General features: G+C 40.1%; 4 protein-coding genes across 4 annotated transcripts; all 4 read right to left on the bottom strand.

Moving 5' to 3' along the window:
- Nucleotides 1–16543: 16543 nt before the first annotated feature.
- On the bottom strand, nucleotides 16544–22210 carry LOC146570561 (bile salt-activated lipase-like). The gene is made up of 11 exons (XM_085279069.1): nucleotides 22093–22210; nucleotides 21819–21966; nucleotides 21472–21591; nucleotides 19097–19294; nucleotides 18856–18986; nucleotides 18364–18471; nucleotides 18132–18246; nucleotides 17747–17933; nucleotides 17420–17623; nucleotides 16936–17145; nucleotides 16544–16812 (listed from the first exon to the last, which is right to left on the bottom strand). The coding sequence occupies exons 1-11, from the start codon at nucleotides 22156–22158 to the stop codon at nucleotides 16629–16631; spliced, it is 1671 nt and encodes a 556-aa protein (XP_085135195.1). The 5' UTR covers nucleotides 22159–22210; the 3' UTR covers nucleotides 16544–16628.
- Nucleotides 22211–24633: 2423 nt separating this feature from the next.
- On the bottom strand, nucleotides 24634–27899 carry LOC146570562 (bile salt-activated lipase-like). Its single transcript, XM_085279070.1, has 11 exons — nucleotides 27773–27899; nucleotides 27356–27503; nucleotides 27000–27119; nucleotides 26734–26931; nucleotides 26494–26624; nucleotides 26287–26394; nucleotides 26050–26164; nucleotides 25722–25908; nucleotides 25375–25578; nucleotides 25031–25240; nucleotides 24634–24917 (listed from the first exon to the last, which is right to left on the bottom strand). The coding sequence occupies exons 1-11, from the start codon at nucleotides 27836–27838 to the stop codon at nucleotides 24734–24736; spliced, it is 1671 nt and encodes a 556-aa protein (XP_085135196.1). The 5' UTR covers nucleotides 27839–27899; the 3' UTR covers nucleotides 24634–24733.
- A 2105-nt stretch (nucleotides 27900–30004) lies between these two features.
- Nucleotides 30005–40405, bottom strand: gtf3c5 (general transcription factor IIIC, polypeptide 5). The gene is made up of 11 exons (XM_085279071.1): nucleotides 40073–40405; nucleotides 37285–37483; nucleotides 36383–36578; nucleotides 36092–36275; nucleotides 35656–35760; nucleotides 34959–35073; nucleotides 34714–34794; nucleotides 34411–34499; nucleotides 31557–31639; nucleotides 30977–31119; nucleotides 30005–30202 (listed from the first exon to the last, which is right to left on the bottom strand). Exons 1-11 carry the CDS (start codon nucleotides 40268–40270, stop codon nucleotides 30012–30014), a joined length of 1584 nt encoding a protein of 527 aa, XP_085135197.1. The 5' UTR covers nucleotides 40271–40405; the 3' UTR covers nucleotides 30005–30011.
- Nucleotides 40406–53622: 13217 nt separating this feature from the next.
- Nucleotides 53623–58520, bottom strand: gfi1b (growth factor independent 1B transcription repressor). The gene is made up of 7 exons (XM_085281196.1): nucleotides 58284–58520; nucleotides 57985–58085; nucleotides 57497–57676; nucleotides 55889–56103; nucleotides 55600–55737; nucleotides 55039–55204; nucleotides 53623–54211 (listed from the first exon to the last, which is right to left on the bottom strand). The coding sequence occupies exons 2-7, from the start codon at nucleotides 58076–58078 to the stop codon at nucleotides 54033–54035; spliced, it is 972 nt and encodes a 323-aa protein (XP_085137322.1). The 5' UTR covers nucleotides 58079–58085; nucleotides 58284–58520; the 3' UTR covers nucleotides 53623–54032.
- Between the last annotated feature and the right edge of the window lie 13109 nt (nucleotides 58521–71629).

Below are 71629 nucleotides of genomic sequence, written 5' to 3' on the forward strand. Positions count from 1 at the left end.
TTCCCCATTCCAAACAGTATATGTTCATTGTTCTAAAGTTCTAAAATAAATGTTTTCTGGTTCAAAGTGATCTTGTATTTTTATTTTCATATTTTATTCTAGAACACAACAATGTAACGCGCATTTAGTGGTAATACGCAATAAGTAAATAATAAGTGGTAATAAGCAGTTAGCATAAGCAAATGTGAAAACATGATTACCGTTATATTACATTTACTGTGCTCCTAGAAAAAAACAGTACTTGGTTAGAATAATGGTTGGTGCCAATCTTTGGACCATCTAAAGGCCTAATTATAATAACAATCGAATATTACTTCAAATCTATTTTATGGAAAATATTTAGGTTTTTTGTTTTTTTCGGCTAAAAAACCAGTGTGCTCATGTAACGAAACTGGGATTTAAAGGGTTAAATCCCCCGAAATATAATTAAAACTTTATATGAATATTTGAGAAGTAGTTTTAAAAGGCTGACTAATTTAAAGTGGGAAAAAATATGAATATATAATATTTTTATAGCACTTTTTGGGGCGTGGCCGTTTTGTGGCCTTAGGAACACAAAAGGGTGCATTTTTTGAAATGTGCTCCTGCAAAAAAAAAAATAAAAGTGGATCAAAATGAATGTTGGTGCCAATCTTTGGACCATTTTAAGGCCTAATTATAATAACACTCGAATATTACTTCAAATGTATTTTATGGAAAATATTTACGTTTTTTTCAGCTAAAAAACCAGTGCGCTCATGTAACGAAACTGGGATTTAAAGGGTTAAAACCTCCGAAATATAATTAAAACTTTATATGAATATTTCAGGGAGAAGTAGTTTTAAAAGACTGACTAATTTAAAGTGGAAAAAAATATGAATATATAATATTTTTATAGCACTTTTTGGGGCGTGGCCGTTTTGTGGCCTTATAGAATCCGGTTGTTAAGTGATGACGTGACAAATCCTACTTCCGGGCCTAAAGTAATCTGCGTTTAATATGGCTTTTGTGTTGTTAACATGTTTAATGTTTTGTATTTTCTTCTATTTAATCTCAAAAAGCTCCTAAAACAGTCAGTGATCACTGTTGTCCTCCCTCTGCTTTTATTACCGCTAATCATTTATTTAAGCTCAGTTTTTAAAACCTTAGGATGTAATTACAGCCCAGTCCATGCAGCAGTCTATGAATGACTAACCTCGTATTGTGGATGGATTATCTCAGTTGTTCTCCTGGCTGAAGTTTGGTCCTTTTACAGCATCCTGCCATGCGATTACATTTGTTCCTGACCACCGAGAACACTCACGTTAACTTTTATCGAGTGGAAAAAAAGTTAGCTTGTTTATATTATGCTAACATAGCTGTGTCGCTAGCGGTCACATAGCACATCATTATATACCAGCTAGCCAAACTTCAGTAACCCTACAAATGTCACTGCTGTTTAGTTTTCTGTCTTCATTTATGCTGGAAGTGATAACAGAGCTGTACGTTTTAATTTGTTTCCAAAACCCCGCAGTCAGGACATGCTATATTGTATTTAGATAGAAGCTAGTGAGCTAACTTCCTGCTAACTTCTAACTCCGTTAAATGTCATAAATTCCGTTTTCATGGATGCCTGGATGCTAAACTCAATTATTACACCTGGTAGAGCAGAACGCTGATCATTTTATTAAAGATGAAAGACTTTAGACAGTTTTTCAACTCTCAGTAATGCCATAGTGATCGTTTGATATATGGACCTGCAGCGGAGTTTAGGCCCAGACACGGCTAGTGATGTCAGACTTAACCGGATACGAAAGGGTGCATTTTTTGAAATGTGCTCCTGCAAAAAAAAAAATAAAAGTGGATCAAAATGAATGTTAGTGCCAATCTTTGGACCATCTTAAGGCCTAATTATAATAACACTCAAATATTACTTCAAATGTATTTTATGGAAAATATTTACGCTTTTTTCAGCTAAAAAACCAGTGCGCTCATGTAACGAAACTGGGATTTAAAGGGTTAAAACCTCCGAAATATAATTAAACTTTATATGAATATTTCAGGGAGAAGTAGTTTTAAAAGACTGACTAATTTAAAGTGGAAAAAAATATGAATATATAATATTTTTATAGCACAAACGTGGCTGTTTTGTGGCCTTATGCTGGGCTTACACTGTGCGATTTATGGCCCATTTTGAGACGATTTTTGAGTCGTTTTGGCGATCGGCCCGATTTTGGCCTTCATCGTGCATCGTGTAGTATACGTGGGGTAACGAGAAGCGATTAACACCTCACGACCAGGTCCTGATCCCTCGCGACCGTTGTGAGGGTGTCACCGCAGCTTCTCACACTGCGCACACGCAAACAAAAATGTCAGCGAAAAAGACGGCGCAGCACGGCAGTGCAGCGTGTGATCTGGACACAAGCGATGGAGGCACAACTTGTAGAACTATGGCAAGCTCATCCGAGCCTTTTCGATGTGGCTTCACAAAATTATCACGACCACAACAACCGTGAAAATAGTTGGATCTACACTGCTGCTCAATCACAGCTGCCTGATCAATGTTTTTCATTAGCAATTTAGCAAAGTTGATGGTGGTGGTGTGCGTGTCTGTGTGAGTGAAAGACAGAAAGGGAGAGCGAGCGACAGAATTTCTGTTGTAACCTTCATTTTATGGACGCACAGTGTGAGCACTCAGGTCGCATCAGGCCGTATAGTGTGAGACCCTGCATCGTGACCTACGAACTTCCAACCCCTGCAAGTCAATCGTACAGTTTGAGCAGAAGCTGAATAACACGACTGAAAAAAATCGCACAGTGTAAGCCCAGCATTAGGAACATGAAAGGGTGCATTTTTTAAGGAACAACCAGGGGTTAAGTCTGATGTCATTAGCCGTGTCTGGGCCCAAACTCTGCTGCAGGTCCCAAAGTCACTCGATCACTGCGGCATCACTGAGAGTTAAAAACTGTTTAAATCCTTTCATCTGTAATAAAATGATCCGCGTTGCTGCTCTACCAGGTGTAACTAGTAAGTTTAACATCTAGGCATCCATGAAAGCCGAATTTATGACATTTAACGGAGTTAGAAGTTAGCAGTATGTTAGCTTGCTAGTTTCCATCTAAATATAACATACCATGTTCTTACTGAGGGATTTCTGAAACAAATTGGTAAAGGGTAAATGGCCTGTATTTATATAGCGCATCACTGAGAGTTAAAAACTGTCTAAATCCTTTCATCTGTAATAAAATGATCCGCGTTGCTGCTCTACCAGGTGTAACTAGTAAGTTTAACATCTAGGCATCCATGAAAGCTGAATTTATGAAATTTAACGGAGTTAGAAGTTAGCAGTAAGTTAGCTTGCTAGTTTCCATCTAAATATAACATACCATGTTCTTACTGAGGGATTTCTGAAACAAATTGGTAAATGATAAATGGCCTGTATTTATATAGCGCTTCACTAGTCCCTAAGGACCCCAAATCGCTTTACATATCCAGTCATCCACCCATTCACCCACACATTCACACAAATTAAGACGTACAGCTCTACTATCACTTCCAACATAAATGAAGACAGAAAACTAAACAGTGATGTTTGTAGGGTTACTGAAGTCGGGCTAGCTGGTATGTAATGATGTGCTACTTGATCGCTAGCGACATACAGCGGGGAAAATAAGTATTTGACACATCAGCATTTTTATCAGTAAGGGGATTTCCAAGTGGACTATTGACACAACATTTCCACCAGATGTTGCCATCAAGCCAAATATTGACGTCATACAAACAAATCAGAACATATAAGTATACAAGTTAAACCATAATAAATAAAGTGAAATGACACAGGGAATAAGTATTGAACACACTTTATTCAATACTTTGTAGAAAAGCCTTTGTTGGTGATTACAGCTTCTAGACGCCTCTTGTATGGATAGACCAGTCGTCTGCATTGCTCAGGAGTGATTCTGGCCCATTCTTCCACACAAACGGTCTTTAAATCTTGAAGGTTCCTTGGGCCTCTTTTATGAACTTTAATCTTCAGTTCTCTCCATAGATTTTCTATGGGATTTAGGTCAGGTGATTGACTGGGCCATTCAAGCAACTTGATTTTCTTTCTTTGAAACCACTTCATTGTTTCCTTGGCCTTGTGTTTGGGATCATTGTCTTGCTGAAATGTCCACCCTCTTTTCATTTTTAGCTTCCTGGTAGATGGCAGCAGATTTTTATCCAGAATGTCCCGGTACATCTCTCCATTCATCCTGCCTTCAATAATATGAAGTCTGCCAGTACCCCTTGCTGAAAAGCAGCCCCAAACCATGATGCTTCCACCCCCAAACTTGACTGTTGGTATGGTGTTCTTGGGGTGGTGAGCAGTGCCATTTCTTCTCCAAACATGGTGTGTAGAATGACTGCCAAAAAGTTCAATTTTGCTTTCATCTGACCATACTATAGTCGTCCAATAATCCACAGGCTTCTCCAAATGCTGTTGCGCAAATTTTAACCGAGCCTTGACATGCTTTTTGTTCAGCAATGGAGTCTTGGGTGGTGAGCGTGCATGGATGCCATGGCGGTTCAGTGCATTGCTTATAGTTTTCTTTGAAACAACAGTACCTGCTGATGCGAGGTCTTCCTGAAGTTCTGTCCGAGTGGTTCTTGGCTCTTGGAGAACCCTCCTGATTATTCTTTGGACTCCTCGGACAGGGATCTTGCGTGGAGCACCTGATCGTGGCAGGTTTATGGTGAACTGATGCACTTTCCATTTCCGGATAATGGCCCCCACAGTGCTCACAGGAACATTCAGCATTCTGGAAATGCACCTATAACCATTCCCATCAAAATGCTTTTCAACGATAAGATTACGAAGATCTTGAGAGAGTTCTTTGCTTTTACCCATCATGAAGTCTTTCCTGTGTGCCTTCTGGGTAATGAGGAGCCTTTATAGGCCATCAATTAGGACTAAAGCAGCTGATATCAATTAGTACTGATAGGGGACAGGATTTCTCTATCAATACTGACAGATTTCAGGTGATCTCCTGGCTTTCTATGTCATTTTGCCCCTTGTTATCTCCATGTATTCAATACTTATTCCCTGTGTCATTTCACTTTATTTATTGTGGTTTAACTTGTATACTTATATGTTCTGATTTGTTTGTATGACGTCAATATTTGGCTTGATGGCAACATCTGGTGGAAATGTTGTGTCAATAGTCCACTTGGAAATCCCCTTACTGATAAAAATGCTGATGTGTCAAATACTTATTTTCCCCGCTGTAGCTATGTTAGCATAATATAAACAGTGAAGCTGGATGATGAACGCTAACTTTTTTCCACTCAATAAAAGTTAACGTGATTCCCGAAGGTTCAGGGCAAATGCAATCGCATGGCAGGATGCTGTAAACAGGCTGAACTTCATAATGACTGAAACTAGCACCACTGAAGGAACAATCAGTGTTGCCAACTCCTCAGTAAGGAAAATTGCTATTGGTTGTCCTAAAAGTCACTAGAAGTCGCTAAATGACGTCATTGCCTAATTTGCATAATTGGTCATGCTAATGTGATTTAATCTAACCTACGTTGTTGAAGAGAGAAATAACATAGTGGAAGAGACAAGAAGTGAGTAAAAACATTGTAAATGCATTTAGAATTTATTTAGAACTATAAATTAAATTTCTTTTAGCAATTATTGTTTTTTAATGTCACAATTCCAACCCTGCTCCTTTACCCGGGCTTGGACAGGCATAAGTGACCCGAAATTGGCACTCTGGTGGAGTTACTGTGTGTGTGTGTTTATAAGTAGTAGTGGTGTGCGGATCGATCCTGAAATATCGATTCCTCCGATACCAGTCATTTATGTTCTAGAATCGATTCTCACATTAAAATATCGATATTTTAGTAATTTAGGGTTAATTTGTAGTTTATCATTAACAGCAACACAGTGGAAAGAAACTGTAACATTCGGATTGTCTACATTCAAAGGAACTACTTCCTCTTCCGCCTTTCATAGTCATGTGTGAAATACGGCTGTATAAATGTCTGGCCGCCCCCTGGCGCGCACTCACAACAATGGCTGAGCGTAATTGTGCGGACGTATTTTACCTCCACAAACAGCTGAGACGTGGTTTGCTATACATGTGGCAAAAAAAGTGCTCCAAGAGTGAGGTGTTGTGGCCATACTAGGGAGACATTCAAAAGGGCTGCTCGGGGGGGGGGCATTTCTGTACCTTTTACAGGGTTTATTTATCGGATAAAATATGTTAAATATCACCGTTATTATTGGCCGGCCCGGAAACAGCGGGGGTGTCCAAATTCAGAGGCTGCTTCCACCTGAGGACCCGCCCTTCGCGGTCTAAAGAAAGCCGGGTAGTACGTCACAGGCTCCATTGGTGGAGTGAAACTCTGCCGTCTGCTCCTTGCTATCTAAAATATAACCGGACACTGGCGTAAACTCTTCTGTTTAATTAGTTTTCTGTTTGATGTTTATTCGGCTGTGTGAAAACCCTGGAGGAACCCACCCGATGGATTAATAAAGTTAAATTTAATTTAATCTAATCTAATAATTTTAATCTCAGCCAAACCGATTTGCTCACGAACAAATAAAACACTGAAAAAGCCAAACAATAACATTTTTAAGTTATCAAAGTGACTTATATATCATGTTTAACCCGAGTAGCGAAAGCCCGCGGGGGATTGAAAACGATGTGTCAGTTGGCTCAGATATTTGAAGTTTACACAGCTACATTCTGTGTAAATATGTTAAAAGGTTTTTTGCGACCCAGAAAGAGAAATAAGAGTAATATTAAAACTAAGTAGCTGCCACCGTTGTTGGAAACTGGAATTGGCTGGGCCGCGCTATGAATTCTGCGATATGGTTTTTCAATGTTGTTGTCCGGGTGGAAAATCGGGAAAATTTCGGGAGAATGGTGGCTCCAGGAGATTTTTGGGAGGGGCACTGAAATTCGGTATTCTCCCGGAAAAATCGCGAGGGTTGGCATGTATGGTTGTGGCAACAACACTAACCTTGTCAAACACCTCAGAGTAAATCATATCACAGAATATGACAAGCGTATGTTGAGGCGAACTGAAGAGGAAGAGAGGGACAGGTGCTGCTAGGGCGAGACAGACGTCTCTCACGGAGTCCTTTAGTGCTGCAGGCAGGCAAGGTGTTCAGATAGCCACAACTTCAGTTTTTTTATTTATATATGATGAACTCTGCATTAAGTGATAAGAACAAGTAATCTGATGTCCTGCAATCATTATGATGCTATAATTTGAGATACAATAAATAAAATACGTTTTTGTACAAAGTATCGGTATCGGATCAGTATCGTCGATACCACCCTGAAAATTACTTGGTATCAGATCGGAAAGGAAATCAGTGGTATCGCACATCACTAATAAGTAGTTTTAAACCTTGTGATCCACAAAACAGCATCACAGTAAAAGAAGAACTGACTGCGTTACAGTCAGTGCGGAGCAGCGGCTTCACTCATACGCACTTTAATTTGCAGTTTGGACGCATAGGTGTGAACGTCTCGTGCCCTGATAGCAGCTGGGGGAGGACTATCCTCCGTCCGTGAGCGCTTTGGCACTGGCGAGGTGCCCACGGCAGCACCACTGCTTATTTAGCGTAAAAGCGATAAGCATTTCACGTCAAAACGTCGTCATAAATAAGTCTCCAATAACACCAGAAAATGTCGCCAGATTTGTTGCTAGTCGCTTTTTAGAAAAAAAGTCGCTAAAGGGGTCTGAAAACTCGCTAAATATAGGCAACACTGGGAACAATGGGCTGGGAGCAGTAGCGGAGCTGGGGTGGGGGGGTGGCTTACTGGGCTTAAGCCCGGGTTGTTTTTTCAGAAGCCTGGCGTCTTTTGGAGTGTAATTTTTTCATAGTTAGATGCCTGGCTGACAACTGTATAAAACAAAAACTACACACAATATTGTAGTGCACACTGTGGGAATTTACGACTGTGCGTAAATCCCCCCTAATATTGGTATGATCCGAGCTCAGACACTAAACGACTGAGCGAGGGGGCGGGGGGAGCTGCTGCCTGCGAGTTTGCTGTTGGAGAAGTGGAGACAGGCAGACAGAGGAAAACTGAAGTTCGACCAGGTACCAAAGCAAATCATTCATACTGTACAAATAATGTAAATATGACGGTGTATCACGAAAGATTGATATCAAACTGATCACTTGACCCATATTACGTTACTTGTTCAAGTGAATCAACAAATGGCGAAATGAAAAGCCGATCAACAACAATGCTGCTTCTTTAGAGAGTCTTAGCTTACGTGTGTTTATTTCATATTTTCAGTTGTTACCCTCCACGGCTAAATAAATCAGTTTCAGTAATGTACTGATATACAAGAATGGACATAAGGAGCTTCTTTCAAAGAAAAAACTCTGGTAGATGTTATTTTCTATATTATGCTTCGTATGTTGTTCAGTATATTTCTATGCAAAACAAGAGGAATTTCAATACACAGCAGTATATTCACAGTTTAAACCAGATATTTACGTACACTTTATGGAAAACACAAGAACATTTTTTTACTGTACAACATCAATTTAGAGCAGGGGTAGGCAACCTTTCTGATGGTGAGTGCCATTTAAATTTTCCTCAGAGGTCAGTGTGCCATATGATTGCATTAGCAATAAATTTAATAACGCTCTATATTAGCACTTACACACTATATAGAACTACTTTATAGAATTATATTTGTTTGAAGATGTTATCAGCGAATAGTTATCAGCTATTTTGAAACAAAAAGACACTTTTTATCCATAACAGCAAATGAATTGTACAACAGAAAATACAAATGCTATTTATGGTCTCCTCCCAAGAATGATAAGAAAAATAAACTGGGCCAATATGGCATGTCTGTTAATACAGAGACACACATGTTAATGTGATCTCTGGTCTCCCACTCAGAGACACAGGTCTCCGAGTGTCCAGCATTCAGACCTGAGGACACTCATGTGAGAGAAAATCTGCTCACACAGATATGTAGAGCCAAATACTGTCAATAAGGCCTCTGCAATGTTCTGAAGACAGTTAAACTTGTCAGGTAGTGATGTCCAGCAGGTGAAAATGAAAGCTCCATGAACACGCACAGCTGTGGATTCTAGCTGCTTCGATGTTGCATTAACTGGCATTAACCCAGCCAGTTAATGCGAGACAAACCCAGCTGCTCATTAAAGCTTTCTGGTTTGATCAGAAAATAAAACATTGGTCCATACACCTGAAAGTCCCAAAAATGCATTGTGTCTCGAGTCTACGGATGTATCCGTGTATTTTCGTGGTGCTGATGCTGTGCTGAGCGGAAAGCTCCTGAAGCTTTGAAGTGTCAGAATGTGGAAAGCTAGCAACGTCCCTCTCACCAGTAGGCTAAGTTATTTTTAGCCAATTACAAGTTGAATCTGGTAGTTGGGGTTGTTAGTTAAGATACCGTCATTAAGAAGAGGCACAACTAATGTGTCTATGCGAGCTGATTTGCGATGTGATGCACCTTCTCAGATTAATTCAGTGCATGTCGTGCCCAGGGCTGGACTGGGACAAAAAAACAGCCCGGGCTGTATTTCTTTGTGCCCCCCTTTCCCTGTTAATGCCGCCACCCCACCTGGCCCCCTGGCAAAACTTTGCTAGACCCACCCCTGCACAGTTACCAGCTGTCAGCTACTTAGAAAATGATATTGGTGTTATTTGTCTCTCAGAAACAGTTCATAACTTCCCTTCAACTCATCCATGTCACCTAAAAGGTAAACCTGTTTCTCCATCACCTGTTCAGCTCTGATGATTCAGTAAGGACATCTCCTGGTTTCATCTTCATGTTTCCCTCTCACCACATATCCAAACCGATATCATGACCAGCAGCTTTACAGCTGTGGCTCCAGCAAACATCAGCTGATACTAGAAATTAATATTAAATAAATTCTAACAACAGCTGATCAAGCTTAAACGTGCTGCTGTTGTTTAGCGTGACATCCAGCAATTTCCTCTTTCTGGCGCAAAGTGAGCGATAAACAAACAAGAGAGAAAAGCCGATCAGCTGATCATTGATCAATTTCATGATTAAAGTAGCAACAGGAGAGAATGAGAGGAGAAGAAGAGGCAGCTGTGCAGCAAAGACAAAGAATAACTCCACCTTTGTGTCTTTTTTCATTGTAGCTGAAATCCGGGACAAACTGCGTCCCCTCTCAGCTCAACATGAAACGCACAATAATTTCTCTGAATGTGGGACAATTCCGTTTTTTTAAGGAGCCGTTGGCAACTCTACTAACTAACCTTATGAATAAAACAAAGTTCACTATCAGTAACATAGTAGCACCCACCCAGCTGTATAGAAACTCCGTCATGCTAGCTAGAACGCAGTACGAGTTATTGTAACTGGCTGTAAAAAGTCAGCACAACGAAAATAAACTCCACCTAAACTTGGTTTATATCTGACCCAGATAGACTGCAGGCCATAACCTCTTACCTGAAGTTCAGTTCACCTGACACTCGGACCGCCCCGCCTCGGGTCTCTCCTCCTCCTGCCTCCAATCTCCCTCATCCAAGTGCTGGCCTCCACCACTTGTTAATTTTACTGAATCTGTGGAAGCTCCGCGATGCCACTACCAAACAACTGAGTTATTTTTACACACCGGCCAGCATCTGGCCAATCCAACACCTTTCATTGTTTATACCGTTACAAAAAATATATAAAAATTATCGGGCCACCGAGCAAATGCCCGGTATGCCCGATGGCCAGTCCAGCTATGGCCGTGCCATCAGTTAACCCTTTGCGTGCCAACTATGGCACGCGTGCCCAGGGTTGCCGACCCCTGATTTAGAGTAAACTTGTTTTGTTTTGGATAAATAAATATTGAAATATCTTTTGAATTAGTTAAATGTCAGAATAAAGAGAGACAGAGCTGTCTATTTTTTATCACTTTCATCAAATGTAGGAGTACATATACACCAAGTTTGTTGTTAATTAATAAGAAACTCCAGACGATTCCATTCTGAGCTGAAGAAGCTTCTGATAGGTTAGTAGAGTCCATGTGAGTAAACTGGTGGCACACCTGTGGATGCATATAAGGCAAAACACAGAGCCTGTTTCTATGACATGGGAAAATCAAGAGATGTCAACCAAAACACCAGGAAAAGAACTGTGGAGCTCCATAAGTGTGGCTCAATTTTGAATACAATTTGGTGCCATGTGCAATTAAGAAATACAGATAGTTTCTCTCTTTACTCTTAAAGTTAACAATTATGTTTTTTTATATTTATCAACCTAAAAACCTGTTTTCAACTTTATATTTGATGATGTTGGTGTTTGGCTTGATTGTCAGCACAAAGAGGGAGAGAGAGAGGAACAGAGAGGGAGATGGAGAATGAGGACAAAACAGAAATGGAACAAGAGCAGGTGAGACAGACATGTAAGTAAATATGGTTTGTTTCCTGAGCGCAGAGCTGCTGGTGCTTGTTTCCCTACAGAGCACTTTATAGGCAAACCCACTTTATCAGCGGCTGATATTCAGTCACTGGCACACAGCTTTGAACCCTCTGCTGAGTTTTAGCTCTCAGTTGAGTTTAAACAGGTTTTAAGCCTTCAAGGCGTGATTGTAGATGCCGTACAGGTGAGTATTTCTCACCTGCAGTGGCATTGCAGGCCACGCCCCGTCACAAGCATTTTCTATTTAATTGACTATGTGCACGTTAGCATATGCTACTTCTGGTGCGGAAACTCCTGTGGGGAGCTTTGTTTCCGGTGTCCTATTCACGCCCTGTTTACGGTCCAAAACAAGTTAAGCAAATGAATGAATCAAACAGCGATTTACATTTCTATAGATGTCTTAGGCATTTACCCAATATATCCGTAAATGATGTTCATCGACTTGTCAATATTTTTTCCCCGTAGCCAATTTTATTTTTTGACGGTGCAAAACGTTTGGTGGACATCGTGGACATACAGTACTGCACTTCAGAGTCACACCGCTAGCGATCGATGCAGCGATTCTGTACTGTACAGGAGAGACGTCATGGAGGAGATCGTCTGCAGCGATCAGGATGCGGGACACAATGTGATGTAAAAAGAAGTAAGCATGCAAACTTGCACTAAAAAACTGCAAAACAGCGAGGTGAAAGGTGAACCACGTTATTAGCGAGGGACCGCTGTAATTTTTAAGGTAAGTCACAACATACCCTTCGTAAATACTAATGTATAGAAACCGTTACCAGCAATCATTCATTTTTTGTGTGGCTTTTTTCACGGTTTGTTAACATGCTGTGTAGGTGTGTACTTGACTAGCTGATATCGACATAATGGGAGAAACATCTGGTTTGACTATTCTTCACCTGTAGTTTGAATGCTGCCTGTTTAAATCATAATAACTGACACTATACAGAGATGTGCTTCTGAATGTGGATGATGTGTCTTCTGCTGCAGTAATGCAGTTCTGCTTGTGTTGAGTGATGTAAACAACTGATCGATCTAAACGCTTTATACATCAAAATTGATCATTAGATTTTTTATGACACAACAGTGGTGAGTGTTCCCACCTTCTGCTCTTTGTAACTTAACACGACCTTTCCATTTTTCGAGTTTTGGACATGATTTAGAAGTTAGCATTTTCTCGTGCACAGGGTCAATTATAAACTTTGTCTAAATTATGTCCTGGGTTTTAACTATTTAATAATAAAAAGGAAACACAAAAAACACTGAAGGTCATGAAAATTAATTGAGATTTAGCAATTCAAGAACACACCCATCTTATTTATTGAAAAGTATTGGTATTGGTATCGGCGATACAGGTCCGTATTTACTTGGTATCGGCTCAATACCAAAATATGCAGTATCGCACACCACTACGGAGCATTACGGCTATTGTAGTCAGGAACCTCGCGGAGTAATCTGGGTCCAAAACTCCGTCTGTTTCAGGTCCCAAAGTCAAACGAACACTGCAGCATCACTGAGAGTTAAAAACCATCTAAATTCTTTCACCTTTAATAAAATGATCAGCGTTGCTGCTTTACCAGGTGTAACAATTAAGTTTAACAGGCCAGGGATCCATGAAAACAGAATTTATTAAATTTAACGGAGTTAGAAGTTAACAAGAAGTTAGCTTGCTAGTTTCTTTTTTATTTAATGCAAAATTATATTTTGTTTTAATTTACTTTCAAATTCTTCAGTTGCTGAATGGGCTGCATAGTTTTCAAAATTGCATAGTTCAGAATAGCTATAATTGTACCAGATGGTTGCATTCAGTTAAGTTGGACTAGACTGTAATACAAACCGTTCAAGTTTGTCAACAATAAAACTGACTGAAATGAGAGAAAGACTGAGTGCGAGAATTTGATATTAGATAAAATGAATATTGATAAAGTTTACCTTTATGTACAGACTCTGAATATCGCAAAATATTTTTAAAAATTGCAATAATATCGTATTGTGCGTTAAGTATTGTGATAATATCGTATCGTGGGATGTATGGTGATTCCCACCTCTACTAAACAGTAAAGCTGGAGGATGAACGCTAACTTTTTTCCAAGTTCCAAGGGTTCCCAATAGTTAGGGACAAATGCAGTTGCATGGTAAGATGCTGTAAACGGACCAAACTTCAGTTGGGAGAACAACTGAGATAATCCATCCACAATACGAGGTTAGTCATTAATATACTGCAACAACATGGGAATAGAGCAGCTGCAAGAGAATTCAACATTAATGAATCAATAGTACGGAAGTGGAGGAAGCAAGAAGAATGAATTGAGTAAAGTTTGACTTATCTGACTGTTTTGTTTCGCTTAATGCACCTTATAATCTGGTGTGCCTTGTGGTACAAAAAATACGGTACGCATTACCATTTTTTTTTTGTTGTTGTTTTCCTGTCATGCCTGTTTCATTCATTCTGGAAGTACCGTATCCACTAGGTCACTGACTCTGGGAGAGACCAATAGTTATCAGTAGTGTAGGAGAGAAAGGGACAGGTAAAACACAAAATAGTATATTTTACCAATTATGTAACTGTTATACCTAAAAGAAAAAAAAATCTTTGTTTTGATAATGTGGTTTCAAGATCTAATATTTGTGATAGAGATGGACCGATCTGATATTACGTATCGGTATCGGTCCGATACTGACCTAAATTACTGGATCGGATATCAGAGAGAAATAAAAAATGTAATCCGATCCGAAGTATCACAAAATCACCTCACAAACCGCGCTACTTGGCGTAACCCAGCTCGGCGCATCGGAGCAGTATGTGTCACGTGATAGAGCGGCTGTTGTCTGCGAGACCTGTCGGTGGTCTGTTGGAGTATTTGGAGCTTCGCTACACGCTACATACACGCGGCATTTCATCTCGGCGAAAACTATCCCAGAGAAGTAAAACAAGTGTGTAAGTTCATCCCTGAATGTTTGCATAGTATTTCCACGTTAAGCTTAATAACTGATAACTGATATATTGAGCCCCAGCTGGACTGGCCATCGGAGTTCTGTATTGAGGTGAAAAGGAAGCGATTTGTCCCGTACTTCAGCTAGAATTAAAAAATAGACATTTTTGTCTTTGCTGCGCAGTTGCATCTACTTCTCTCATTCACTCCCCCTTCCTCTCCGGTTATTACTTCAAGCATGAAACTGATCAATGATCAGCTGATCGGCTTTTCTGCCACAAGTCCCGTCTTTCTTGTTTGTTTATCACCCACTTTGCGCTAGAAAGAGGAGACCAGCGGATAAACAGCAGCGCGTTTAAGCATGATAAGCTGTTGTTAGAATGTATTTAATATTACTTTCTAGTATCAGCTGAGGTTTGCTGGAGCCACAGCTGTAAAAGCTGCTGGTCATGATATCTGTTTGGACATCTGGTGAGAGGGAAACATGAAGATGAAACCAGGAGATGTCCTTACTGAATCATCACAGCTGAACAGGTGATGGAGAAACAGGTTTTCCTTTTAGGTGACATGGATAAGTTATGAAGTTATGAACTGTTTCTGAGAGACAAATAACACCAGGATCCTTTTCTACATAGCTGACGGCTGGTAACTGTGCAGGGGCCAGGTTGGGCATTAACAGGGAAAGGGGGGCACAAAGAAATATTTTTCTTTGTTATGTCATTTAAAAACTTTGAATAAATAATTATCTGAATTTTACAACAAAAGTGGCCATCTGATTAAATGTATAGAAATCCATTATTGTATATAGTAACTAATAAGTCTAATATACATCCTAGTAAGCTATAGTACTTTATCCTTTGGGAAGGTACCATCTGTGCAGTCTGCAGTTCTGTTGAAGAAAGATGTTGAGTCTATTTAATTATTGTAGAAAAATAATTGATTTCTGTGCATTTGTTTTACACTTGCATTAAATTAAAGTTGATTACATCGATTAAGGGAGCGAGCGCAAATGCAAAAACTGAGCGAGAGGGGCTGCTATTGTGTGTATGGATAATAGCAAACACTGAAATACATGTTTTGCACACAGCAACGAGTTTTGTTCACTCAAATTTAGCTTTTCTTCACTCAAAATAAATTTCTCCTCAAAATGCAACACGTGCACCTGCAAATGTTTTTTACATGCGCTCAGAATAATGGCACAAAAATAACGCCATACACCCCTAGTTTTAATGGTTTGGGGCATAGTGGGAAGTATATTACATGTACTTCCTAACTGTCTGTCTAACACTGTCATTTGTGGAAAAGCCCAATGAACCTCTTGACATCAACTATGAAACAATTTGTTTTTTGGTGAATGGATCATGAAGTAGTTTGTTGGCGCAGTTATAAATTACATTTACATATAGGACAAAAGAGTGCAAGATAAGTATACCACTAGAAATTTGGACTTGAGTAATGTTGTCAATTACTTTGCTGAGTGCAAAGCCAGAAAGATGACATTCAGATTCAACAATAGTTTGTTTTTTGGAAGGACTGATGTATGTAGGATATATCGAGAAGCTGGTCCATTAGAAATAGTTATTGAATGAGGAATTCTATTCATTAGTGTGCTGGTTTGGTACAGTGACCACAGTGAAGACCTGTAGTTAATGGACTTCACCCAACTTCCGTTTGAGATTGCTGTTCATGGCACTGGAATGATACAGTTAATACTGTTGATTATTCCTGTACTATACAATTTTTGCATTTACACAGTGTGTGTCTGTGTGAGAGAGAGACAGAGTGAGATAGTGTGTATACTCGGGTACAAGTTGGTGGGAACGATAACCACTGTTTTTGTCTGCTAGAGTGGTTTTTTCACTGCATATTCTGCACCAAAACTCTGTGTGTTCATCATTTGTTTGAAGCCAGCTCACCTCCTGCAACCCCTTTTCCGAGAATACTTTTTGCAGTTCGGACTCCTTCTGACATTTCTTTGGAGGTGGAAGAACACCAAAGTAATTACGTAAAGGAGCTTGCTTCTTGGACATCTTTAAGAGTTCTAAACAAATGTTTGTCCTCCTCCAGAAAATCTTATGTACGCAAACGCGTGTTGCAACTTCTTATCTGGTGCGCGTCTTTTATTTTGACAGAAAATGCACACCTGCGGACCACTTATGTGCACCCCTGGTCATATTGTAAATCCAAACACATGATCATATAAACCCAACAGATTAGTATTTTTGTCTGCTATCCATTTATTTTTTTATGAGCTAGTGATGCAATACTTGTCTACACATATCCACAGGTGACAGCACATGATGCTTATTCTGAAACAACTGTGGGAAGGCTGGGCAGGATCCTGGTCCAGAAATTCACGTAAGGCATCCTCATTTTCTGTTGCACGTAGTTGTTGTTCATATCAGAATGGATCTCCAGGAACTTTGGTGCACTTCTGGTGAACGTTGGCCAGTTAACAGGCACGCTTGAGCCTCCGTTGTTGGGATCTCTGTGGACATAAAAAGAAAAAAGTAAAACATAAATACAGCAGCTTGATTTATATTTCAATACTTGGTTTAGTTGTTTGGTTTCTGTGATACTCTGACAATCGTTTGTGTCTGCAGAATTATACCCAGTTTTGGCAAAGTTGGTCCAGTAGGAGATCATGGCGCCGGAGACATGGCGATGGCTTGGCCAGTATCCAAGTGGTGTGGTAAAGGGCTTTCCAAACACGTACTGCAGGTCGTCAGCGTGGTCAGCTCCCATCCAGCTTGGGTAGGGCATGATAAGACCACCCATACGGTTGGGCTCAGAGAAGAGGTAGGAGTAGGTGCGCCCAGTTCTTTAATGAGAAAAAACATTGATGTGACAATAACTACACAACTGACAAAAACTATTTGACTTTCATTTCTGTAATTATTTATATGAATGAAATTTTTTTTTTTTTTTTTTTTTTTTTTTTTTGGCCTGTCCCGTTTGGCTCTTTTGCCCTCAGAATTGTTGTCTAAAGGCAAAGAAAGATGCCCAACGGATTTACTTTATATGAATGAAATTTTACTGAGACCACTATTATCTCATTAAACTGTGACATCTGTATTGCAAGATAATATTCTCACGTGGCATGGTCAGCATGTAGATAAAGGGCAGCCTGTGTAGGAACCAGGAAGATGTAGTCCGTTCCTACTCCCACAATGGTTTTCTTGATGGTCTCCTGGCTGGGATTGCTTCCCCAGTTTGAAGTATAGGTGGAGTAGGCATTGTTCAGACCAACCGTGCCCTTCTCCTTTGTGTACGCTCCCAAGAGCCTCCTCACATCGTCACTGAAATCCGAAAGTGAGGATTAAGGTCTGATAAAACACCTTACTGTCACCTAAGGTTTGATATAGTGTTACATCCATGTTGGCATTGTTATTGTTTCAACTGATCAAATGGCTCAAACTCACATAGGGGTGCTAATTAGATCTGAGTTGATTGACGGAACATCTAAAGCAGTGAAAATATGCCCATCCATGTCATTGACTCCAGCAATGTAATCAATTTCAGCTGCATTGTGGAACAAGTGGGAAGGATCTTCTGGCAAGAAGTCCCCATCAATCACAGGAGACAGGATCAGGTTGAAGACAATGGGGTCTGAGAAATGCAGACAATTAGAACATGTACTATATGCAGAACAAACTTTGTTTTATATATACTGTGTTAGCCAGCATATAGTTTAAACTGTTGGATTTGCTTGTATCCCATTGAACTTTGTGAGCAATCTTGTCAGAAAAGCTTTCATCGTGTCTAAAATGAGAATGTAAAGTAGGCTGTGTGGAATGTAATCCTTACTATCGGGTGAACCGGACAAACTGATAGTGCCTGCCAGTGTTAGGGCTCCAGGATCAGCCATCTTCAAACAGGCAGCCATTCTGTTATCAGTTGGGCACTTGACCTTCTGAGCAACCTGCAGAGTGGGTGTAAATTAATAATTATGTGCTATTGTTAAAGCTGTTTACACAGATTTTGTATTCCTATTATTTGTTCCGAAAGAGTGATTATATCCAGAGAAGCTGCTATGTACCTCCTCAGCGAACTTGCGAGGGTTCTTGTTGATTCCCCAGGGGCAAAGTGCCACTCCACTCTGGGAGATGGCTCTCCTGATGATGCCTTTATTGTGGGGAGTGAGAGTCTGTGGGTGGAAGGTTAGGAAGAATACTTAGTCTGATCTTGTGCAACAACTTTATGGTTTCCAGTGCAAATAGCAAGCCAACAATTGTAACCACTGTAGCAGATGGGTGAGAACCAGGTCTAGGTCTGCTGTAAGTGTCACCTCAACATAAATTACTAAATTTGATCTGTTGACTGTGGTGTTGCTGTACTGCTTACAGTGTTTTTATTTTAGCAAACAGTTTGTGCAGGAATTCGCTTCTTCAGTTCCTTGCAAACTAAGTTGCCAGTGTGAGTTTATAGCTCAAAACTCTATAATCTTGTCCAAATATGGTCACTGGTTCGAACAACCAAGGATTTTGATATATGTGTGTATATATACATATCTGTGGAAATGTATTTTCACCTGGAAGCTAACACTAGCTCCACCTGCAGATTCCCCAAAGATGGTGATGTTGCCAGGGTCGCCTCCAAATGAGCGGATGTTTCTGTGTACCCAAGCAATGGCAGCCTGCTGATCCCACAAACCGTAGTTTCCTGAGGATCAAATATATTTCAGCTCATGAGAAGAATCACTGCTTTAATGGAAGTATTTTTTAAATGGCAACCTAGCATGTACCAGGCTCTGTAAAGTGTGTGTAACTTACCAGGCAAGCCAGAGTCTCCACTGCTCAGGAAGCCCAGTGTTCCCACACGGTACCCCACCGTCACTACAATAACATTCCCTCTGTCTGCAATCTCCTGTCCGCTGTACAGGTAATTATCCAGGAAGTTCGCACCCATGGAGCCTCCAACCAGGAAGCCTCCTCCATAGATCCAAACCATGACAGGGAGACCGGCAGATACTAGAGGACAAAGTTAGTGAAATTTAGTCTTTGTCTAATTTACATTAAAAAATAAACAAATAACCTAGGGCTGCGCAAGTTAATGCGTTATTATCACATCAACGCATTCATTGATTAATAACGACAATTATTTTATTTTGAAGGTCCATGCTAACTGCCTCAGAACATAAAAAGCCACGGGTCACAGGAGGGATGGGATGTTGATCTGTGCAGGCTTGAAATGGGTGACATTATGCATCTCAACCAATGAGATCATTTATGGTGGGCTTGATAGTACTGCAGGGCAGAGTTGATAGAACTAAAGTTATTTGTAAGAGCTGCAAAGTTGAGTTTTCTTATCATCGGAGTACAGTGGTCTCTCGCTATAACGCGGTTCACCTTTTGCAGCCTCGCTGTTTCACAGATTTTTTTTTATGTGTGTGCAATTTTGCATCCTTTTTTCCCCCTGCGCATTGTATTCTGCGTTCTCATTGACTGTAGACCATTGTCAATCAATCTCATGCCGTGTCTCCTGTACAGTACAGAATGTGTTCAGCTTGTCAAATTAACATAAATCTTTGATCGCTAGCAGTATGACTCTTACGTGCTGTACTGTATGTTTGTAAGTTATCTCCCCAACAAACACAACAGTGTCAACGAAACCTTTTTCAAAGGCACCTGTGGTAGCACCCAAAAGGCAGAGGAAGATGCTAACCACCGCACAAAAAGTTGGACTTCTGGATATGCTGAAGGAAGGTATAAGTTACTGTATTTTTTGGACCATAAGGCACACCAGATTATAAGGCGCATTAAACAGGGTTTGATCTTTGGTTTCATTCTATAATACTGGATTTATTTTTCTACGAAGGTTTGAACTTTGAGAGTGTTTAAACAAGAGAGAAAAGTGTGAAAATGTTCATGTCTGTCTGAGAAAAGTGTCTAAAGCGTGTAGTGAGGGGTTTTACAGCCTTAACACATCTATAATAACTGTAAAAAATAAAGCTGACTACTTCATGGATTTCACCTATCGCTGGTTATTTTTAGAGTGTAACTTGCACGATAAACGAGGGACCACTGCACTTCAAGTCTGAAGTATCACTTAAATGCATTACACGCTATTGATGCCAGCAAAACACCCACTCAAACAAACAGTGGCAGGAGGATCGACAGACTACATTGGATGCAGCTTGTAGGAGAAGTATAGTTAAACAAAACGGGAGAAGCTAACAATCGCCATAACAAAGTGGCTAGCTACAAACTGCAAGTCAATTATTATCGTGGAAGATGTCGGTCTGATGAGCCTCCCTCAAGACACACCAGAATTCACAAGCTGTACAAAAAGGAGAGCACTATGAAAGCAACTGTGTCATTATGTGCACTAGCTGTTGCTCCCTCTGGAATCTAGTGGATGTCACTAGGTAACCATAATTACCTGAGAGTTGCAGTACATTATATTGATGAACAGTGGGAGCTGCGTTTGCATGCTCTGACTGCAGCGAAAACAGAAGAGAGTGGCAAAGAGTAAGAAAATTTCAATTTAGAGGAATAGATAAATGCAGTAAATTTTGTCAACTCAATCTAGATTAGTGAAGGTGGGTTTTGGGGCGGGGGGGGGGGGGGGGGGGATTCTCATTCTCCACCAGAAATCAAGAATAAACAGACTTCACAGAATAAAAGTCCTTTGACAGTAAATGATCTTGAACATCTCCCTGACAACAGAAAATGTTTCTGGTGGTACCTGAAAAAAATCAACATATTTATAAATGTTAACTTGCTGTTGATCAAAAGGTGCCTGTTATAAAGTTATGCTCGTGATTCTTTGTTGGATCTGATTAGATTCATGTTTATGTTGAGATCGACAAGAAGTGTTTTAACTGCTACTGTGTTAAGGAAATAGTGCTGTTAAAAAGCACCTTATTTCTTTAAAGGCGTTGCTAACTGATAGCAACGTTGCTAACTCATATAGCACATCCGCTATATGAGATGTGCACTTCTCATATAGCAGTGCTATGGGTGCCGGTTTAGCTCAGTGGGTGAGCAGGTGTATGGCTGGAGAGCAGTGGGCCTGGGTTTGAGTCCGACCTGCGGCCTTTTCCTGCGTGTTCTCGCAGAGAATCATGCAATTCATGCGATCACAATTTAAAAAATTTCATCATTGCCCAGCACTAAAATAAACTTTTGTGCATTTCTGTTTTTACCTGAGCTGCCATGAGGAACCCAGATGTTAAGGTACAGGCAGTCTGTACTGCCGATGGTGTCAGTCATCACAAGGTTCAACTGAAGGCATCTGGGCTTGTAGTCTGTGGCCTGTAGAATACCTGACCAGAAACACATTAAAAGAGTTAAATATTACATTTGAAAAATTATCAGGATACATGTGTATGTTACTTCACACAGCGCAGGTCTTAGCTTGCCTACCTTTGCAAGTAGTAGAAGTAATTTTCTATTGACTGATTAAAGTTAACCGGAGACATGCAGAAAAGGCTGCTGAGAGTTTCAGAGATAACAGCTAAAGACTGATGAGAAACTTAATCAGTCTACCTACCATCCCAACCACGGTGAGGCCTTGGTTTCTCAAATGTTCCAGGAGCATCAGCAAAGGGAATCCCCAAGAAGATATCCATGGATCGGCCTGATCCCAGACTCTTCGATTTTCCCTCAACCTTCCCTCCCTCGGTCTGCACCACACCAAGCTAAAGAGATAAAGCACAATGAGATAAAAAAAAATGTTGATACGTTTGTAGCTAAATAGTCTTTGCACAACAAGATGACAAAAAATCCTGTAAACATGAAAAATACACATTTTGTGTAACACTTACAGAGGCCGCAGAGGCCGTCTCTAGAAACAAAGCAACAGCAATCAAAATCCCCAGCGTCAGCATCATGAGTAACTGGCAGAATGGCACCGATTGTCACCCTGACTTTTATAAAGCGGACTCCTCCCCTGGACAACATCTGACCTGTGTGAAGTTCGTGGGCCTGCTTTTCTCACAGTTACATAATATTTAACCACCTTGTGTACATTACACCTTCCCAAATACTTCCCGTGTATCATATCATTATATCATTAATTTCCATATTTTCGAGAAGGAAAATAAGTTGTTTTAGACTCAGTGAGCAGAGAGACAAATTTAGCCAAATGTTCATGTAAGTTGCCTAATGTGTAAGAATGACCACAGGTCAGGATGTATTTTGAAATATTTCACGCAGACAAATAATGACAGTCTGATTCTGGACATGCAAAGAAGGCTACTAGTAGTATGTTTGGCATCTCGTTTTTTAATTTAATGAATTACTTCAAAAATAGAGAGCTGGTTCAAAAAAACACACAAACAAAACAGACAGATTGTGTTACAGTCCTGACCAGAGCCTTCGTAAGACATGCAAGTGATTAATCTTTCACGTGTGACTTGTGAGTTTTCCCCCACTATTTATCAGGAAACCATCCTCTATTGAGTTTACACAGCTGTCAGACTGTGCACAGAGTCACACTCCTCTAGCCAATCTGAAAAGTTAACCATTATGTTTTGAATGCTTCAAAACTAAACTGTAACTACCTTTATTGTAGCCTACAATTAATAACTATTTCTACTATAAAGTGCAAATTTGCTGAGTCAGCGTTATCTCTTATGTGCTTTTCCACGGCTACTGATTTTATCTGTGACATAATCTATACACCTATGGGGTCCATGCATATACAGCAACAGTGTCTGCATGTGCATGACACTCACCTGCCACATATCTAGTCAGCCAATCACATGACAGCAACTATTGCGTTTAGGAATGTAAGCATGGTCCAGATGACCTGCTGACCCCCAAATGGCAAAGAAAAGCAATTTAAGTGACTTTGAATATGACTTGGTTGTTGATGCTATCCTATTTCAGAAACTGCTGATCTACTGGGAGTTTCCCTCACAATCATCTCTAGGGTTCAAAGGCATGGTCTGAAAATGAGAAAATGACCAGTGAGCAGCAGTTCTCTGGGTGAAAAATGCCTTGTTGATGTCAAACATCAGAGGAGTTGACTTTTAGGTTTGTTAGGTATGAAGCTATCATTAGCTTGCTAGCCCTGGCATCTCCACATATATATATTTAGAGCTTCAGGTGTAAATTCAAATAGATCAAATAAAACTAAGACAACCATATTTGTCTCTGCTATGCTAATTTTTAATGAACTATCACTGATACTGATACTTTTAGATCAACATGTCTGCACATGTCCACAGTGGACAGCACATGCTCCTTCTTCAGAGCCCACTGTGGGAAGGCTGAAGCCCTCGGTCTGCACCAGCTAAAGAGATAAAGCACAATGAGACTAATATACATAACGTATCCTGATGTTTTTTCAAATGTAATATTCAACTCTTTTAATGTGTGTTTCTGGTCAGGTATTCTACAGGCCAAAGACTACAAGCCCAGGTCATCTCAAATTGGTTTCCAATTGAGTCCAATGTGCTTAAATGGCCTCCACAAAAACAAAACCTAAATCCAATTGAGCACCTTTGGGATGTGCTAGAATAAGAGATGTGCATCATGCATTCGATGCTAATATTGCCGGCGCTGGAGGAGAAAATAAAATCCTACTAGCTGACACATTTCTTACACAAGTCAAATCGCTGTCTCCCTTCGTGACATAATAACAGGTGAATTATCTTTTAAGGATGAGGTGGCCAAATTTGCTGAGTGAGATACCCATTATGAATGTGGGCATTGGGAGGTGACATGATCGGTATCTGGGACCACAAAATCACTAAACACAGAAAAAAAGGAACCATTTCACTTTTTAAGAAGAGAAAAATATGAGGAACCGTAGAAAATTTAACCCAGTGTTAAAGCACTCTGAGCTGTATTGTCTCTTGTCCTGTCCTTGTTTATCTTACATAGATATAGTTAGTATTAGGGCCTTTTTATCTTTTTCATTTTATTTAAATTTTGTGAGTTATTATTATTTGTAATTTCTAGTTTTATATCTGTTGCAGATATATTTTGATATTCTTATAAATGCACCATGGGCGGCTTTGGGTGAAATGGCATTTCGATTCGCTGTATACTGTGTATATTGTTGTATTAACAACATGAATTGAATTGAATTGAACTGGCCTTTGAGCTAAGGGTGCTTAAACTAACTTTGCAAGGTATGAAGCTATCATTAGCTTGCTAGCCCTTTTGTCTCCACATATTTAGAGCTTCAGGTGCAAATTCAAAAGTCATCTTTATTTAGCACATTTAAAGCACATCAAGTGTCTGCCAAAGTGCTGAACAGAGGGATAATATAATCAAAAAGAAAGAATTAAAATAGATATGATGAAAACATTATAGAAACCCCTGATAGTTGATCAAATAAAACTAAGACAACCATATTTTCTCTAATATGTTTATTTTTCATGAACTAGCACTGATACTGATACTTTATTTAGATCTACATGTCTGCACATGTCCACAGTGAATAGTACATGCCCTTTATTCAGAGGTGACTGTGGGAAGGCTGGGCAGGATGCTGGTCCAGAAATGCACATAACGCAGCCTCATTTCCTGCCTTATGTAATTCTGGTTCATGTCAGAATTGATCTCCAGGAACTTTTCACCACTTCTGGTGAATGTTGGCCATGTAGCAGGCACGGCTGAATCTCCCTTGTTAGGATCTCTGTTGATCAGAGAAATTGAAAACATCACTGATGTGTTTTTAATTTGTATTACAATAAGTGATTCAGTTGTTTGATTTCTTTGACGCAAAAATCTGTGTTTGCAGAATTATACCCAGTTTTGGCAAAGTTGGTCCAGTAGGAGATCAAATAGTCAGAGACACGGCGATGGCTTGGCCAGTATACAAGTGGTGAGCTGAAGGGCTTTCCAAACACGTACTGCAGGTCGTCAGCGTGGTCAGCTCCCATCCAGCTTGGGTAGGGCAATAAAGGACCGCCCAGAAGGTTGGGCTCAGAGAAGAGGTAGGAGTAGGTGCGACCAGTTCTTTGATGAGACAAAAAGAACAGGAAAATTAATGTGATGATAACTCCACCACTGCTAAAAAAATATGTATTTTTATTTCGTAAGTAATTAATTAGATAAACTGTGACATCTGTATTTCAAGGTCACATTCTCACGTGGCATGGTCAGCATGAAGATAAAGGGCAGCCTGTGTAGGAACCAGGAAAATGTAGTCTGTTTCAATATCAACAATGGTTTTCTTGATGGTATCCCAGGTGGGAAAACTTCCCCAATTTGAGGTATACGTGGAGTAGGCATTGTTCAGGCCAGACTCACCCTTCTCCTTTGTCAAGGCAGCCAAAAGCCTCCTCACATCGTTACTGCAATCAGAAAGAGAGAACTGATAAAATTCCTTACTGCCACCAAATCATGGTTTACCGTTTTGCGATGTGTAAGTTGTTTGAAATTGTTTCATGATGCAATTCCAAATCACTCCAAAGCTGATCAAAGCACTCAAACTCACGTAGGGGTGACAACCAGATCAAGGTTGACTGATGGAACATCAAAATTGGTGAACATATGCCCGTCCATGTTGTTGACTCCAGCAATGTAGTCAATTTCAGCTGCATTGTGGAACAAGTTGGAAGGATCGTCCGGCAAGAAATCACCATCGATCACAGGGGCTATCTCCAGGTTCAACACAAGGGGCTCTAAGATATGCACACAATCAGAAATCATTATATATATGCCAGAAATTGTGCAATAATTAGTATGAATATAATTTGGTGGGTAATTTAAGCAGAACTGTTTTCATCACGTATAAATTAGGTTTTGTGGAACGTAGTCCTTACGATCAGGTGAACTGAGCAAATTCACAGTTCCCGCCTTTGTTAGGGTCCCAGGATCAGTCATCTTCAGACAGGAAGCCATTCTGTTATCAGTTGGGCAGTTGACCTTCCGAGCAACCTGCAGAGTGGGTGCAAATTATCTGTAATTACCCCCATGTTTTATGCATGTTTCTATTATTATTTCCTTATTTGATCAAAAAAAAAAAAAAAGTGGTTATATGTAAAGAAGCTGCTATGTACCTCCTCAGCAAACCTACGAGGGTTTCTGTTGAGTGCCCAGGGGCAAAGTGCCACCCCACTCTGGGAGATGGCTCTCCTGATGATCCCTTTATTGTGGGGAGTGAGAGTCTGTAGGTGGAATGTCAGGAGAAATACATATTTCACTATCTGCTTTGAAATGAGTTCCACCTATGGATAGATGGTCAGAAAAAGAACAAATACTCTCACCTGGAAGCTAACACTAACTCCACCTGCAGATTCTCCAAAGACGGTGATGTTGTCAGGGTCGCCTCCAAATGAGCGGATGTTTCTGTGCACCCAGGCGATGGCGGCCTGCTGATCCCACAAACCGTAGTTTCCTGAGGATTAAATATAATCAAGTTTGTAGAAAGAATCACTATTTAAATGGAAGTATTTCTGTATTGGCAGTCCAGCATGTACCAGGTTCTGTAAGATGTGTGTACCTACCAGGTAAATCAGAATCTCCAGTGCTCATGAAGCCCATAGGTCCCACACGGTACCCAAGTGTCACTACAATAACATTCCCTCTGTCTGCTATCTCCTTTCCATAGTACATGTAGTTATCCAGGTAGTAAGGCCCCATGGAGCCTCCAATCATGAAGCCTCCTCCGTAGATCCAAACCATGACAGGGAGACCAGAAGATACTAGAAGGATGAAGGCAGTTAGCACTGGTCTAATTTAATATATAAACATTTTTGGCTTCTGTCTTTACCTGAGCTGCCATGAGGAACCCAAATGTTAAGGTACAGACAGTCCTCACTGCCTACGTAGCTATTCTGGAAGAAGTTCAGCTGAAGGCACTCGTCTCTGTACTGTGTGGCCTTTAGAACACCTGACCAGAAACACACATTAAAAGAGTAGTGTGTTATCATTTAAGATTACCATGAAGCATCAAGTATGTTATTATTACATATTTCTTCACACAGAGCTGGCCTTAGCGAATACTTATTTCACTTTGCAAGCAGAAGATGAAACATATTTAAAAGGAAATGAGCAGAAAAAGCTTCTGTGAGTTTCAAACATAATTGTTAAAGAGGTCAAATCTAGTGAAAAATGCTGTCCACCCACCTCCCCAACCAGGGTGACGCTTTGGTTTCTCAAACCTTCCAGGAATGTCAGCAAAGGGAATTCCCTTGAAGATGTCCATGGAACGGGATAATCCAAGACTAATTGTTTCACCCTCAACCATCCCTCCCTCAGTTTGCACCACGCCAAGCTACAGAGATTAAGGCAATAAATGGACTAAATATGTGAGCCATAAAAAAAGATGGATGTTTGGGTTTTTTACCACACTGATTAAATTGAGCACAATATGTTTCAATTTGAACACTTAGTGTAACAAAATTACACATGTTGTAATCACGCAGTCACAGCTGAATTATCAGTGCACAACCGAACTTGAAACATATTCTGCACAGTGAAACCTTTAGAGATATCCAAAAGAAAGTCTGTAAACATGAAAAATACATTTTATGTGATATTTACAGAGGCTGCAGAGGCCGTCTCCAGAAAAACAGCAACAGCAAACAAAATCCCCAGCTTCAGCATCATGATCAAGCTGTCAGAATTTCCCTGATTGTCAGCCAGACTTTTATAAAGGAACCAACATTGCACAACATCTGACCAACGTGGAGTCCGTGGCCCCTGGTTTTCTCACTGTTGAATAATATTTAACCACCTTGTATACACTACATCTTCCCCCAAACTTCCCCACATTTAACTAGAAAACCAAAATCGACTAAAAAGAATGGTTAATGGTAGTTATCATGAGACATCTCTTTTAATGTCTGCTCTAATAAGTAGGTAAGCTATTTATAATTATTTATAAATATACAATAAAATTACAAATGATAAACAAGGAGCACAAATACTTTTATTCTTAGTCAACAGAAAAACTAATTCCGATACATACTCGTGAAAATTAGCTGGAGTTAACTGGTGTTATTAAAATCTTTCTTGGGGAAAAAAAAGAAAAATAGTCTCTTTTTATTTTATGTTCTGCACTTCTTCTATTTGCAGGTTTTCTCTACATCTAAAGAATATCTGGAGGTGCAGATGCCACCAATATTGTGTTTGGCTTGTATTTAGTTTAAATACTTCAAAAACTTCAAAAACAGTCAGTGTATTAAAAAAGGAATACCATGACACAATATATATCTGTTTTTCCTTACTTATCATCTGATACTCAGACTGTGTCTTGCCTTAACCTTTAACCTCTAACCACTTGGCTTGGAAAGGAAAAGTGGGCAGGAGAATTGCAAAGGAAAAGACAAGGCGTATGCTGAGAATCAGAACAGCCTTACACTAGTATCTCCTTAACAGGGTGAAAACTATACAGAAGATAGACTACAAAACATGCATGTGACTTCACCATAACGTGTTCAACCCCCCTTTTTTTCAGTGTTGGTCGTATAAACAAGAACAGCCAAATATTCCTTAATTTCAAAGGTTAAAATTTTAAAAAAGAAGGAACATTCAGGGCCACATGAACTGACAGCAGCAGCACCACAAAACCAGCTTTTGACATTGGAAAGCTGCTGGATTTACTAGAACGCCACAGTGTCAGTTTTATGACTGAAAGTTGTGAACAGAGATGTTTTGGTGGCTGGTCTCATGCATATGTATTTGTAAGAGTTTCACTTTCAGGACAAGAATTAACGTGATTGTGATATTTGCTGCTAAAAGAGTTTATTTCTAGGAGCGGGAGATGAAGTCATCAGGACCAGGTCCTAAACGGCACTTTGCTTGGATGGCTGAAAGCCGCGCGCGTGGTGCCAAAACGTTCGCCCTAAAACTCTTCACTTATTCCTCAGGCTGAGTGTCTAGACACAAGCCCCACTTACTCTCCGTCAGAAACACTGGGAGTTTCACTGGGACAAAAATGAACTGAATTGAGCTTTTTTTCTTGGCATTGCGCACCCAGCGAGCTGCTTTTCTCTGCTGAATCTGTAACAAATAGGAGTGTCAGCCTTCTCACATTTATCTGAATTGCCAGCAGAAGTGTCAGGAGTGTCTTTGACTACAGCTTAAGAGAAACTGCTTTTTGGGGCTCCTCTATTTACCCAAAATGCCTGAACATATTTAGAAAAAAAAAAGAGATCCACAAAAACAGTACAAGTACAGGACCAAAGTTCATGTTGTTCTTCAGTGTTTTGCAGTTCATAGTTCAAATTGAACACTCTAAATATTTTATTCATGTACTTTCTGAGTGCCTTGTTCAGTAAAAACAAACAAACAAAAAAAACTTAAAACAGGAGACTGGAACAGTGTTGTTTGGTTTGAATCTCAATTTTGGGCCTTACGGTCGAAAATTCAAAATTCAATTTGTAGTCGTTTGTTGCAAATTTTAAGTAATTACCCGTTTATTAGTTACTTTGCTATCTTTTTTTTAAATCTTTAATTTAATACGCCTAAAGGAGGAAGACCACAACAACAGGACATGGCATCCGGCGATTTTTAATGTTGGTTATGAATGTTATTTGGTCAGAAAAACTGAACCTTTATTTGTGTCCATGGTGAACTCCAGTTATACTGTAACTAACAAAAATGTCAATTTAAACGCAAACACAAACGGTTTCTCTACATTAACAGCAAAGGGAACACAACTATTACACAAACCTTTCAAAAGAACATAATTTCTTTCTTTACACGGTCACATTTTTAAAGAAACTGATGACACAACATATTAACAGTCAAATTTATGTCAACACGTGGTTTTATTGTGTTACATGTAATCTAAAATTTCGGTCTCCATCTCATTTTCACTTCCTTCAGATGGCTGAAATTCATCTTCCTCATCCTCCTCTTCATCCTCCCTATTCTCATACTCCCCCACTTCATCTTCCTCCTCCTCTGCATAAACATCTTTTACGCTTTGGCCTTTACGTCTTCGTCTTTTGGGTAATTCCGGCAGCACTGAAGGACAAACAGAACAAAAAGCCAAAACCAAAAAGTAAAAAGTGGGTGCCAGGTGGTCTTGTTCATGACTCATTTACTTCAAATACTGAAAATAGTCACTGTTAAGTTTTGTCTATGAGTTTTGGTTTGTCATGATAATCCATAATCAGTGCTTCAAAATGTTAGTGCACAAACAAACAGGTTTATTTTTAGGGTAGCATGTTAGCATTTTTCTATTAGAACAACGCAGGGCATCAATGTTTCTGCAGGAATTGTGACTCCAATCATGGAACCAAAAACATAAAAAGTTGACCTACTATCAAAGAAAACATTAATGGATAACAAGAGCTGCTAAAACCAATTTTGCTCGAAACATGGATGTTTTTTTTTTTAAAGATTTATTGTTGGCATTTTGCAGATATTGGATAGTGACAGAAAGAGAAAGGTGCCCAGCAAAGGTGCCTGGGCTGCAATCTCAGTTGGACCACCGGTTGACTAACGTTAATATCTGAACATAGTTCAGTCCATCCAGTTGTTGTTCACACTCTTTTACTTAAAACTAGACTATGTAACTGGAGTAGCTGCTGGTCATAAGTAGGCTTAGAGGGAAAAAACTTTGCAGCTAATGAATAGAGAAGAGCAAAGAAAACTATCAGGTGAGAAACTAAACTAAAAGCAGGGCATGATTTGGAGTAAAAGTAAAACAAGTTCTGGGTGCACACTGTGTCAAGTTAACATACTCTAATGATCAAGGCGGTTACACAGTAATAAGCGTCACAACTTTTTCCTTACCTGGCTTCTGCGCTCTGATCACCGCCTTGATCATGGCTGAGATCATGTCCCTCAGCTTGTCTGTGGTGCCAACGACACACCAGCCGTCACGCTCGTCACAGTGCTGCTCGTTTCCGTTGTTCTGCTCGATCTCCTTTTGGATGCTGCAAAATGGCAAACGCTTACATTAGTCATTCTAATGGAACCACGACATATTTGATAAATCCACCAGATAATTAAAATGCTACACTGGATACTTTAAAATAATAAAATCTTATTCATTGTTGCTCCTGTTATGTATTCATAAAAAATTATTTCACAGAATCGTACATTCATGTTTTCCTCCCTATTAACATTAGCACATCTTGCTATCTTCTCTTATCCCACCAAAAACAGAAACAGCCAGCACTTCGGAGTATACAAAATATATCTGAAAAGCAGTTAAATCTACTCTTTGAGAATCTTTAGATAACAACATTTTTAGGAGTTAGGTGAAAGGACCTGTGGAAAACCCAGACATCAGTTTGATCAACTTTATTTAGATGAAAAATGATGACAGATGCGAGTAGATATGACCGTTATGAACATTACTGTGTATTACCTTTCCACATCCAAATCACAGACCTGGTAAAACATTTGTCTGTGAGGAGGCAGCATGCCCTCTCTGAAAATGTAGGATGATTCCTGTGGAGATGAAACAGAGGACACAGACAGCTTCTCCATTACTTTTTTTGCAAGACAGCTTGCATTTAAACTGTCATTAAATGCCTTTGTAGCTTCAGGCATTTTCACTATCATGCTATAGAAATGTCAATGTGTTCAAAAAAAGAAAAAAAAAAAGATTTCAATAAATGAACAGAATATACAGCACTGGGCTAAAGTTTTGATCCACCCCTCATTTCCTTTTGAGTGTCATCTGTAAAACACGGTGGCGTCTCTGTCATTATTTGGGGCTGCATTTCAGCCAGTGGTGTCTTGTCAAAACTGACTGAATTATAAACACAGAAATGCGTGTTTAGATTTTAATCCAACATGCAGTGGGATCTGGAAAGTATCCAATAGGGGTGCAACGATATTCGTATCGATATTGAACCGTTCGATACAGTGCTTTCGGTTCGGTACGCATATGTATCGAACAATACAACATTTGTAATTTATTTTATCAATTTTCCTTCTGCCGATGCTGTCTGTGTTGAGCACTCAGTGAATCTGTGTTCGACTACTCCGCCTAGGCTGCACTGTCGAGCGCAGATCCACTGAGCGCTCCACACAGACAGCATAGTCAGAAGGAAGAGCGCAGGGCAAGCTAGCGAGACAGAAGTTAAGCTCTCCTTGCAACAGGCAAATTGAACGTCATTCAGATCTGGCGTTTGGAATTATTTTGGTTTTCATGTGACGTATGACCCTGAAGGTAAGCGAGTCATGGACTAAAGTAAAACAGTATGTTGAATGTGCCATGCAATGCTCAATTACATTGGTGTGAACTAGTGTGTTAGCGCAGTTAGCTCGTTAACGTGTTGGCCGTCTAGCCCCATGCACGGAGCGATCGGCGGTAGCTCGTTAACGGAGATTTGCCGTGTTGTGGCGTTAAGGTCATTTCAACGAGATTAACCTGAAAGCACTAGTGGGAACACAACGAATATGACTGCACATTTATGCCGACATCATCGTAGTGCAAAGACAAAAACAACAAGCATGCTACTAACTTTAGCCGAGTCATTTAGACAGCTGTTAGCACATGATTCTCCTTATGCTGCTGAGAATATAGCCCAGAAGAAGCGGATAGTATAGCTTTTATTTTGGAAAGAGACATTTCTCTAGCTAGCCCGACGTCCCGGAGCTAGCGATTTTTTCAGTCGAGCTACCAAAATCTATCTCTTCCCTGCCCGTCGGGCTATTGTAGGAAAAATATATGTCAATGCTTCTGCATTCTTTCGGAAATGTAGCTGGGTAATTATGTCATTGGCATCGGTGAGCCACTGTCAATATGTGACATATTGAAGTCGCGTTTGAATTTGCGCTTGTTTTTTTGCTTTCACTTTGCAATCGTGCGAACTGTGTATAGAGAGCGACAGCACTGATCTGTGAGGGATGATAATTTGTGCACCAATTCCTCTGACATCGTCTTTTTAATCGTTAGCTTACTATGCAAACATGACAAGTGAAATCTCCCACAGCAAGCTTAAACATGTGAGAGGTTGATTGCGCAGAGAATCGCTGAGCTTATGTGAGTGAGTGTGTAAAAGCAGCACGATATATATTTTAGTTCTGCTGAGCCAAATAAGACAGGTCAGGGTGAAGAAGTGACAGCCAAAGAAAAGCTTACCACAAAACGGAGAAGTTATGACAAATCAGACTATGAGGCAAAAAGAAAGTGCAGCTTTATGGTTTCATGGACAAAATAATTTCTGTGGCTGCAATATGACGAGCTAAATAACCAGGGCTGCACATAAGTGGTCCGCAGGTGCGCATTCGCTGTCAAAATAAAAAACACGCACAAGGGTTAGGGTTAAATTCAAAAACTGTACTTTTGAGTTAAAATATATATTTATAATTTTAATAAATGACAAATTAAAAAGGCATGAACATTTTTTTGTATCGAAAAAATATCGAACCGTGACACCAAAGTATCGAACCGAACCGAACCGTGAATTTTGTGTATCGTTGCACCCCTAGTATCCAACTGACAGCAGTTCGGTTTTCAGCATGATCCCCGACCCACTTCCAAACAGTAAAAGAATACCTGGATAGAAAATCATGTCATGGATTGGCCTCCCCAGAGCTGTTTCAGTCTTTAAATGCTGTATGTATTTCAAGCGAAATGTAAAGAAATAAGGCATGGCTTCAGACTCAAGACCTTTGCACAATACTGTAAACTCTGGCCATACAATCATGAAATTCATCCCATCATATATTCTTTTTTAAGCATGCTTCTAGAAGAATACTCAGGGTCCCATGAAGAAGGAGAGCTTTAATTCAAGTTGGGTTCAATTTAGTTCTATTTACAAAGCCCCAGTTTACAACAATGGTCACCTCACAGTGCTTTATATTCTAAAGACACAAAAATAGAGAGAATTTCAAAATGAAAAATCCCCTCCCCATCCTGCAAGAGGTTTGTTTAACAGGAAGACACGGCAGAAAAACTAGGTTCAAGGCTCTGACTGGATGGGGAAAAATATAACGGAAAATATGAACATATAAAAAACAATTAACAAGCAGCACCAAACACAACTTCTGAGAGAGCAGACAAAACCTACTGACTATCAACAGAGGCTTATAAAAACACGAGGAGTAAAATGAGGGGAATGAAGGAGAAGTACATCATGGGAAGCGTACCTCATCAAGCCTAAATATAAGTGTTATCAAAAATGTTTTTTTAAAGCCTGATATTGTAACTATAGAAGGTGTGTGTGCTTAAAACATCTGGCATGTTTGCTCTGATAATGGTCACTGACCTTCAGCTGGTATGTGACTGGAGCTGGATCTCGACTGCTGCTGGGACCCTCCTGAGTGGGAAGATCCATCACACTAGCTGGCTGGGGTGCTGGGGAAAAAAGGACAGCACAACACTGAATAGAGCAATGACTTCATTTACTAACTTAGTAACAAGGTTACTTTTAAAACACTTGAGTCTTGACAATTCATACACTGCACTCACCGCTCTCCCTTTTGTGTGAATATATGTGCAAATCAGAGGCTCTGATAGGCTCACAAATAATATTTGTGTGCATTATCCTCCATACTTCTAAAACACTTACCCGACTTGTTTAATGTGTTTGGCAGACTGTAGTTCAGGGAGCTTCTCTTGGCTTTTATTGGTATGTTGGATAGCAAGTAGCCTAAAAATGGGAACAAATGAAATCAAAAATGCTCATCATAACAAACTAGCTGATTTTGCAAAATGACTAAATTGCTCAAGTTTGTTTTTTGCCCTTTTGAAACACAAACGCTGATGTTAAATGTAGAAAAAGTTTCAAGAGAAACGGAGAAATCCTGCTCTCACCGTGCTTGGAGCTACAACGGATCCTGAAATCCAGCATCTGATATTTTTTGGCCTCTGGGGTCTTTCGGGGATCGTAGCCGAGCTTCACCCACAGGCTTCTCCACGGCCCTGTCACCTACATACAAAAAGTCTACCTATGTTAATCTCTTTTTACAGGAAATGAGAGACTGCACAAGTCTCTCATCCAGCAGATGGACATAATAATATCAACAAAAGCATGTAATCTAGTAATCTTTATTACTTTTGAGCATTTATTTTTTAGGACTTGTGGCATTTTAGGCTTTGACTTGATTCAATGTTGTATAGTAAATGGATATTACTTATTCAGTGTCATATTAAATAAGTCATAGCCTTAAACCAATGGCTAAACTTTTAGCCAAATAGGGAAATGTAAAGTAAACTATTATAGCTAAATTACCTCTAAGCTTAAATTCACCCTACAAATATAAATTCTGCTTATTGCTATGCAGTAAATTAAATATTAATAGGTTAAATTTGTCTTTTTAAGTATTTCATTCACTACACAGTTGTATAAGTGTACATTCTTATTCATGACAATATCACTGGTATTTGATTAAAATGGAAGCAAACACAGACATTTCTAAGATTTTAGGGCAGACTGAGTAAGTACAGCAGATTTTTTTAATTAAAATTTCAATATTTCAAAACACCTGAGTGAAGTCGTTGATAACCTCACCATGTAGTAGGCATAGAAGGGCAGCAGCAGCTTCAGTTTATCAGGGTGGAGGTTGATGTTGGCTTTGACTGCGTTCCGTGACCAGATGGGCCGGCTCTCAAACATCTAGGTGCAAAGTATTTTGAGATTAGATAATAACCAAACATGATGGAAAGCAATATTTATGTAACATTATATAAAAGATAGCCTTGTAACATTTTGCTATTTTGGAGAGAAAACTGCTGATTATTGTTGGTTGACCTGCGCTTCTGAAATCAGGTGATGGAAAATGAACAAAAATACCAGTAGATGCAGATTGTGAGCCAAAAAACACAACAAGACAGAGTTTTCAAAGTGTCCGAGCAGATGTAAATACAGCTGTGCAATCTCCCCTCAGTTCCTGCGCTTATCAACTAGTGACCCTTGCAATCAGAGTGTGGCTGAGTGCTGGACACACCTTTTTCAGCTGCTCTTCAGCCTTCTTGTCACACTCATTCATGCAGATTCGCTTCCAGGTCACTTTAGCTGCCTCGAGGCACTCTGCAGGCACGACGGGATCAGTGAAGCTGACAAAAATGGCGTTGTGGGGCCGGCCAGCGCGATTTAAACCAATGAAATTCTTACTGTCACCTGGCATTTGGCTACAAACGCAAAAAAGAGGTGAAATATTATAGGTATCACCCTGAAACTAAAGATCGATAAAGGCTTCCCAATATTGCTGTTTGGGGGTTTACAGTGGTTTACTAACTTTAGATGGACGTCAGGCCGATAGAAATAATCCACGGGACTGTCGAGGCGTGAGAAGATGGGTGGGGGGAGAAAGTAAGGCATGGGCTGCTCAAAGAACTCTTGACTCTCGGGTTTGCGGAGGATGATTTTGTCATACAAAGACGTATGTTTTCCACCTTCTGAATGCACAGCGAGGCACTGGAAGTCTGCCAGCCCTGCAAACGGCAAACATCAGAACAAACATTGTCACTTGCATTATTTGTACTTTTTCTGATACGCTGTCATCTTCTGTCTGAGATCAAACCACCCTGTGACAGAAAGCATTGCCATGCTGGAATTTAAGACAAAGGGATTGAGGGCATGGACATTTTTCGCTTTCAGAAGTGTGGCATGCCAGAAACCACTGCCTAAAACAAGTTAATATGATGTTTGGTAAGATCATGGGAGGGTCCCCGTGTCAAGACAATATATAATATAATTCCCACAGATGTGACCCCCCATTACTGAATTTCATTGAAAGAAAAAAAAAAGAAATTCTGCGCCCAATAAATTGCACCGATAATCTTCATATTTCATCTCCTTGTTTCATGTGCTGGCATTTGATGTCTGAAGCAATCTTCCTAAGTTGTCTAAAACAAAAAGTAAATAAATAAATCTGCCATTTGGCCACTGGAGGGCACTGTAGTAAACATGTACAGCATCAGTCAAACTGGATTTCCTTTGATTGTTTAAATTCTCACTTTTAACATGATCAAGATGCCACATCGGTAAGATCATCATGACTAAATTACGTATAAACTGTATGAGGAACGAATAAATATTAGAGATTCTTAAAAAAGTGAAACCAAACATTGAAAGAGGACCAAAGGCGAACAAAATTAACACTTTATTATGCTACAGGTGGATAACTGAGAGACACACCCGTGAATTTGTATGTGGTTCCAATGACTCCGAGCATGTCCATGTGGATTTCAGCATCCTTGGGGTCATTTTTTCGCGCCCGCCGTCGCACTCTGAGGAGGAGGTTGCCTGATGAGACGCGGTTTCCGTACAGTGAGTGACAGAAAGGGTCTTGGGGCCGGTAACGCAGCTCGAGACGCTTGCTGGGGTTGGAATAGGTCTGTGGGATTAATGGGAAATAAAGGGTACAGGTATTAACCACAAAAGTGAGAAAGATTTGAGTATCAGTTAATTACCCACAAAAAAAAAACAATTTAACATGCAAAATAGACAATACATTTTAAATAAAACAGCTCTCCCCTCCAATCCCACAAAGCTACAACCAAGGGCAGGAACATATGTTTCATATGTTTTATGAAATATTTAAACTTCAAAGAAATTTAAATACCAACTTGTTATTTGTGTATCTCAGTGGAGCACAGCATTCAAATTTCTCTGTTTCAACCTATGGGAGCCAGTGCACCTGGCTGTAATTAAGCCAGGTTGCAGGAGAGGGCGCTCATGAGAAAGTCTTCAAAGGATTGGAGCTAAAGAAGGTAAAAGGCAAAATAATTCTAATAATTTGTGCTAATTGTTTGGGTAACAATTTACGAATGGCCTTCCTCCCTTCGTGACAGCTTTTTTATCTGGAAGGTTAAAAATGTTAAAATGTTGTTGTTATAATCATAAAGATGGAAAAAACAACTGGTGTTACAGTTTATTGCCTTTCCACTGTGATCCTAGGTTCTGGTGGTCATGAATGAGCTTTTCCTCATTCAGCAGATGTAGATTAGATTAGAGATTAGATGAAACTTTATTAATCCCTCGGGTGGGTTCCTCCGGAAAATTCAGTTTCCAGTAGCAAAGCACCGAAAGAAGTTGCAAGTTACAGATACATTAAGGGGAATGAGAGTAAGGATATAAGCATAAATACACCATATATACACATATATAGATACAGAATATACAATATGGATAAACAGGATTGCTCATTTGAGTGAGTATATTGCACAGTGATTATTGCACAGTCAAATATAAGAATAAAAACGAAAAAAAACCAAATATTGCAAATATTGCACAGTGTAGAAAAGCCCCTACAACTCAGTTGTTCCCCCCTCCTTTGTCCTCCTGTTTCTCCTCCCTCTCCCCTCCAGTGAGGAGTTAAACAGTCTGATGGCGTGTGGGACAAAGGAGTTTTTAAGTCTGTTGGTTTTTGACTTTGGGAGAAGCAGCCTGTCGCTGAATAGGCTCCTCTGATTGTTTACGACCGTGTGCAGAGGATGCCCGGCATTGTTCATAATGTCCATCAGTTTCTTTAAGGTCCTTTTCTCTGCCACTGTCACCAGAGTGTCCAGCTTCATGCCGACCACAGAGCTAGCCCTCCTGATTAGTTTCTCCAGCCTGGATGAGTCCTTCTTTGCTGTGCTGCTCCCCCAGCACGCCACGCCATAGAAAAGGACTCCTGCGACCACTGACTGGTAAAACATCCTCAGGAGCTTCCTGCAGATGTTGAAAGACCTCAGCCTCCTGAGGAAGTACAGTCGGCTTTGGCCTTTTTTATACAGGTGCATGTACTGAATGAGGAAAAGCTCAGACACATTGTTGCAATGAATCTTTTTTTCTTCTTAAAATATCTCAGGCTGCCCTTCATCTGTTTTGTTAATGGTTCAGTCATTAAGGCATCAAACTCATTTAACAGGGAATAATACCTTCTGATGACTGGCAAATTTTAGTGGAGTTGAAAAATAGGATTTTTTTTTTTTTTTTTACTTAGGCTCATGTTTTATATGCATACACATATACTCACTGGTCGTGTTCAACTGCTCATCTAATCAGCCAATCACATGGCAGCAACTCAAACAGTAATTCAAACAACTGCTCATTACAACCATGTTTTGCAGAAGAGCATCAATGAATGCAAAACGCATCGAACTCTGAAGCAAATGAGCTATGGGAGCAGAAGACCACACCTGATGCCACTACTATCATCTAAGAACAGGAAATTGAGGTTATGGTTCACACATTGTCACAGAAATTGAACAACAGATGACTGGAAAACTGTCTCCGGCAAGATTCTGATGTGACGGTCCATGTCACAAAGCTCAAAGATCATCTAAAATTGGTTTCACTGCACTGAAATGGGCTCTACAGTAAGCAGAAGTCAATCCAAAAGAGCAGCTTTGCATGTGGTGCAACAGGAGATTTGCATCATGAATGTGACGCTGACAAATCTGCAACAGTGTGATGCTATCATACCAATATGGACCAAAATCTCTGAGGACTATATCCAGCAGCGTGTTTAATGTATGGCACAAACTATTAAAGCAGTTCTGAAGGTAAAAGGGGGTCCAACCATGTACTATCAAGGTGTAGATGGTTCATTACATGTGAAAATGTGGAGGTTTTCAGGACACACGTTTACGTCTTTACATTTAATATAGAAAGAGTAAATTATAGGGAGGTGTGGCCAGCTTGATTTTAAACTGGAACTGTATAGGAGACCCAGCCCTAAAATGCGTTTTACAGCGCTGATCCAAAGCCTGAAAAGTTTTCCTCACAGACCACTTGAATTACAAAATGCTGAAAGACTGTAACTGATATAGTTTAAAACACCAAGTAAATAAAGCGATACATCAAATAAAGCGATGTATTTAAGTTACAATGTTTAAAAAAAATGAAAATATATTTTCTATGCGCTCATTAGCCGACACAATGGTTTTCAAAATAAAAGCCCGAGACTGATCTGTGTCCCAGCTTACTTTCCGCTTACTTTTGTTACTTTTTGTTCACCACCCAAAGTGGCCAGCATCCTGTCCGCGCTGCTGAAGACCCCCGGATACTCCACACACACCAACTTCTTGTCCTGGAGCTCCACGGTGGACGAGCTTCCCGGGACATCCTCGTGTTCGGCGGGAAACGTCAGCTCTTTGAGAGTAAAATCCAGCTTCGCGTCCCGCATATCCGCCATACTGACTCCTTAGCTGACTAAAAATTAAGAGTAATGTAATGAACCAACTACTTTAGCCAAAAAGAACACGAAAGAAAACACATCTAACTCCTGCACCAACAGCCGTACGAGCATGTGTTCAAGTCCAAAATAACTCCGGGCGGAAACATTTCAGCACGCATGACGTTCCGGTAGCCTTTCAAAATCAGGACTCAAGACTCAAGAAGTTTATTGTCATTTTGTATGGTGTAACCCAGGCAAAAACGAAATAGTGTTTCTCGCCAGCGTCTACAGTGCAATAAACAATACAGTTTAAAAAAGAATAAGCTTAAAAAGGCAGTAATAAATTGCAACAATGGGTATGGATAAATGACATAAAATCTAAGTTATAAAACAAACTCAAGTCACATTCATTTGGGTAGGTAGAAGCAGTCCTTTCACAGAAAGGGATGGTTAAATTAGGTAGTCTGTGTGTCTGTGTGCATGCGTGCGGGGGCATTACAGTCCCTTTGTGGACCTCATAGTGTAGCTGTGTGAATAGCTGAGTGGGTGGGGAGGGGGCACAGTCTGTTTATCAGTCTCACAGCTTGTGCAAAGAACCCTTCCAGCATCCTGGTGGTTCTGCAGCTGATGCTCCTGTACCTCTTGTCAGACGGCAGGAGGTAGAACAGGCTATGCGAGGGGTGGTGGGGGTCTCTGATGATGGAGATAGCTCTGCATATGCAGTGCTGTTTGTAGATCTCCTCCAGAGACGAGAGAGGGACACCAACAATCCTCCTGGTAGTCTTAACAATCCTATTGAGTTGACACTTCCCATAGGACTTGCAATTGCCAAACCAATATGTAAAACTTTGTGTTAGGATGTTTTCAATGGTGTGAGGTGAAGTGTGGAGAATCCTGCTTTTCTGAGTCTCCTGAGGGAGTAGAGACGCTTTGTGCTTTTTTGATAACTGCTGCAGTGTTAATGGAAAAGGACAGGTCATCAGCTAGGTGTACACCCAGGAACTTAACACTGCTGACCCTCTCGACAGCAGCACCATCTATGATGAGGTCTGTGTGGTGATCTCTGCCAGACTTTATGAAATCGATCACCATCTTCTTTGTTTTGTCCACATTGATGGTGAGCTTGTGGGATCTACACCACACTTCCAGCTGCTCCATTTCCATTCTATAGGCAGACTCGTCATTGTCAGTGATGAGACCAACCACAGTTGTGTTGTCTGCAGACTTCACAATGTTTGTTGTGATTTATAAGTACACACCACTGTGAATTTATAAGTACACAGTGGTGTGTACTTATAAATTCATTTTAAACAACTTAAAATCCCATAACAACACTATAAATACAAGCTTTTTTCAGCCTCTTTTTTTTTTGCCTGTCCCGTTTGGCTCTTTTGCCATCAGAATTGTTGTCTAAAGGCAAAGAAAGATGCCCAACGGATTTACTTTACCAAATTGACCATCCCAGCCTTTCCATAATGGTCCATTTGATTCACCTTTTATTGTTTATTTTATTTTCACTTGCTGAATACAGGACAGACTTGACTGGGGGAAAGAAGGGGAGAAAGAAAGAGGGAAAGAGAGACAGCTGAGAAGAGGGACGGGGGAGAAGGGCAAAAAACAAAAACCAACAGAACGGGCAGAAAAAAAAAAAAAAAAAAAAAAAAAAAAAAAATGCATCTATCGATCACCTGGGTCACCTGTTGAGAAAGAAAAAAGAAAACAAGCAGAAGAGAACAAGAGTAATAGAATAAGCAACATCACAATGATATATGGGAATATGACAGTAAATACTAAATATTAAACATTATTGTGCAGCACATAAGATCAACAGAACACAGTGTGCTTTGAGGTAGGAGCCAAAAAGGGTGTAGTTTGTGGGTGTGATCACCCGTGTGTACACCTGTGAGCATGGACGCGCTTGTTTTTTAAAAAAAAAAAATAAAATAAAATAAAAAATAAAAAAATAAAAAAGGTTCCTTCATGTAATGATCTGCTAGAGGGTGTGGGGGGGGCCACTGCCCCGTCCTCCAGGGCATCAAGCAGGTATGGAGGAGATCAAAACTCCAGACATCCAGAGGCCCCCAGAACACAAGAGACCAAGGAAGACCAGAGGGGCAGCTGCGCCACTGTCCCAGAGAGAGCTGAGGAGAGTCCCAGATGAGGGCTCACTCAGCAGCTGCGGAGCAGAAGCCAGGGGGAGTTGCAGTGACACGCCCGTGAGTGTGAGTAATGTGAATGTCTAAGTTGTAGGATAAAATTGAGGCAGAGGCAGCCAGAAGGGGACAGAGGGGGGGGGGGGGGGGGTAGCCTCCTCTGCACCCTGGTGACATACCCCTACTCCAAAGTCCTGCATGTGTGGGTGGTTGTGGTGGAGCGGGAAGAGGGAGGCAGCTGGAGATGGGGAGGGAAGGAAGGGAGGGGCAAGTGACCCCTCCCTGGGGCCAGCTCCCCCGCTGACCCCAGTAGGCACCCCCATACTCCGCGACCCGCCCGGGAAAGGGGCCCAGGCCCATCCAGACCGGGGCCCAGTGCAGCAGCGCCGCCCGGCCCCACAGAGCCCGGGACAGTCCACCCAACCCCACCAGAGAAAACTGCACCCACCCCACCATCCACTCCTCTTCCAGACTACATAAGACAATAAACACCCAGGCTGAGATCTTCCTCCACCTCTCCTGTATCTCCCCCTCCTGCAGAGAGAGTTCCTGAAGAGAAGAAAGATGTGACAACCTCCCCCACCAGTTGAAGAGCCCCCCAGGTGGCTCGACGCACCGGCGGCACCCTGCGCCAGGGATGGGCCCCCATGCACCCACAACCCCGGCAACACACCAACCAGGACCCAAGCCCCCGAGGCCCGGCCAGGGCCCCAGCCCAGAGACGGAGCACCCCCAGAACCTCACGCCCATCCCGGACCCACCCAGGGGCAGCCAGGCTACCAGGTCAGTAACCCATGTCCGTCAGCACAGACCCTCCCCTAGCCCCGCTGCACGCAGCCACGAGGAAACAGTCACCTGAGAGCCAACAGAGCCCCTAATTGGACATGACCGCTACCCCGGGTTGAGCCCCCCAAGAAAGATGCCTCCGGGGAACCCCCCGACGCCCTAAGCCTGTCCCTACCCCCACACCAATCACAACAGTGAAGGCGGGACCAAACTATGACCCCCCACCCCCACTAGGTGATGAAGCTGATCAAAGGAGCCCAGAGCAATTGATCTGATGTGGTGGCAGAGGCTGTATCAAGACTAATGTAATTGTAACGCTAAGTTATTAAAGGACTAGTTTATGTCAATGGATGAATTTACTGACTGACGCGCAGAAGAAATAGTTCTTTATGGAGCCTAGATGGTGTGAATGATGAGACCAAAAACTGCAATGTCTTGTACCAAAAATATATTGAATAAATAGGGGAAAGGGGAAATGGAACAAAATAATTAACACAACACACAATGTAAATGTCCACAATTAAATAATAAATCAATGCTGTGATTTTTCTGTGCAAGAGTCCTTTTGCTAAGAGTCCCTTTTTTTTTTTTGGTCCTTTTCTTTTTAAAGTTCACTTTTAAGGTATTCCTCCTTAGGGTCCAGCTTCATACAATGGGAAATATGTCCGTAATCCAAAGACGGCTAAGTGGGGGAAAAGAGGGGAAAACAAAGAATGGTCCCACCGGCTCGCCACTTCAATATGAAGAAGATCAATTCAAAGGGGGGAAAAAACCTGACCTGTAGGTCAGAAAAATGTCCATTAGCACATCAAGTTCGATTCAGTGTACCGGTAAACAAATATATTCTTCTGCAAGTCTAGGTAACAATGCAAATCATAAATCATCATCAATGTACAACAGTTAAATCATTAATCATCTTGGCTACGTAGCTTAATCTATACATTCCAGTAGCGTTCGCTACAAACAATACAAAAACAACAATAAAGAAAAACCACTGTCTAACAGACAGCATAGCCGAATTCAAGGCAACACATAACAATAATCATTCAATCGCACTTTGTTTCAAAGTAAGCCCATAAAAATGCTTAAGTAAACAGAAGTGTTCAAAAACAGCGGTTTTTGAACCGAAGTTCTGCTCGCGGTGGGAACGCACAAAGTCATTTTTTAATCGCGAAAACGATCGGCTGGTTACTGACAACCAAAGGTTGTAAGATATTAAGGACACTTACCGCTGAGTTTGAAGTTTAAAGATGAATTGAGGAGAGAAAACGCTTTGTTTTCCAACACCGCTCTAAATGCCATAAGCTCACAGCCACAGCAGGAGTCGAACCCGGAAGTATCCCTCCACAGGCGGTTTTCAGAGTTGCCGCGACGTGAAAGGAGCCAATCAGAAGAGGGACCTCAAATCAGCTGACGTGGGTCATGTGACAGGCAGTAGTTGATATGGGTTACATAATCTAATAGATAATTTCTATATTGGTTAGAATTAAGATTGTTTTTATTTTTCCAGTTCATGAGGACTGTTTTCTTGGCTATGCATAGGGCAGTGAAAACCATATGGGCTATATTCTTTTCTGAAGTGACATTATCTAAGCTGCCCATCAAACACACTAAGGGGGAAGTTGGAATGTTACATTTCAGACACTTTGATAAGTCTTCACATATTTCGCGCCAAAACTTCTGAACTGGTGGACAGAACCAAAGAGCGTGGATATAATTGTCCGGTGAATTGGTTTGGCAGTGTGAGCAGTTGTTGGTAGACGTAAAGCCCATCTTGAACATCCGATGACCTGTATAGTGCACTCTATGTAATATTTTGTATTGAATTAATTGCAGACTGGGATTTCTGATTAGATGAAAGGTTTTTAAGCAAATCTGAGACCAGAAGTTTAGGTCTAAGTTAACTGATAAATCCGCTTCCCATTTTGCAATAGGAAGTGATTTAGAAAGCATTCTGTATATTTTGGATAGTAATTTGGGGGTTTTAAGAGTAAGAAATTGAACCACACTTGGTGGTGTTTGTAGTTCAACTTGACCCGGTTTAAATTTCTTTTTTACTATGGATTTAATTGGTTGATGTTCTAAAAATCTTTTCTTGTTGATCCCATATTGTGTAACTAGTCCGTCAAATGAAATAAATTCTGTTCCTTCTAGTATATGTTCTAAATATTTGATTCCTTTGCCACTCCAATCTGAAAAGTTTATCATATTATTGTTTTGTAATATGTCAGGGTTGTTCCAGATAGTGTACCCAACGACTGTCTAATGTGACGCCGTATCTACTTTAATTCTTGCTTTTCTCACAAAACATGACAAAAGAATGTCATGTTTTGTGAGAAACAAATACAACTTTCTTTTTTTCAGAGTTTTCCATCTTTCTTTTTCGCTTTCTTTGTTAAAATACATTTATATGTTTTGGTAGAATATAGTACTTTACATCACAGTAAAAACAACGTACAAAAGGCAGCCAGAATGGAGCAATGCTTCAGGCTCCCGAGAGCTGGATTCACTCATGTATTTTGGTTCCCCTTTAGTTTAGCATTAATAATTGGTCTCTGTATGTTATACATAATATACTATACATACTATAGACTATATATATGCTGTTAACATGTAATATGTTTTTTGGTTTATCCCTTAATGGGGATTTTTTTTTAAATATTTCCTTTTCATTCACTGTGCAGAAAGAATAATACTAGAAAATACTTGACTGTAGGTTCTTATGCTCACTTTATTTTTTTATAGGCACTGTTAAAAAAATGCACCTTCCTGTACAACTTTTAGCCTCATGATGGTGATGTGCAGATCTTCTTGGTTGCTTTAACATAATGTAAAGTCTATGTATTTTTAAATTGTATTAAACGCTGGGCACTTATACAGTCAATAAATGTATCTTTGATTTGACTGAGAGATTCACTGCCGTCACTGTCTTTCTGTCCCGTACCCCACAAACTGCACACTGTTGAGACTGCTTTCTACTCCGAGGGGATGACAGTGTTTGCTGACTTATATAGGCAGATATATATATAAATATCTGCTGTGACACTCTGTTTACATAGATTCTTGTTTTTCTTCTTTTTGTCATACCTTTAGGGGAGTCAATGTTTTTTAAGACTTTTCATAGGATCATCTTACTTTTACTTTTTCCTATAATGTTCATTTGTGATAAAGCACAAGATGATTTATTTTTCCAATTTGGTAAATTACTTTGTGACATTTTAGTTAAATATTTTTACTTTAAAGAATAAAATAGAAGAGGTGAATGCAGGCTACAGAAAGTCACCGAGAGCTACCATGACAGAGAGAGCACAGGGAAAGGTCAGCTACTGGAAGACACAGAGATAAAACTGATTACGACTTCTTCCTGTAGTTCTGAGGTTTCTTTCACAGTGGACTTTTGTTTTTACCTGGCAGAAGAGATAAAGTACAACTCCATTAGCCCATTATGATATGCAGTTTGAAATGTGCAAAAACTAAGTGATTATAAATTATGGTTGCATAACAGGGAAGAAAACATTTGTCCCAGAAAAATTTACATTCATCTGACACCTGTTACACATCTTGTTAATAGCAGCTGGATCCTTTTTGCCTAATCTTGCTCCTAACTCTAATCCTGTTCCATCCCCAAGGTGCACTTTTGGCTTAAGATCTGGTGACTGTGGAAGCCATTTTAATGTTTAGGAAACCAGTTTGCAAATGATTTGATTTTTGATTTTTACAATCTTCTATGGTCTGGTTTTGGTGAGCTCGTGCAAACTGTAGCTTCAGATTTCTTCTTAGCTGACAGGAGTGACACTGTGTGGTCTTCTGCTGCTGTGGCCCGTCTGGTGTTTTGTGTTTAGGTTTGCTCTTCTGCTGACCCTGGTTGTAACTAGTAGTTCTTTGGGTAACTGTTGCCTTCCTATCAGAATGAATCAGTCTGGCCACTGAGTATATAGTAGTGGAAAATAGAAAAATAGATGACTGCTGTACTACTTTTGGCCTCACGATGGCGGTGTCTTGCTAGACAACATTAAAGCTAACACAAGTAACCATCTTTTTGAATCCTCTCAGTCTGACTGAAGGAACATTATTTTTTGCACAGCATTAACAATCATATAAAATCTGATATTTTAACAGTTGATGAACATGCAGTTGTTCAGAAAGACAGAACCACAGTTGCCAGAGGCAAAGAGGAGTGGTCTCTGCCCCTCCCAAAAATGCAAACTGACTGTCACCCCCTCAGAGAAGAGAGCAGGCTCGACAGTTTTCTGTGTTTACCAACGTAAATATGTATGTGTCTATAGTGACACTGTGTTTACTTTGATTCTTGTTTGTCTTCTTTTACTTTTTAAGCGAGTCCAAGGCTTAACACAAGATTTTAACAGTCATCAGTAGCAGCAGTTTTATTTATTTATTTTTTAATTACATGCATAGGTGTTCTGCAACTATACAGTATAAATGATCAAACTGTTGGTTACACTGCATGCTTCCATTACAGGAAGATATATACTGGAAACAGAGATAAAACAGATGATCACTTTCTCCTTTATGGTAGACATTTTGCCTTGGTGGAGCAGATAAAGCAGAGCTGTATCATAATCATTAACTATGACTCTATAAAGTGCTTACATACTGGATGACATGAACAGAAGAAAGGCTTTAATGATGCGGTTAGTAACGCCTGCATGTACGTTTCCTAATGTCCTAGTGTCCTATCCCAGTAGACTCTATTGTAGCTCATTGTTTCATGATAAAGAGGAGGGGATAGAAGACACACAAGACTCTGACTGACAATCTGTTGTGTGCTGTGGTGAAGTGAAGATTTTTTAGTCTTTCTGCCGTCCCTTTTTTCCTCTAGGGGGGCCATCATCCACTGGATATCCAACCAGCTCTTGGTGGTATCTGGCTTGAGAGCCTCTGCACTCCTCCCTGTCTTGCTGCTGGCCTGTTCCAGCCGTTACAGCGTGGGGAGGCCATGATAAGGTTATCAGTCGGCCTCCACAGCTCAGTTCACTCTGGAAGAGTCTGCTGCCCACAGATTTCACCCCTCCTTTCCTCCCACTCATTCTGACTTCTCACTCAGCACATCCCTTCTCCTGTCAACTCATCTCAGCAGCTGGCGGTTTATCAGCTGTAAAGGAAATCTGTATTTATGGTCATATTTGGATGTGTTATGTGAACTTCAGGCCACTCCTACAAAAGCCCAATCATTTTCTGTATGTAAAGCACAAGATTAGTATCAGTGATTTCTTTTACTGCTCTCTAGTTCATTTAAAAAGTGTCTTTTGCATGTTTTCTAGATGCTTATTAATGCTGAAAAGACCCTAAAATAAATCAATGACCTGCTGTGACCTTCTGTCAAATGTTGCATGACCAGGTAAAGATATGAAGGAATTTATTTCCCTGTGTTATTTGATTTAATCAATTTTTTTGTGATTTTGTGTGCCTAATGATTAATGGTTAATTTAGTAGCTATTAGCACATTTCAGTGAAATCAAACTTTCAATCCCCCTGGTGAGTTGCCCAATATTCCCCAGAGTTTTATAGCATAAATAGGGAAGATCCCATACTCACAGAGGCCTGTGAGCTCCATCTGTGTGCAGGGCATAATGCAAATCTCTGTGTTTGCTTTATACAAGAGGCCATTGTGACAACTCGTTCACATATTAGTTTTCCATTTCAGGCACGGGGAAAGAGTTAGAATTAGGGTTTGCTCTAAAAACATGGGATAATATTTAACATTTAACAACAGGAAGCTTAATGTCTGTGAGGGCCCTGAGACAAAGACAGATTCTCTCTCCTAGTGGCTGAAAATGTAACACTATTCCTGGCAATGATCAAATATTCCAGCAATCAGTGTTTTCTATGTTAAAATTCAAACTTTCTGCTCTTTCATTTGATGTATATATGTATATGTATTCATAGAACAAAAATATGGTCACTGGTAAGTTCGACACAGCACTCAGGCAAGGCCAGTGTGCTTCATCATCTAGAATATGTGCAGGAGCCTACTGTAGTGATTCATTAGTGTTTCTTACAGTACCACAGCAGGCTTCATCCTCTGGGGACTATGCCTGCAATATTCCTAGAGACTGACGAAAAATTGGAGATAAAACCTGAACCTGTAGGATCTCATGGTGAGGTCATTAGATGGCTCTGCTGTGTTTCTTAAACCACTTTTTCTGGTATGGTTTAGTCCTACTTGTTGAACTACAAATCAAGTAGTTTTGAATGATCACTTTATCCTCTGATAAAATGCTTCTATACAGATGGCAATGCTTTTTTCCAGCATATAATGTTCCTTCCAAGGACCATAAGAGCCTCTGAAAGGCTTGAAAAGTCACCAGTTCTCAACCCAGTTGAACTGCTAGGAAAATATTTTGGACCAAACTTTAAAGAGCTCTCAGTCACCATCATCAGAACAACAAGTGGGAAAATATCACTATTGAAGAAGATAGATTCAAGAGACTTTAAGACCCTTATCAGCCATGGCTAAACACCTTATATAGAGATGTTTTTTTATTTATTTGTTTGAATTTTTTGTTTTTATTTGTGACGTCAAAGACCAACAGACTGGCCCACAGCATTAGACTAAAATAACATTAAGCTGTATCGTCTTGATGAATTCCCAATCATCCAGGTAAATAAATCTCCAAAGGTTGAATCTGCTCATGAAGAAGTCACTTGGATGAGTGATGAAACATTTCTCCCACTGAAAACGCTACGTCCAGATGAACAGAATCAACCTTTGGAGATTAAGCTGTATCTGCTTTTAAAATCATCTCAAGATCTCCTACTGGAAAATAAGCCATGATTAATTACTAACCAATGTGACTTGTTTTGTACAAAGAACCTTGTTTTGGCAGGAAACAGTATAAATATAAAATATAACTACATGGCTAACATCCAAGACTGCTGGCCAACCAGGACATCCCAGCAAGTATTAACACTTATCATTGCTTACAATTTTGTTTTAATTATGGTGGAAAGACAACACAGTGGAAGAATCTTCCACATCAAAATAATATTTTATTACCTGCCTGTACTTAAAAAGATCAGTTAAGGAGCTGAAGAGCCAATAAAGGTTACAATTCCTAAACTAAACGAAAATATTGCAGTGCTGAAGCTCTCCTAATAATTATTGACAGTCTGGATGCAACTTGAATGCAACATGTTGTTTCTGCCTCTAAAAAAGACAAAAAGCTCCCTCAAACATGCCAATCTGTTTTTTTGTTTTTCTCATGAGTCTTGTGGAACATTTTGTAGGTGTGTCCGTTTGTACACGTCATCCCTGCACTTATCTAGAGGAAGGCAGGACCACAACACTGTGCCACTGGCAATCAAATAGCATCACACCCCGAAGTTGTGTGACAGCAGTGGTTGTGATCGGTGGAGGCATCTGCCCCCAGTCCAGTCTTACAGAGGAAATCTGCTGACAGTTTGTTTTGTATTTGGTTTTTTCTGTTTGCCGATGATGGATCGTTGGCATGTCACACAAGCCTGACTCCACAGAGACAACAAACGTCTAGCTTCCTTGTGTTTTTTTAAATATATTTTATGGCTTGTATTTTAGCACTTGCAGGCTATATATATTTTACACCTCCGAGTTATTTATGAACCGGTCCAAAAATCCACCTAAAAGAAGTGTTTATACCAAAATTTTGAGTGCATAGTAATACATTCATGGTTATTATATTTTAATGCTTTACACCACATTGGCTGTCACACGTTATGTCCTGTAGTAGACACAACCTTAACAGGCATAATTGAATAGTACAGTCATGATGGTGAGAGATCTGATGTCGTTAAACTGAAACTAATAAAACCACTCTTGTTCAGGGTATTTTCGGCATGATCTTATGAAGAACAACGAGCTAAAAAGGCAGGAAAGCTATCTTCTTAAATATTAAGTTGTTACACTAAATCTGTGAGACAAGTCATTTCAATCCTAAATCTGTTAATCACCAGGAATGTCAAATAAAAAGAGGAACAGGGACATCCGTCAGCCATAAAGCTTAAAAAAGAAAAAGAAAAAAAGGAAAAAAGTCTATCCCTTGTTTCTGGGATCAACTGTCACAGCCAGAGCAAGCTGGAGATGTGTCTTGTGGCACAAGTTTTGTTTGGTTACTGGTATATTACAACAGTAATGACTGAGAGACCTGTGACGTTCCTTTGATCTTACAGGGAAAGACACACCACTAGGGGAACTCCCACTCTGTCTTCCATGAATATGTCATTGATGCCTCAGGCCTTCATCCTGCAGAGTTTCCAGTGTACTGGCTGAGACTCATTTGCATAGATCAAATTTGCAAGACAAATTCAGCGCTGTGCTCTATCACCTCGCCTGTTGCTTGTGTCTGTGAGATAGAGACACACTCAGTACCTGCGTGTGGATTAGGGTGTGTTGTTCATAACACAAAGAGCTTATGTTTTAGTCTTGATTTTTTTTTTTAAATTTGTTGGTTTGGTTATTTGCTGGATGGATCAGATTTGGCAGATAACTGTGGCTGCCAGTGCTGAGACTGTTTCTGGTGTATGATTCTGACATTTGACACCACCGGTCAGACAGAAACTTGAAGCCATTTTACAGACATCTGAGACACATCAAACAAGTACACTCAAAATATTTCACTGCCCTGCACTCCATGCAAACGTGCAGGGATTTTGCATATCTTTACATACAGTTTCTAAAAAATGTTGTTTTGGGAGAGTATTTCTGACTGTTTCCTGTTTAGTAGATTTACAACTTTGAGGATACAGCACCTCAGGCAACAAGATATACAAATTAACTGTGGCTCCCACTTTGGTCACACACAACTTTAACACAGCTGCTATGTCTGGCAATTGTGTTAGAAAATCAAAATTACTCCCCTTAATTAAGGTTTTGTATGCCTCTGCTTCCATGTGGGATTGTTGCAGACACATGCAGGCATGCATGCTACCTTCATGTTCTCTGGTTTTCCCCCAGGCTTCCCCAGGCAGCACCACCCCTCCTCTTTCAGGACCCATGTCCTGTTTGCTCGGTTCCACCCAAGATGATCCTCTCCTTCCCTTTCTGTTGGTTTACCTGGGCAGGATTTTGATTTGCTCAGTCTCCTCACACCCACAAGCTGCAGAACCAGTAAGTCTAACTGTTGCAGAGGATAACAACAGACCCTACTGTAATATCAACAAATTTTGCATAGAGACCTCAGATTTGTTTGCCTGACAGTAAGCCCTCATGTTTCTACTCGTCCCTTCACAAACACTGATTTCTGCACCACTAACACAACTGAATACACACTTGCTCTTGAATTTATAATGTACGTTTTTATACTTTTTGTATATCTATTTATCTACAAGCCATCTAGTTCTTTAACTGTACGGTGGAGAGTTGCTGTATGTGGGCCACTGAGGTTGGTAAACTCAGACGTACATACAATAACAAAATATGTAATGCGCAACATTTTTAATATCAATGAAAATTGGAGAACAGATGTGAATTGTTGCAGTTTTGCATAGTGGAAAAACTGTAAGACTGGAGTCTTGTAGCGTGCCAGCTGTTCATTTTTTCACAGTCTTTTAGGCCCATGCATTGTGGATATAGATGCATGCATTGAACAACAGAAACTATTCGTTCTAATATACCAGTAACGATCCACTTACCTGAAAAACTGATATCATCATATTTACATCACAGCATGGCAGGGAAGGTGGCGGTGGGTGGGAGCTTCAACTTTGGGTTCACTTTAAATGTTCACAGTGCTTCTTTAAGTTCTTGTCAGATTTAAACAGAGCAGGTGAAGATCTGATTTGCATTTAGCAGCTTAAACCTAACAGGTTTGGTGTTTGGGGAGGGCGGTGTGTCTTCGTTAGAATCGCCATTTGTTTGTTGAAGTAAATCCAACAGGCTGCCTGGGTGTGGTTAGAGCTGAGTAAGTAATCGGTACCTTTTCAACAACCTTTATTAATCCCTGTATCCCATTAGGCTGAATGCACTGCAAAGGCCATTTAAAGGTGTGTAGGGAAAACATACAGTATGGCGGGGCAGACGGTTTGTGTTATTCTGATTTTTACTGAGATTACAGAGCTCCTCTTTGCTCTTGAACATAAAAACTGGACGATGTATTTGCTTCTAACTTTCCTTTAGCTGCTTTCTAGTCGACTCTCTGGAACGAATGGCTCCCTGCGCTTGGATTTGCATAATGTTCTGGGTGTTATTTGAATGCAGGATAACTCCACTACACACTATATCTAGTCTTGCGAGAGATTTCCACCTGGGGCCTGAGTCACAGTTTCATCCTGTATGTGTTTCTAACTATGAAAAGCAGAATAAACCAGTCAGGAAGGGAAAGTATGTTACAATGTTCATCACACTATGTGTGTATTTTACTGTGGGGTGACAAAGGACCAAGTATTATATTTTGCCTCATTCAAAAACAACAACCACAGACATTTGAGATTGCTTCAATATTTATTGGACTCTAAGCAATGGAACATTGTAACACTGCAACAACACAATGAAAAGTGCATCAGAATAAACATTCATTCATATCTTGAAAGATTTCTTTCAATGTAACTTACATAGTGCCTTTTAACCTTAACTGGGTTCTACTGAGCACTTCATAATGTGTTTCTCATGTGCCCATTCACAGTCACACACAGCTGCCGTGCAAGATGTTTGTAGGCCAAGAGGATCTTCCCCAAGGACACCTCAGCATTCGAAGGGGTCAAAGGCTGAGCCCTCAACCTTGTGATATGTTAAGAAAATGCTCTACCAGTTGAGCTACAGCTTCCCCCAGTGTCAGCATATTGTTAAATATTATTTATCACACAGGTTAAAAAACAACAACAACAACAAGAAAGAAAACACTTCCTCTTCAGTTTATGCCATGCTGGCTCTCGTGGTGCCTGCGCAGATCAACCTTGCGTTGGAAGCCCTTTGAACAAATGTCACACCCGAAGGGCTTAAATCCTGTGTGTTTCCGGCTGTGTGTGATCAGGTTGGAGCTTTGGCTGAAAGCTTTGCCACAAACTTGGCATTTGTGAGGTTTTTCACCTACAAAAAGAAAATGAAACACACAGAAGAACACATGCCATAAGAAATCTACACCAGGGATATCAAACTCATTTTACATCATGGGCCACATACAGCCAGCTTTCGTCTTATGTGGATTGGACCAGTGAAACTCCCCTTTCTGTCAGTTTAAACAGCATTTTACAGGAGAAAAAGAAGCACAATGTCCACAATGCATCTCAGTTTTTCTACATGAGAAAGAAATACTGCTGGAGTGAATGAAGGAAATCTGTCAGTACAATTAAGTAGCTCACTCCCCACAACTCCCCAAATCCAAAATGTATGCCCTTATACATATTTCCCAAACCTGTCAAGTGGGCCAGACTGGAGTCTTTGCCAGGCCAACTCTGGCCCCTGGGCCTTAAACTTGACACCCCTGATCTGCACAATCAAAACTTGGACAATTTTCAAGTGATTTGTATAAAACTGTTATAGTTTTCTTTTCACCGCTTTGGTAAAATCAGGTTTTCCAACATTACCAAAAATGGTGCCAAGCGTTTTCGTCATACAGATAACGTTTTTCATTAAAACCATGAGAGAAGAATCAGGCCATTGTTCAGATTTGTCAGAGACATACTGGCAACAAATATAAACTAAAGTTCCTTTTACAGAGCTCTGTGAAGAGGAAACCCAGATATGCAAATCAACAGGATATTTGTTTAAGCTTCTTTTTCTGATTTATCAGCAGTTATATTACTCCTAGAAATAGTCCCTACATGCTTGACCTGGAAAGCAGGTGATTGCTGAAGATGGATCATATGCAGGGTCACACTGATGGTCACAAACTGTGAGAATGTTAAGACATTTACCAGTGTGTATGTAGGTGTGCTTTTTCATATCAGATTTCTGATGAAATCTCTTGCCACAGTACTGGCAGGGGTAAGGCCTGGTGTCGGAGTGGATAAGCAGGTGTGTCGAGAGCGTGGATGAACGCTTGAAGGATTTGCCGCACATCTTGCACTCGAAACTTTTTTCCTGATCAAGGACAAAGAGAAAAAAAGTGAGGCACAATAATCAGTTAGTGAATAAATGTCAGAAAAAAATTTGTCTTTAAAAGTTCATTCCAATAATTTTAGTAGATTTTTGGGATCTTTTGATGGGGAAAATTGTAATAAAGGAAATGTATATGTTCACATTTCCTTCATTGTTTCTACTTTAAATGATCAAGAGCATTTTACGAATAGGAACTATAGTTGTGTTCACTAAATGTAAGCATGAATCTTGAAAGCTGTCAGCATATCAGACAAGTAGAGTAAAAAACTGAAGCCTAATCCACACTAAAGATTTAAAGGCCAAGATGTGTTGTCCTCTGCATATTCAGGTCCCTAAACTCTTTAAACACTGAAATAATTCCTGCTTCGTCAGTATACCTGAGAGTGGACGTTCATGTGCTGCTCCAGGCTGACAGCATGACCAAATGTTTTTCTGCAGATGCTGCAGCCAAACGGCCTCATTCCACTGTGAGACCTTCTGACATGAACCTCCAGTCCATGGGAAGTTGAAAATACCTAGAACACAGTTTGCCCATAATTGCACTCGTCAGTGGAGTCAAAGTGACAAAGTGAAAGCCGTGAAATATGTCTGCACCTGACATAACAGCTTCGCGAGCTGCACAACCAGTTTTAAGCCTTTGATCTTGGCCTAAGCTGCGGTACCTACCTTGTCACAGGTGATACAGTGATAGGTGTTCGAAGAAGGCGAGTAGTGAGTGCTGCAGTCTAGAGGCTGCTGAGGCTGAGGACTACGGTTGATGTTGGTGCTGTACAGGTTACTGGCATGCTGCAGCACTGTGGGGCTGAAACTCATCTGACGGAGCTTGTAGGAAGGAGACAATGTCTCCCAGGCATAAGGTTGGAAGTCAGCCAAGTGAGGCTCTAAAGGGCGCACACATAAGAGACAAAAAAAAAGCATATCTTATCTTTGTTATAGATGCCTTTTTAAAAAGTTTGCATCAGGGGTGTTTTTCTAGTAGCACAATTTTTTCAGTGTGATGGTACAAGGTTTATGAAGACTGAGCTGGGGTTCATTGGAAATAGTTTAAAAAGGCTTGAAAATTGTTTGAAATTCAGCGAGTTCTAATGATTTTAACTGTGAATAGACCAATAGTCTCTAAAAGCATGCATCAGATGACATGGCTGCCACGTAACAACAGTACACATATGTTGGATTCTTTTAGGTAGCAGAAGTTAAAAAGCTTCAGCTAACCTAAAATTCAACTAATTAGAAAATAGTTGGCAGTGAAGCAAACCACTGTAAGACATGAAAGGGCCAATCCAGCCTAAAAATATATTGCTTTATATCTGTTAAATCACACCCATGTCATTTTTTTCTCAATCTCGTAGATGTAAACATAAGGCTATAATTCTATTTCAGCATGAAAGCATGAAATATTACTGTTTTTCCTTATAGTATTTTTCTTGAAAACAAAAAGGATCCTGTACATTAAAGGTGTACATATCTGTTTCTTATTTGGATAAGATGTAATGCAAAATTGAGTGGAATGCCAGTGCAAACAGAAACTTCTACACATGAAAAACAAAGCCAAGGTGGAAGTGCTGGATACCTCCTAGCATGAAAAACATGTTTAACAACTGATATTAAAACTTTATGCTGACAATGGAGCTGAATATTTTTACAGTGCATTCACCTATATACTGGGGTTAACTGGACTGCTGTCCTGACACACAGACAGCTTTTGTGATGTTAGTGCTTTTTCATGCTCATTAATGGAACAATTTTCTTTTTTCTTTTTTTTTTTAAAAACACTTTTATTTATCCCTTATTAAGAGTAAATCTTTTTCAGAGTAGACTTGGCCAAGACTGCACACCATTACAATGTTACAAAATAAAAATCAAATTACCTCAAAACACATCAAACAAAATATTATGTCAGAGTCAAAATAATACAAAAACTAGGTCCAGCTTATGAATAGCAGTTACACTCTTCAGTTACAGCAGTCTGATTAATAATCTGATTGATAACCATGTGGTACAGACCAAAGAGTTTCTACTTCAGGTTTTGTGAGTGAAATTAGTGTTTTGTTAGTTAGCTACTCAGTCTAAGGGAATAACCTTTAACCCTTTTTCAAACCGAATATGCAAATCTTTAATAAAGAAATAAATATATAAAACTGTGGTCAAAATGCCAACTTTGAAGCTTTAAAATGCTTTCCAAAACTAATGGGCCACGTCTACTTCCATCTCTGATATGCAGTCTCTATTCCAGCCTAGTCTTTTGACTTCCAGATGGCAAGTTTTTAAACTTACCTGGCAGGTAGTACGGCTGTGTCTGAGTCATGAGAGGTCTGCTTGGCTCTGGGTGAAGCGGTAAGGGACATTCAAGCTCCGGTTCCTCCTTAGTAAGTAAGCGGGGGGCTTCAGGGGAAGATTGCCCCTCTGACTTAGGCCTGTCTGAAATGTCTGTGGTCTGAACGGCTGCTGGGATTTCTGCAAATCCAAAACAAAGTGAAGTTCGGTTGATTAGAGAGAAAGTAAATCTAAATTAATATCTTCTTTTGTTCAATTAGGTATTTTCTTTAATAAGAAAAAGCAACAAATAACATCAGAAGTTTTTTTTTTTAAATTTTTAATTTTTAATTTGCAAAACAAATAAAAATTTGTTTAAGACGGCAAGGAGATTTGGGGTTGCGATAAAAAGCAGTTACATCCCGCAGCAGTAATTTCATTTAATTATTTTAATAGGGCCCCGTTCTTCACCTATTCAGATCAACTCACTTCTTTTTTTAAAGACTTACCAGATGTTGCGGAGGCCTCCGAGTCATCTTCATCGAAATTTTTTTGCCTGTAGGAAGTGAACTTTTTGCTTCTTACCATAAACGACAGAGGCATGGTGATCCTAGACCGGAAAAGTATAATAATTAAAAATAATTTCTTTTTTAAAAAGGTGATGCTTTTACGTAGGCTTTTACGTCAACGTCAAGAGTATAACAATAAATAAATACACTTAAACTCCCGGAAATTCTCCTCTTATTTGAATTTTAATGATCTCAAAGCTTCACATGAAATGATTTCAGTGCGTCTAATTATTTCATACCGTTAAAAATCCGCGAAGATTAGGAAAAAAGAAAAAGTCCTCCTGCTGATTTTGTAGCTCCTCGCAGCTTCTAGAGACGAAAACAAACGCAAACGGGGAGAAAAATAACCCAGTTAATATTTCCTTTTTTTCCTGGAAGAAAAACAAGTTTCAGAGGAGAGATGCGTCGATTCCAAAAGTCTTTGAAAAGCAGTGTAAACCTATCAGGTTTATACCTCCCGCTCATCCCCCCTCCCTGATTTTCAATCTCGCAGCGGAATCTGACTGTGGTTTTAGCCAATGAAAAGGCCAAACGGCAGGTGGAAATTTGCTTAGAAAAACACAGGGCCTTAGGAACAGTTATACAAAGCACACAGTACTCACAGGACCAAAAACAACAAAAAAATGCCGGAACTAAAGGTAAAATATATGTGCAGTAGGTTTACAGGCAAAAGACCAATATAGTGATATGCTCGGCGAATTATTATTTGTTTCTTTTTTTAAAAAGGCTTTTAGACTTCGACCGTCACCAGCAAAGCAAAACCAAATTCAGCTAAATAAAAAAAAGCTTAATAAATAAAAACTGGAATTTGAAATTACAAAACGAATTAATTTAATAAATAAATATTTTCATCGCTCCGTGTTTGATTTACAGGATTTAATTGCAGTAAAGATGTATGATTGCGTGCAAGATTTAAACGGCTAAAAGATCCTATGAGATTGTAGGACCTCCAAAGATACACACACCAAACCAGTCCGGAGATTAACCGTGTTGACTCTTTTTGTGTACTTTTATCGAAGCTTGTCTTTATTCGTGTATGACAGATTTCCCGGCAGTCTGTTTTAGATTCACACAAGAGGAGGTCCGAATGACAGGAGACCTATAATGTGAGAGGTCTGGGCTTTTCTGGTTGAAATGAAAATATCAGCTTATTAAATCGCATAACTGTCGTCAGATTAAAGGAAGGAGGGAGAAAACGTTTTGTGGAGAAGGGCGAGAAATGCGAGCGCGCCATCTTGTGGATAACGTGTGCATTTTCAATGAGGATCATATATTTTTATTCGGATGTTACAGTTTTTCTCGATTGGCTTGGCTCATTTCTTGAAACCGAGATGACACTCTCAAAACCATAAGGTCATTTGGCCAAACAGTCTTACAGTTCTGCCCAACATTATAGCTCACTAGCAAAATCAAATATCTGTCCCCAAACTCTTCGTCCATGCTTCAAAAGCAGATTCCTTTTCCATATAAAAGGCCAGTACAGTCAAAATAGCACAGATCCTTCTCAAGTGCCTTGGCACATGTGCATTCATTTAGTGTTTTTGTCAAAATAACCTGGATGGTTTAGCACAACACCATGGATCCCCTGCAAAAGCTCATATCTCTCCCAAAAGAGTTTATCCATGTGTCAAAACTAAATATCCTTCCCATATAAATAGTCAATGCCCCCAAAATGCATTATACCTTTGGCATTGTTTAAGCACTGCAAGTCAAAATGCTTAGACGTTTTGTCACTGAGGCACAGGTCTAGCAACAGAATACCACTATGAATAAAACTAAAAGATTTTACAATAAAATCAGCCTCCAATAAACCACTCATACTCAAGGAAACTGTAAACATTGTCATTCGTACAAAGAAATGTTAACATTAGAGAACATACTGTGAAAAGAAAACATATACAGGATTCTGTAAATGTGAACAGTTATAAACACAAACAAAAAACAAAAAACACCCACAAATAACCCTAGCCTACCATACTGTACATAAAGTTTCAGAACTATAGTACAGTAATATTTTCAGTGGTCGCCATTGTCACCCTCTCTTTCCTGGCCACCATCCTCATCCCCCTGGCCATCGACGCACTGCTCTCTGTCAGAGTTTCTCTCAAATGGTACCCTGTAAATCTGTTTCATGGTCATCTGATGTTTCTTCAATACCCGGTCTATTGTAGAGATGCTGATAGAGTTTATATTTTGGAACATTACATTGTCTAGCAGGATTGCATTACGAATCTGTCTCAGTGTGATGGCATTATTTGCAATGACCATGTTGCATATTTCTCGTTCTTGTTGTTCATTTAGAAGTTTTCTTCTGCCACCCACTTGAGGCTGTCGTCCAATCCTAGACATACAAGTCAAAGGTCAACACTGTAAATTTGTTATGAAATGAGTTACCAATGTAATTGTACTGCTGTTTTATGGTACTAAAAGTGTGATGCACTGCACAGTGACTGGAATACTATTCACAGTATTTTCTCCATTTGTTTTCTTTGTCATTGTTATAGTATCATATGACATCACATGAAGATATTACAGTACTCTAGGCCTACACACACACCAACACTGAATAGTTCAATAGCATAGTTCTGTACCTGTTTGCCCTGCGAAAGGTTTGGATGATGGAGGAGACTGTAGACCGAGGCACATTAGGCTGCACTCGGCGACCTGCCTCTGCCATTGTGAGGCGATGGTTTATAACGCGGTCAATAAGGGTGGCCCGGATTTCATCTGGGACATCATGGTGCCTCCATGCTCCTCGGCCTCTTCCCCCTATTCCTCCACGCATTCTCACTCCTCCTCTTCCTCTTCTTCTTCCTCCTCTTCCTCGAGCAGGAAGTTGCTGTTGTACTTGGCGAGGTGCTTCCATGTTCACACTGCAAATGAAACTGGCCCCGGGCCAAGCTCTGTCTATATACATTTGGCAGCAGCCATAATCATAGACAACACCTGTCAGGTATCTAAACAACCTGTTTGATTGGTCATCTGAGATGTGGGAAACTGCTCCTTCGTTAGTTCTAATTTCACCTGATTGATTGTCAAGTACTGTCATAACTTTATCAAATGTTCCAAGATATTCTTCCATGGTATTATATCTTTGACTAATTTTGACAGTTGAACAGACAATTGTGCATATGATGACTTACACAATGAAACCATGCTGATATGTTTTGGAGTGAGTAATCATTTCACTGAAAAATCAACTAATCAGTTTAGATCGTCAAGATCTATTAATTTGGAAAATGTGCTAAATGTGGGCTCATTGTGCTAACTGTAGCTACTTGTACATAATCATTTGAAAAGAAGCACAGAGTCACTTTAGACATGTGCTAAAGTATTTGCAATTTGATAAAACCAATGAAAAATGACATTCTGTTGTGAACAATTGCAAGGTGGTTTGGAGATTTGTCCATGTTATTTTGAGAATGTCATCTCGGTTTCAAGAAATGAGCCAAACCAATCGAGAAAAACTGTAATTCAGATGTTAAACAGATTAAATTGAACATCTATTTTTGAATGTGTAAGTTTTTCTGATTACGTTTTGTTGTGTGTATTGTGTGTGTTGTTATATCATTTTATTAAATTTAATACATCAGTAAAACATTTGGAGTAGACTTCATTGTACAAAACAAACTCAATAATAATAATAACAATAATAATAGAAGTATGAAAATCTCACAAACCTGCATTTTATTCACAACAGAACATAGAAAATGTATAAATGTTTTAAAGAAAAATTTATTTTTGCAATTGATGGCATCAACACCTCTCAAAAAAGTTAGGACAGCGGCATGTTTACCACTGTGAAGCATCCCCTCTTCATCTAAAAACAGTCTGTTAACATCTGAGAACTGAGGAGACCAATTCATACACATCTTCTAGATTCTAGAAACCTATCTGCTCAGCAATGCAAATATTTTCAATCATTGGTCTGCAGTGCTGGCAGGCCAGTTCAGCACCCAGACTCTGCTGCTATGAATTCTGTGCCGTTAGAATAGATGCAGTATGTGCTTTAATATTATCTTGTTTAAATATACAGGTCCTTCCCTACAAAATTGCTGTTCTAGCAACATTTTTTGCTCTAAAACATTTCTGTACCTTTCACTGTTGATTCATTTCCAGACTAACTACTGTATTTTAAATCTGGCTGATGCCAAGCATGTCCAAGAGATTTCTCCAGATTTTCTTATTCTTTATTATTTACGGTGTCTTATATGCTGTGCTGTAGATAGTCAAAGTCTTCCCAGCTGTTCCACAATTTGTAGATGTGTTTTTTTTGTTTTTTGTTTTGGTGAATGTCTGTCCATCTTTACTTCTGAGAAAGTTTGTATCCAGTCAAGTCTCAGATCTGCTGCCAGATCTCTTTTTTTTCTGGCCTTTTGTTGCCCTGTCCCAACTTCTTTTTGAAAGATATTGCTGCCATAAAGTTCAAAACATTAAAATATATTTTCATGAAATAACATTTAATATGATTTCAGTGTTCTGATATAAATAAAATATGGGTGTATGAGATTTGCATTCTGTTTATTCACATTTACATAGCATCACAGCTTTTTTGGAACTGGTGTTGTACACACTGCATACTATAGATACAAACATCCGATCACCTTCTGCACTACATCACTCCCAGTCACAGGACAGATTAATAAATAATGAAGAAATGAAGAAATGCAAAGATTTTTACAGTGATGGTAATAAACATTAACCACCATGCCCTGACTGGGTAGTTTTAGTCTACTCAGTCATGTCATTCCAGCAGTGACATTTCATTTGCTGTCATGTAAAAATGACTATGAATGAGTTAACCTGTTACAATATGTGAGACAGATAGTGTGGATTCTTTATGTATTATTCTTTTATAACTGAACATACACACAATGGACAAAAACAAACAAATGGCCTACTGTACCCTCATACACACAATAATAACATGGACTGAACCACCACCTACAACTACTGGCACTTTATATAACTACTGTATAATTTATCCATATATCTCACTGATCTCAACTGCACTACTGTAAATGCTGTATAGACAATCAATTATACTGTACAAGACAATATTTATAGTTCTACACTGTTTATTAATACTCGCAATTATATATTTATAATCTGCTATAGCTTTTCATATTTATAACCATACGTATACTTGTTCATAGCCTGTACATAGCTTGCACACTCACTACAGTTAGAGCCTGTACATACTTATAGTATATTCATAACATACCTTCATACCATGTACATTGTAACACATCTATCCATCCCTCCATACATATATATACATATATATACACAGTGTTGGGGAGTAACGGAATACATGTACCGCCGTTACGTATTTAGAATACAAAATATGAGTAACTGTATTCCGTTACAGTTACCGTTTAAAAAGGTGGTATTCAGAATACAGTTACTTTGTTGAAATAAATGGATTACACTGCGGTACTTTCCTGTTTCATTTTGTCGCGGGTCAGGACTGTTTGGGTTTTGTTTGACAGCTAACTTCTTTTGTTCCAGGCGGCAGCGTTACGGTTGCCATGGTTACAGGGCGACGCTCTCTCTCTCTGCGACTGTGTGTTTCCTGGGTGAGAGAGCGCCTTTTCGTTGTTGTTGTTGTTGTGCTAAGCTAACAGGCAGAATGCTACAAGCATAGCTCTAAAGAATGTAGCATCATGTTCAGTGTAGTCCGTGCTGCTGGGAGAATGGACTACCATACACGTTATGTGTCTGTGAGCGCGAGGAGGGAGAAAAAGGGGAGTGGAAAGGTACGAGCAGTCATCGAGCAAAAACGGGAGCTGGAAGCATGTAAATATAATAATAACCACTGCAGCCAAGAAGAGTGCCTGACGAGCCCAGTTGTAAGTAAGCTATTAAGACTCGACTGTACACTGTGTTCGTGTTTTCCTCCGAAAACAACAAGTTCCGTTGGAGCAGCCTTTCAACGCCTCTCTCTGTCTGTCGCAAGAAAAGTTGACCCACACAACAAAGTAGAGCTATTTTTCGGCTACCAGCCGACAGGGACCCCGCCGTATTATGCTGGGCTTACACTGTGCGATTTTTTCAGTCGCGCGATTCAGCTCCTGCTCAAACTGTACGATTGACTCGCAGGGGTTAGAAGTTCATAGGTCACGATGCAGGGTCTCACACTATACAGCGACCTGAGTGCTCACACTGTGCGTCCATAAAAATGAAGGTTATAACAGAAATTCTGTCGCTCGCTCCCCCTCTCCGTCTTTCACTCACACAGACACACCACCACCATCAACTTTGCTAAATTGCTAATGAAAAACATTGGTCAGGCAGCTGTGATTGAGCAGCAGTGTCGATCCAACTATTTTCACGGTTGTTGTGGTCGTGATAATTTTGTGAGGCCACATCGAAAGGGCTCGGATGGTTCTACAGGTTGTGCCTCCATCGCTTGTGTCCAGATCACACGCTGCACTGCCGTGCTACGCCGTCTTTTTCGCTGACATTTGTGTTTGCGCGTGCGCAGTGTGGCAAACTGCGGTGACACCCTCACGACCAAGCGATTGATGATCGGGAGCTGGTCGTGAGGTGTCAATCGCTTCTCGTTACCCCACGTATACTATACGATGCACGACGCACGATGAAGGCCAAAATCGGGCCGATCGCCAAAACGATCGCACGATTCAAAATCGGCTCAAAATGGGCCAAAAATCGCACAGTGTGAGCCCAGCATTAGTCAGAGGTCCCTTTACTACAGTTCGGAGTCGCGGACCTTCAGTAATAGTAATAAATCACACAGCAATAGTACATTCACGTTGTTGTAAAAAGCATGATAATATTGTAGCGGGTCAGGGCTGTTCGGGGTTCTGCTTGTACAGTTATGTTTTGTGTATGTTGCCATGGTGACGGGTGACGCCCTCTCGCTGCGACGGTGTGTCCTTCCGGGGTCAGAGGGCGCCCTATGTGTGTTGTGGTTGCCGCGCTGAGCAGTTAGCTAGTGGCAGTGTGTTCTTCTGCAAATGTAATAAACGGCTGTGCTCCCTGGCTAGCTCACGGGAAGCAAGACCAAACGATACCTCCGTCTCCTCCTTGTCTGAACTCGCCACAATATATTAAGTAATCCAAAGTATTCAGAATACGTTACTGTCATTGAGTAACGTAACGGAATAGGTTACAGAATACATTTTGGGGCATGTATTCTGTAATCTGTAATGGAATACATTTTAAAAGTAACCTTCCCAACACTGTATATACATATACATATATACATACATATACATATGTAAATACATATATACATATATACATACATATACATATATACATACATATACATACATATATATATATATATATATATATATATATATATATATATATAGAGAGAGAGAGAGAGAGAGAGAGAGAGAGAGAGAGAGAAATAGATAGATAGATAGATAGATAGATAGATAGATATATCTAGATATATCTATATAGATAGATAGAGAGATAGAGAGATAGAGAGATAGATATTTGATTCAAGTTTGACTCAGTCAGACAGAAATATTATAATTCTGCTCATTTATCAGTTCTGACACTTGTGAGACTTCATCAGAGGTGTAAGCACCACAGCAGATGCTTTTGTGTTAAAGTAACTGAGGATAAAACACAGAAAAACATGAAGGAGATTTTCCCGGCCTGGCTTTTTATAGTAGATAGCCCTAAAAATATTCTGCAATGGAACAAAAACGAAAAACACAAACAAACCCGTGAATCAACATATGAACATTACCTGATGGTGCTGAAGTGAAGCAGAACAATGTTACAGAGGTTTAATTAGAGATACAGCTAAGTGTCTTGCAATTTGGCATAATTCGAAAAAGTTTACTTTAAATTTCTTTTCTTTTTTTCTTTTTTCACTTTTTTTTTCTTGTTCTGTTTGGTTCTTTAGCCATCGGAATTGATGTCTGAAGGCCAACAAAGATACCCAACAGATTTACTTTACCAAGTGGATCATCACGGCCTTGCCGTATTGGTCCATTCGATCGACCTTTGTTGTTATTATTTATTTTATTGTATTTTATTTTCAGTTGTTACAGACCGGACAGACATGGCTGGGGGATAGGATAGGGAGAAAGAAAGATGAAGGAAAAGAAAAACAGAGGGGAAGAGGGACAGTGAGAAAGGACACTTAACCCTTTAAAGACGGTCTGATCCCCGTAGAAACAGACGTCAGCGCGAACGATCGCATGTCCACCATTACCTGTCCGAAACCGGAAGTGAGGTCATTTTCGCGGAAAATGTAGTTTTTTTACTTGTAGGCCTTAAAAGCCTATACTGGTGTTTTTATAAGTCATGTTTGACTTTATGCTTTTCTGAATAGTTTCTGTGATGCTTAGAACTCAAATTGCACTGCTTAAAATAGTTTATTTTGATGCACATGCTGTTTTCTTTGCAAATTTGCATCATAGGATTATTTTTCGTTTATCCTGCAATATATAATAATAGGTATATCTCAAAAATAAAACTAGGAAGACACTCAAATTAAATTTCCTGTGATTGTAAACTATTTTTTGCAACTTTTTTGTATTTAAAGTTTTGAGGGATAAACCTCTTAAATTTCTCCAAGTAGAAATATATGTAAAAAAAACAAATTTTTTTTGTAGTTTATTGCACTTTTTTGCAAATTATGTAGTTACTATGGCCTTAATGCATACATATTATTAAAATATGGGCTATAACAGTTGTATTGATGTATAGCAACTTGAAATGCTCCCAAAAATGGCACTACCGCATTTAAAAATATAAAGTAAGCTCTGGCGGCCTTGGTTCGATGGTAGGTCTTAAAGGAGAAATTTAAGAGGTTTATCCCTTGAAACTTTAAATACAAAAAAGTTGCAAAAAATAGTTTACAACAACAGGAAATTTATTTTGAGTGTCTTCATAGTTTTATTTTTGAGATACACCAATTTTTATATACTGCAGAAAAAATGAAAAACAATCTTATGATGCAAATTTGCAAAGAAAACAGCAGGTGCATCAAAATAAACTATTTTAAGCAGTGCAATTTGAGTTCTAAGCATCACAGAAACTATTCAGAAAATCATAAAGTCAAACATGACTTAGAAAAACACCAGTATAAGCTTCTAAGGCCTACAAGTAAAAAACTACATTTTCCGCGAAGATGACGTCACTTCCGGTTTCGGGCAGGTAATGGCAGACATGCGATCATTCGCGCTGACGTCTATTTCAATGTGAGAAGTGTTATGAACAGCTGATGAGATCGGCAAAGTATGTTTCTGGAATATTATGTTTTTGCTCCTGCAAGCGCTTTTTATGCCGCTTTTGCAAAGCTATGTGTGGAAGGAAACCGTGACCTAGGACAAGCTGATGGCATAACTCCTCCGGTTTCATAGCAAAAAAAATTATTGCGCTAGCTTACATGGTTCCGGTTCTACAGGGATTTAAAAATAGTTACACAAAACAGAGCGTGCCCGCTCCAAATCGGTTTTAAAGGGTTAAAAGAAAAAAAATCTCCCAGATCACCTGTTGAGAAAAAAAAGGAGAAAACAAACAAAAAAAGAGAGCAGCATAATAAACACAACACCATCGCATTAATCTAGCCAAGTGTAAATAACAGTAAATACTAAATATTGAATGTTGTTGTGCAGCAGGCAAGACTGACAGCGCACAATGTGCTTTGAGGTAGCAGCCAAGAAGGGTGTATTTTGTGTCTATGAACAGTGAACACCCATGTGCACACCTGTGTGCATGAATATAGACCTGATACCGACCTGAAATATAGACAGAGACAAACAGGCACACACAGACACAAACGTGCATTCCCAACCTCATGCACACATATACAAATACTCAGCAGTCACCCAACGTAAAGACAGACACAAATGGATATTGTACACACAATCATACTCCCCAAACATACTTTATATTCCAGGTCCAGGTACCCTCGCCCCCTGAGGGGGAAACCGCACCTAGACCCAGGAGATGTTACCTTTTCCCCCGGGGTGGAGCCAAGCAGACCACCCCCAGCTCCACAGCAGCAGGGAGGCCCCACATCCCAGACCCCAATCGGGCAGCCAACACCACCTCCCAGCCCCTCCGCCCCGATGGCTAACAGAGAGGTGTGAGAAGACCCCATACCTCCCTCCTCATGTGTAGTGTTGCTGTGTGTTGTTCTAAAGTGTATTTAAAACACGGGAGGACATCGTGCTGCTGCCAGAGAGCAGGCCCAGTTTGGGGTTCTGGGGTTGCTGCAGGCCCAATTTTAAATGCATGTCTACATGCACCCCCGCCTCCTGGAACCCACCAAGGCAAGGGGGCCCAGGCCCATTCAGACCAGGGCCCATGGCAGCAGCACCGCCAAGCCCCACAGGACCCAGGGCAACCCACCCGTCCCAACCGCAGAGGAAACTGTACCCACCCCATTCAATCCTCTCCCAGACTACACAAGACAATAGACACCCAGGTTAAGTTTAATCTACATCTCTCCTATGTCACTCCCCCACCTGCAGAGTGAACTTCTGCAAGCATGAAATAACCTCCCTGCCAGTTGAAGAGCCCCCCAGTTTGGCCGATGCACCAGGGGCCCCCTGCGCCAAGGCTGAGCCCCCATGCACCCACCCCACAACCTCGGCGACACACCAACTAGGTCCGAAGCCCCCAAGGCCCAGCCAGAGCCCCAGCACGGAGGTGGAGAACCCCCAGAATCCCAAGCCCAGAAAACAGAGATTTGAGATAGGAAACTGTTCTTGAAATACACTGAGAGACAGAAAGAGCTGTGCAGGAAGTGTGATTATTTTTATTTTTTTTTATTTTTTTATTTTTATTGTGGTGGAAGCAAAACAGCAAAAGAGGGGAATCATGTTGATGTTTATTAAACGTGAAGTGTAGTTTGGATCTTCTTTTGCTGCTGGTTCAGTGAATTTTGGTTAGTGACAAAACCTGCAGCTTCAGAATCTGTGAGCTGCAGGCTTTCAGCCACAATGGCGTGTCTGTGTACATGCCGTCGGGTGAGAAAGCTGACATCTCACAGATTCGTCTGATGTGTCGGGTCCGCGCTTCTGTTTACATCTTTGTGTGGAATCAGTTTATCTGCTCTCATTTACTGTATTAGCTGTTTGGTGGTTGTTGAAATAGTTTTGTGAGGTTTAACCTGAGATTCTGGCAGTTTTGGTAAAAAACATTTCTATTTAAAAATTGATTCAGGATTTAATGAATCGATATCTCTTTATTTAAGCTAAAATTGATTTTAACTGGAAAACTGATTATCGAAACCTACCCCTATAAACAAGGCAAGCTCTTTTTTAGATAACAACTGCTGCTTGTGGTTGCTTGAAGTTTTCACCTTGGAAAGGAGCCAAGTTGTCCAGCACCTAAAGTATAAAAGTTTACAAACTTTTATAATTTATAATTACACAGGGACTTTAAAAAAAATGCAAACACTTCATTAAGAAAAAACTAAAATTTAAGATGTTAGTCTTGCATAGAAATCAGGAACCTCTTGTATATTTATAAATACTATGTGGATTAGACACTATTACATATCTGGGTTTTAATAAAGAGAAATAATGATGATGATTAATTTCCCTGTATATTCATAGAGACTTGCATGACACATTCCAGTGTTGTAGTGATATGTTGTAGCTGAATTCCGTTATCCACTAATATTGAGAAAATGACACCCTAAAATGTAGACTAATGATTAAACTGATGATTTCTTGTCAGTTAGGCTATTTTTGTCTCATCCCTGTGTCTCCTGTGAGTGTCTGTCGTGCCCTCTATGTTTATTTACTTCCCGTCTCATTACGTCTCTGTTTCTGCTGTCTTCCCATGTTTTTCCACTTTCCTGTCTTCCTCAGTCCTTTGTTGGTGCGCCTGTTAACCCTCCCATGTGTCTCTGTGTTCCTGGTTTAGACTTTTCATGATTAGGTCCTCGTTTAGTTTGGTTTCCTTGTTTTGTTCAGGTTTGGTTATCAGCCAAAACAAAAGGCACGATTTTTGTTAAGTCTAGTCCAACCCCAATAACTTTTGTACACAAAAACAAAACACACAAAAAACCCTAAATGCCTATAACTGTATAAACAATTTTTTATTTTTTTTATTTTCCAGGGACTATGTTGCTGGGGGGGGGGGGGTCCCCTGGTAGTATGGCAAATTAGTCCTGGGTGAGGTTTCAGACAAAGCGATTCAAAAAACCCCTGTGAGAAGATGATCAGGCAAACTGTTCGCCCAGCAGAGTCTGAGGATGAGGATGAGGGGGACGACTCGCTCTCTCCAGGGGCGAGGTCACTGAATCAGTTAAACAACTACTTGGTGGCAAGACGCCTGGGGTGGACTCAGGTGGCTGACAAATTAGGAATTCGAGAACAAAAAATTCCCAAACAAAAACAATAATGACGCTGGAAACTTGGTCTTTGGTACACCTATTCCTGGGACAATTGAGACTTCCCTGGTGAAGGCACAGTCTCCTTGACACACACATAGCTGCAGGATAGAGAAACAAAAATGGCATTTTTTGAGAGGGTAAAAATGACCAGTTGACTAAAATAGTTTTTTTCACCATATCAATTCCCTTGGAAATCACCACTCTGTGATATTTATTCATAACCACTGCACCAAATAAGAATAACATGCAAAGGACCACTCTTACTTCCCTACTCCTTACATGCAATCAGTTGACGCAGGGTAGTAATGTGTGGACAAACTGATTGATGGCAGACATGGCACCTGTGTTGTGTCTTCCTGTCCAAGCCTGCGGGGCAGTCAGCACACCTGACAAAGGGGGACTACTGCTTTCTGCTGCCACTGATCCTGCCACACCTGCAAGAGTACCAGGGGAGGGGATGTCAAGCATGCTACAGATCAGGACTCTGAGTTGACGTGACAGATTTGAAGAGGGGAGCATCTGCTCTGTCCATGGTTTGATAAGTGCCAGTGCCAAAGCCTGCATAAAGGCCTGCTCTGCATTTGGTTGTCACCTCTCTTCATCACATTCTGATTGTGAATGATCCATGAGTTTATCACACCAGTATTGATCTTGCCAGAGAACGCGCAAAGGGGCCATGTCTTTGTTTTTCTTCCATAGCCATAGTGAGCGCGCAACTGTTCAAAAATATCAACACCTCCCTTTGTTTGATTGTAAAATGTAATCACTTCAGGCTTGCAAGTAGGTCCTATGCTTGGTTGCGCATCCATGGATGATAGGGGCAGGAAAACCTTCTTTCTTGAAGCTTTGTCAGGGAGGAAGGACACTAAGGTTAGTTCTTTGGTGAAGACAAATGCACTGGAGCCTAGCATGCGATCTCCCTTTAGTTTGCTTTTACTGTACCCTAAAAAAGATATTTAATCGGCTAACAATTGCCAAGTTAATCAAACCTTACCTATGTGTTACTCACTAGCTGGGATGTCAATCCCACAAACTGGTTAAAAAGCTAAGCAACTTGGGACTCAGTAGCTCATTGTCAGTGTTGGGAAGGTTACTTTTAAAATGTATTCCATTACAGATTACAGAATACATGCCCCAAAATGTATTCTGTAAAGTATTCCGTTACGTTACTCAATGACAGTAATGTATTCTGAATACTTTGGATTACTTAATATATTATCATGCTTTTTACAACAACGT

This window comes from Mchenga conophoros, linkage group LG7 (assembly GCF_057382185.1).
Source record: "Mchenga conophoros isolate Kocher_MC1m ecotype Shallow Benthic linkage group LG7, M_conophoros_male_GT1.1, whole genome shotgun sequence".
Lineage (NCBI taxonomy): Eukaryota > Metazoa > Chordata > Actinopteri > Cichliformes > Cichlidae > Mchenga > Mchenga conophoros.

Bases quoted from the DNA above. Each gene is read 5' to 3' on its own strand.
- gfi1b (XM_085281196.1), bottom strand. From the start codon at position 58,078: ATGCCTCTGTCGTTTATGGTAAGAAGCAAAAAGTTCACTTCCTACAGG. The intron at 57,677-57,984 runs GTAAGTCTTTAA...TTGGATTTGCAG, and splicing joins GGAGGCCTCCGCAACATCTG to AAATCCCAGCAGCCGTTCAG. The intron at 55,738-55,888 runs GTAGGTACCGCA...ACTGTGTTCTAG, and splicing joins ACTGTATCACCTGTGACAAG to GTATTTTCAACTTCCCATGG.
- LOC146570562 (XM_085279070.1), bottom strand. From the start codon at position 27,838: ATGATGCTGAAGCTGGGGATTTTGTTTGCTGTTGCTGTTTTTCTGGAG. The intron at 27,504-27,772 runs GTAAATATCACA...TAATCTCTGTAG, and splicing joins AGACGGCCTCTGCAGCCTCT to CTTGGCGTGGTGCAAACTGA. The intron at 25,579-25,721 runs GTGAGTTTGAGT...TTCTGATTGCAG, and splicing joins GATCTGGTTGTCACCCCTAC to TAACGATGTGAGGAGGCTTT.
- gtf3c5 (XM_085279071.1), bottom strand. From the start codon at position 40,270: ATGGCGGATATGCGGGACGCGAAGCTGGATTTTACTCTCAAAGAGCTG. The intron at 36,276-36,382 runs GTTAGTAAACCA...TTGCGTTTGTAG, and splicing joins CGGCCTGACGTCCATCTAAA to CCAAATGCCAGGTGACAGTA. The intron at 35,761-36,091 runs GTGTGTCCAGCA...CTTTGCACCTAG, and splicing joins CTGAAGAGCAGCTGAAAAAG to ATGTTTGAGAGCCGGCCCAT.
- LOC146570561 (XM_085279069.1), bottom strand. From the start codon at position 22,158: ATGATGCTGACGCTGGGGATTTTGATTGCTGTTGCTTTGTTTCTAGAG. The intron at 18,247-18,363 runs GTACATAGCAGC...CCCACTCTGCAG, and splicing joins CTCGCAAGTTCGCTGAGGAG to GTTGCTCAGAAGGTCAAGTG. The intron at 17,624-17,746 runs GTGAGTTTGAGC...TTCGGATTTCAG, and splicing joins GATCTAATTAGCACCCCTAT to TGACGATGTGAGGAGGCTCT.